Consider the following 61,442-nt stretch of genomic DNA (forward strand, 5'->3'; position numbering starts at 1 on the left):
GGAAAATGTTCCGCAAGATTTAGCAGAAACAATTTTCTGCTAAATTTAGTGGGAAAAATTTTCTGCTAGATTTAGCGGGAAAGCTTTTCCGCCAGACTTTGCGGGGCAAATTTTCCGATAAATCTAGCTGGGAAAATATTCCGCTTGATTTAGCGGGGAAACTTTTTTGCTAGTTTTAGCGGAGAAATTTTTCCGCTAAACAGCGAGGAAAATTCCCGCTAAATTTAGTGGGGACATTTTTCCGCTAAATTTAGCGGAGAAAATTATACGCTAGATATAGCGGGGAAAAATTTCCGCTAGGCTTAGCGGGGCAAATTCTCCGCTAAATCTAGCTGGGAAGGTTTTCCGCTAGATTTAGCGGGGGAAATTTTCCGCTAAAGTTAGCGGGGAAACGTTTCCGCTAGATTTAGCGGGGAAACGTTTCCGCTAGTTTCAGCGGGGAAATTTTTCCGCTAAACAGCGAGGAAAATTTCCCGCTAAATTTAGGAGGGACATTTTTCCGCTAAATTTAGCGGAGAAACTTTTACGCTAGATATAGCGGGGACAAATTTCCGCAAGGCTTAGCGGGGCAAATTCTCCGCTAAATCTAGCTGAGAAGATTTTCCGCTAGATTTATCGGGGGAAATTTTCCGCTAGATTTAGCGGAGAAAATTATCCGCTAAATTTAGCGGGACAAATGTTCTGTAAGATTTAGCAGGAAAAACATTCCGCTAGAATTAGCGGAAATTTTTCTGCTAGAATTAGCGGGAAAGCTTTTCCGCCAGACTTTGCGGTTCAAATTTTCCGATAAATCTAGCTGGGAAAATTTTCCGCTAGATTTAGCGGGGAAAATTTTCCGCTGAATATAGCGGGGAAACTTTTCCTCTAGATTTAGCAGGGGAAATTTTCCGCTAGACGTAGCGGGACAAATTTTCCGCTAAATCCAGCTGGGAAGATTTTCCGCTGAATTTAGCGGGGGAAATTTTCTGCTAAATATAGCGGGGAAATTTTTCCGCTAGATTTAGCGGGGAAAATTTTCCGCTAAATTTAGCGGGGAAAATGTTCCGCTAGATTTAGCAGTCAAAATTTTCCGCTAAATTTAGCGGGAAAACTTTTCCGCTAGATTTAGCGGGGAAGCTTTTCCGCTCGACTTTGCGGGGCAAATTTTCCAATAAATCTAGCTGGGAAAATTTCCCGTTAGATTTAGCGGGGAAAATTTTCCGCTAAATATAGCGGGGAGAATTTTCCGATAGATTTAGCGGGGAAAATGTTCCGCTAGATTTAGCAAGGAAAATTTTCCGCTAGATTTAGCGGGGAAATTTTCCGCTAAATTTAACGGGGAAATTTGCCCATCATGCACCGCGTAATTACACCGACGGCGTCGGCGACGCCGACGCCGCTTAAACTGGAAACGTGTGCCTAAGAGCTGCGCTTTAAAAAGTGTAACCAACATATCAATTAAGCCTCGTCAATAGTGGGACTAGTAACTCAAAGTAATCACATTAGTGATCAAATTCTCAATCGCCCCCCAAAAATTCAAATTGTATAAACAATTATTCTAAGTTACCAAATGTGTAAGCAAAACACGACCACTGAACACAATAAGTGCATATATATATTGTGGAATAAATTGACTGACCCCGGGATTAAATAATTTGGCGCTTGGATTAAATTGTATGGCGCTTGGATTAAATTGAGTGACCCCGGGATTAAATTGGTCGTCGCTTGGATTAAAATGAGCGGGAAAACCTGTAGGTTCTACGTACGGTGGTGCAACATAACGGTCAAAGTTACATTCAGCAACAGGGTGTGTGTATCGGATCGGCGGTAGCCCCAACTCTTTCTGATATTCATCTAAGAGACCCAGATCTGCGTCTTCTGGAGTCTTTTAGACATAGGTCCCCTAAGGAAATTCTGGTGAGGAGGTACGTAGACGATATTTTGGTTTGTTCAACAGATGGCTCCTTAGCGGATTCTTTGGAGAAAGTAGCGTTCGAAGCAGCGCCCGAATTAAAGTTTTCGATAGAGATACCGAATGACGACCGTTTACAGTATCTCGATACTCAACTTAGGAATAGTTCAGGCCTTTGTTGGGAGTCCGGAAAGTTCGCAGCAAAACCTCTTCTTCCTTTCAATAGCTGCCATTCTAAACATGTCAAACTGGGAATAATTCGGAATCTCGTCAATTCAACAGTACAGAAGTCATGCTCACATTTTATTGGCTCTTCTCTTCGTCGACTGACAGAACGTTTCGAGGTTGCTGGATATCCTCAGGAACATATTTTAAGGCAGTTGATGTATATGGTATGTCCAAAGAAGTCAGTTCGGAACAATCCTAGACCTTCAAAGCGAGCAGTCCTTCCATATTTTCATAAAATTTCGCACAACATCAAAGCCTTAGCTAGCAGGTTTAATATTGGCACTGCCTTTTCTACAGATTATAGATTGAGCCGTTTGACCCCTTTTGCCTCGACTGTTTCAAATTGCACGATAAAACACAGAGAAAGGGATGTAGAATGTTCGTTGGGTGTCGTTTACAAGATACCCTTTGATTGTGGCCTCTGTTATATTGGACAGACTAAACGCTGTATAAATGAGCGCTTGATGGAACACAAACGTTTTATAATGAAAAAAGACCCGTACTTCAAAGTGTCAAAACATGTTATCGACTGTAGGAACTGTGCACCGTTGTGGCATTTAGCTTCAGTGGTGTTGCGGGAAAAAGATGACCATAAGCGATTGATAAAAGAGTCATTAACAATGGTCACGGGAACGCAGTGAATAAGCCGTCGTTTGGGTTGGACAGCGAACATCGGCGTTTTCTTAGGATGTGAAAAGTTCTGACCTTCAAGGTTTATCTTTCTAGGTTTTCAGGTAGAAGAAACGTAAAGTGTTTTTTTTTTGTGTGTGTGTGTTTGTGTTATTAATGTAGATTTTTGGGTAGAAAAAAACGTTAAGTCGTTCGTTTTTTGTGCGCGTATGTGTGTGTTAATGGGCTTAGGCTTTCCAGTGTGTTTGGCGGTCAGGCAGCGAGGGGTCAAAGATAAGAGAGATGCATGACGCAGAGTCCGGTGTCCTTGTATTTAGTCAAAGGTTACATTGGTGGAAAGTGGCATTCTTTGGGGTTCTCACCCTCTCCCCCTTTTTTTCTTTTGTATCTAAGTGCCTATATAACCAGATTTCGGAAAATAAAAATTTCAGCTGTGTTAGAGACTTTTTAGTGTTGTGTCGTTTACCCGCAGTCTCGGTTTTTTTTCAACCAGTTGGAGTGCTAGTAGGCTGTAAACTATTGTCCAAATCTCATGTCACTAATAAAGTGCTCGGGATGATCTCACGTTTGACTCGACACTTCCAGGCACCTGATACTATGTTACTCTTATTTTGTGCTTTGGTTACTACGACTTGAATTTGCGTCTGTTGTGTGCACGTTGTGTGGAACTTCCTATCACAGGGATTGCAGACGGTCTGATACGCATGGTCTTGGAATTTTAACAGGAGACTCTATTTCGAGTATAATTTTCTTAAAGTTTCAAGGCATTGCCGAGATGAGGTGTTTTTACAGAAACTCATACAAGGTCGTCTCGATGTACCTGATCTTTTGAGTCGTACAAGTTTACATGTGCAGCTTAACATACGCGATTATGCGATACGTTTTATCCTGACAAGCAGATTGAAGGGTCACCTATGCCAGGGTGTAAGATAGACAGGTGGGTAAACAAGAGCCAAATGAGTGACCGCATTGTGTCCCCCTCGGTTTGCTCTTTTTCTGTGGCGCCTATGTGGAGCACCGCGAACTCTCACTCCGGGTGGGCGACCGATGGCGACCGGCTAAACTGACGGAGATGGTGTCTCGTGGATTTTTAATGAAAGACTGTCGTGCTCTCGGTTTATTTTGCGCACTCTCCCATAGAGTTCCACGCAAATCCGATTCCAATAGTTTTCTTCTCGCCGCAGCGCCATCTGTCGCAAATCGGGGGTACCCGCAAGCAGACGAGTACACAATCCGGTCACGGCGCTGTGGTAGGCTTCTATGTAAAGCCCCTTGATAAAAGCGTTTTTTACAAGTACCGCCAACCAATATTTGTGGAAGCGCTCGAGACACGTGCCATGAGCGGGTGCTCCGCCGCCATTCGCTTCCAAGGCCCGCTCATTTCAGTGCTGCGCCGCCATTTGCTTCCAAGGGCCGCTCGAGACATGGGCCTCGCGCACTCGCGCATTTGACGCTACTTGCAAGACAAGCGCAAACACATCGCGGGGCTTTACTTCTATGGGCCGTTTCCCCACCTGTCTATCTTACACCCTGACCAGAGCCTCCTAGATAAGTTACACTATGCCTGTCAGCTCCGAACACTGGCAAGCGGAAGGGAGAGGGCAAATAGTACGTGTGATTGCCATGCGGTGGAGCCACCTAGGCGTACAAACCTGTCATGTAGTGAAGCCAGCCATTTCTTCCGTAGGAGATTCAATGATGTCGCCCCACAGCACCGACAGCAAGAAATCTAAATGTTTTTGACTGACAGCTCGGGACCAGCTCGCCGTTTTCAACGGAATATTACTTCTTATTTTCCTACCTTTTCACCCGCACACGACCCGGCGCCAACTAATTCTATGCGCGCGATTCATGGTGACCGCCAAAGCCCCAAACTGCCGCCGAAGCAGACGGTCAAGCGGCCAAGCGTTCTCCGCGTTCGCGCTGCAGAAGCGAAGCCTGGCCGTGCTTGCTTCGTAGTTTCGCATTTTGTCTCAGCGAAACTCGTTTGAATCAGGGCAGTCACATCCAGAACGGTGTTCGGCATGTTGTTAAAAAAACATAAATATGATATATCTTCAATAATAAGGTAAATACAACATGCCAGAAAAATAGACAAAAACGAACGTCCGCCAGGCAGCGCTACCTAGCTGAACGTGCATGTTGTGAGGTGAAACATCGGGCCTGGACGCGTCTTGGAGAGGAGCTGACAGGCATAGTGTAACTTATAGCGAGTTCGTTTCACACGCACTGGCACCGTTCGGGTTCTCTCCCAGAATGCATCGCCCTCACAGAGTGTTGCATGGAAAACTGGGCTCAACCGAACTCTCCAAATGCACCAAGTGCAGAAGACTGATGCTGCCGCCATCTATGTTGTAGAAAAGGTACCGACTTCAAACCGAAACCAGCGCCTTTCTGTTCGGAGTGATGCGTGGGAACGCGAAAATGCAGGTCGCTACTAACGTTTATCTACAAACGTTGGTCGCTGCAACCTGTAGTTTATAGTTGCGATGACTTCAAGCAGCTAGGCTGCCTTAGAGATAATTACAGACGGCGTAAATTTCCGCAACTAGCTGTCTACAAAGCAGGTGGTTGCGATCTTTTAATTCTTATAACCGTTTACACTGAAGAAAAAAAATCTGATGATGCTGTCCGAGTAGAAGCTTGATCCGTTTGAGCATGGTATTATGCGTGAACCACTGAAAGGGTAAGGCTTAAAACTAGCTGTAGGGGAGACCAAGAGATGGCGCGAGGAGCGCATCGTGATCTAGATAAGCGCGTGCGCCGCGAGACGCGGGGGACTTTTCGCCACTGGATGCTAGGGTAATAAACGTTGTAAGTCTGCTTCGTCTACCCTCGTCTGCTTCGTCTGCCCGGCTGGCGCGTCGCGCCCAGAGCACACAAGCTCTGAACATGGTGTCAGGAGTGGGGTACACCTGCTCGTAGTCAGCGCTACCGCCATGCCGGACGAAGAAAAGAGCGTCCACCTCGGGGCCACGGGGCTTCAACCGCCGTCGCCGTTCGTCTTCACGAGCCCAGGCGAATGGACAACGTGGATTCAAACCTACGAGGACTACGCCTTCGCCACCGGTCTACGTTCTGCAAGCGACGAAACGCAAGTAAGAACGTTGCTTTATTGCATGGGTCCGCAAGCTCGTACCGTACTAGCTTCGCTTGGCGTGCCAACCCCGGAGACGCAACCGTTTGCCGCCGTCAAGGAGAGGCTGACTCAACACTTCGTCCATCCGGCGAACGAAATTTACGAAAGCCGAAGATTTCACCGCAGGACTCAGCAGCCTGGGGAAACAGTCGACGCGTTTTTCACGGAGCTTCGAACCCTAATCAGACGCTGCAACTACAACAGCCCCGAGATAGAAGACCGCCTAGTGCGTGACAAGTTCGTAGTCGGCTTATTGGACGAGAAGCTATCGGACCAGCTGTGCCGTTCCACACGACTCACCGCTGACGAAGCACTTTTACAAGCCCGCCAGCACGAAGATGCTGAGAGGGAGCGCGCTTCTCGTTCGGCGCAAGCTGCAGCGGCCTTGAACGTCGACGCGACGAAGAAAAAGACTGCGTCATCCGCTCCGTCGTCGCGCGCACGTAACCGGCAGCAGCGTTTGGACAACGCAGTTTGTGGCAATTGTGGGCATTCTGCGCATGACCGCAAGGATTGTCCAGCACGGAAGGCAACTTGCAATTTCTGTAAAAAGCAAGGTCATTTTGCAGAAGTTTGTCGCGCGAAGAAGCGCAAGGAGAAGTTGGGCTCCGTCGAACTCTGCTCTGTTCGTACGCAACGGGCAAGATACGTCGAAGTAAGCGTCAACGGCCACGTGACAAGGTTCAAGGTGGACTCGGGAGCAGACGTCACCGTCGTTCCGCCGTCGCTTCCAGGCGTTCCTCGCAAGCTCGACGCAGTAGAAGGAGAGCTTATCGGCCCGGGGAACCAGCCACTGCCTGTTTTGGGCACTTTCCAAGCTACTCTGGCGTGGAAGGACAAGCGCACCGTCCAACAGCTTTACGTCATGCGGGCTCAAACTACACCGCTTCTAGGGTTACCTGCGATAGAAGCTCTCGGCGTGGTCAAGTTTGTGAACACCACCTTCGCCGAGTCCGGAAAAACGGATGGACGTGTCCCGTCTTCCGACGCTCGTGTCAGCTGTGTTCCATCTTCTGACGCTCATATCTTTAAAGGACTGGGCGAACTCCAAGAAAAGTACACCATTCGTCTGAAGTCAGGGGCTCAGCCGTACTCGTTGAGCGTTCCAAGACGAATACCGCTGCCGCTCTTCGACGTCGTCAAGAGAGAACTTGATGCCATGGAAGCTCAAGGTGTCATCAGAAGGGTTGACAAGCCGACAGCATGGTGCTCCGGACTTGTCGTCGTCCCCAAGTCGTCGGGTGGGTACAGGCTGTGCGTCGACCTGACCAAGTTAAACCAAGTCATCGAGCGGGAGCGATACGTCCTGCCGACGGTTGACCAGATCCTGGGGCAGCTAGGCGACGCCAAAGTGTTTTCAAAACTCGACGCGACCTCCAGTTTCCACCAAATCAAGCTCAGCGACGCAAGCGAAGAATTAACGACGTTCATCACGCCGTTTGGTCGCTACTGCTACCGTCGTCTGCCATTTGGTCTGGCGTCTGCACCCGAATATTTTCAACGTCAAATGTCACGGGTCCTGGAGGGGTTGCCTGGCGTCGTGAATATGATCGACGATGTCCTTGTTTACGGTAGAGACCTTGAACAGCACGATCAACGCCTTGCTGAGGTACTCCGACGACTTGAGCAAGCCGGGGTCAAGCTCAACGACCAGAAGTGTGAATTCCGGGTTCCCTCGGTCAAGTTCCTCGGAGTCGTCGTCGATGGAGATGGTATCTCGCCGGATCCCGACAAGCTTCGAGCCATTCGGGAGCTACCTCCGCCAACGGACGTTGCAGGCGATCGCCGTCTACTGGGGATGGTGAACCACATTGGCAACCACATTGGACGCTTCCTGCCGCACCTTTCGGACGTAACTGCCCCCATCCGTTCACTTCTCAACAAGTCAAGCGCATGGTCCTGGGGAGCAAGTCAAGACGACTCGTTGAAGCGGTTGAAGGCTATGCTGAGCTCGGAAACCTGCATGGCAGAGTACCATCCACGCTATCCTACGATACTGTCCGCAGATGCAAGCTCATTTGGCCTGGGAGCGGTACTGCTGCAAGATCAGCCGTCCGGAGCTCGTCGTGCTGTGGCCTTCGCTTCAAGGTCCTTGACTCCGACTGAAGCACGCTACAGTCAGACAGAAAAGGAAGCTCTCGCCGTGACCTGGGCTGTTCTTCGGTTCGACCAGTATCTGCGTGGGCTTAGTTTTACCGTGGAATCAGATCACCTGCCTCTCGTCGCCCTGCTGGGAAAAAAGGAGCTGGAGTTGCTGCCACCGCGAATTCAGCGAATGCGCATAAAGCTGATGCGCTACCAATTCGACGTTCGGCACGTACCAGGTAGACTTCTTGCCACGGCGGACACGCTGTCACGTGCCCCTTGCGATGTCCGGTCTTCTTCTACAGTATTCTCCGTCGAAATTTTCGCTAGCGAGATATTTAAAGGTCTTCCACCTCCCCTCGCTAACAGGCTGGAAGAGGTTCGTCGTCGACAAGCTGAAGATGGAGAATGTTCTCTCGTCGTCCGCTACTGCCAAGAGGGATGGCCAGACAAGAGGAAGCTGCCTCCCAACTTGGTGCCGTGTTGGAAAGAGAGAGGAAGGTTGACAGTCTCGGAGGACCTTCTTCTGCTGGACTGCCGCCTCGTTATTCCTGCTGCTCTGCGTAGCAACGTCCTGGCCCTTCTGCACGACGGCCATCAAGGACTTCGCCGCTGTAAGGAGAGAGCCAGAGAAAGCGTCTGGTGGCCTAACTACAACAACCACATCGAGCATTTGGTCACCAGCTGTGACAAGTGTGCGGAAACAAGGGTTGTACACTCGGAGCCTTTGATGTCAACGCCTACACCAGATCGGCCATGGCAACGCCTAGCCATTGACTTGTTTCAGCTGAAAGGCCGTGATTATGTTCTCATGGTGGACTATTACTCTCGGTTTCCGGAAGTCGTCTCCTTGAGCTCTACGTCAGCCTCAGCGGTTATCGCGGCTATCAAGAGCTGCTTTTCCCGACATGGGATACCGGACGTTGTACGGACAGACAATGGTCCGCAGTTTGCTTCACAGGAATTCGCAAACTTTGCTCTGTCATACGGTTTCCAGCATGAGACCAGTAGCCCTCGGTACCCGCAGAGTAATGGCGCAGTAGAGCGCATGGTGCGCACGGTGAAGGATCTTTTGTACAAGTCCGAAGACCCATACCTAGCGCTTCTCACCTACCGGGACACTCCGGGCGTCGCGGGAGTCTCTCCTGCCATGTTGCTGATGGGTCGGCGGTTACAGACGCGTCTTCCTGCTCTGCCGCAGCGACTCGCACCAGTTCAGCCTAGCCACGACAGGTTCCGGGCTCAAGACTCCAGGAATAAGGTCAGGCAGGCGAGAGACTTCAATCGCCGGCACAACGCTCGCTCTCTTAATCCTCTCAAGCCAGGTGACAGCGTCTGGGTCACGGATGCCAGCTGTCAAGCACGCGTCCTGAGCCCTGCCCAACGACCACGGTCGTACGTCGTAGAGACTCCCAAGGGAATCGTACAACGAAACCGCCGGCACCTGGTGCCCTTCTCGCCGACCGTTACTGCGAGGGAGTCTGTCGAGCTTTCTGCTGCCGAAGAGCCTCCAGGACAACCACCCGAAGAAGGTCAGCCTGGGGATTTGCCCACTGCTGGCTGCTCTTCACCCTCTCTGGATCGTGCATCTTCCCCGCAAGGTGTTACAAGATCACGCTATGGACGTGCCATCAAGCCACCAAGACGGTTGGACTTGTAAACATCGCTTTCTTTCGAACTGTGTAACTAGAGTGCAGTAACGAGCTCCGGGGGGAGATGTAGGGGAGACCAAGAGATGGCGCGAGGAGCGCATCGTGATCTAGATAAGCGCGTGCGCCGCGAGACGCGGGGGACTTTTCGCCACTGGATGCTAGGGTAATAAACGTTGTAAGTCTGCTTCGTCTACCCTCGTCTGCTTCGTCTGCCCGGCTGGCGCGTCGCGCCCAGAGCACACAAGCTCTGAACACTAGCCTGTTGGAATATCCAGCAAAACTGGGACTTTCGATTTGGATCGTCATTACAGGTGGATTAGATATTAGCCTTGGTGAGGGCGTTGAGAACGAGAGCTTTCTCGAACAAAATACGACGGGGCGAGTTATCCGACGTAGGTAAATGTTAAACATGATGATGTTGCCCAATCCTCGAATAAAGTCTCCATCTTCAGATTTCTCTGATGCTTATTGGGCAGTCAGAGGTTTCTGCTGGGAGAGTTTTGTCGACAAATGTTAAATTTTTCACCCGCACACGTATGTTGATAGACATCTCGGGGGCTGCTGTTGCGTTTGTTCTGAGAATTTCTTTACACAATGGTATATTTCAGCGTTTTGTTCGGCAACAGAGCGATTTAAAACCTGCAAATAAATCACGGGTTGTCAATTGCTTCCTTCGTGAAATAGCAGACGCTCACAATTCAAGCTCGCGTTTGATTTCGTTGCCCGCGAAACGCGATTTCTCTCAGAAAATCTACTTTTTCTTTTTCCTTTCGGTTCCGCGACACATCGTAGCAGACGAACCCTCGTCGTCTGCTCCCGCTCCTCGCCGGCCCCACCGGAGCGAGGCATGACGGGATTGCATTTTGGCGCACTCCCGATTTTCTCGGTGCAGCGAGTGCATGCACGCGTGGGGCATGCACGCGTGGGGCGTCAGCGCTGAAACGAACTCGGAGAGTGCAACCACTCGTGGAGTGCCGGCCGAAACGAACCCGTTCCACGCTGCGAGTGGGCACCTATGGTGGGCACCATAGAGTTATTATAATAACTCTATGGTGGGAACGCGTGGGCACGAGTGCCGTGAAACGAACCCACTACCCTGACCTATGCATAGAATTCAACTTTGTTCTAATAGCCTTGTGCATCATGATTTCTCTTCCATGCCTTATTTTACTTTGAATACCGAGGTGTGTCTGTAATTTGTTTTGTTATGACTGATGTGTCACTCCTGTATTTAACGTCTTTGCATGTTGTACTAACTTAGCTTTCACGATGTTTCGGGTACGCACCAATATCAATTCTTACTGACCAGGTGGCGCGGAATGCCGCCCGTTTCAAAGGCTTCAGCTTCAGCCGTGTTCATTGATCCACCGTACGTTTTGAAGGCAACAACAACCGCATCGCGCGAAAGAGAAGTTTCACGTTCAAGGACTCACTCAACAGACAGGTACTGTTCCCAAGACTGAATCGGTCGTTATAAACTTCGAAAGGCCCTGCTCACGGCCGTGGCTTCATGTGAGACTGCTTCAACGTCGACTTTTCGCGCTTTTGCGCACGAGTAGCGTCATCTGAAGCCGTGAAAACGGCGGGCTCGCCTGACCGTTATAACCAATTAACAGACCACTTAAGATCTAAAAAAAAAAAAAAAGATAAGAAAAGACTCGCAGGTAAAGGAGTAGTGGATTTGGGTAGGCCCTGGGCTTTGCTGGCGAGGATGGAAGAACGGCGGAGGGAAAATTGAATGAAGTAAATAAAACTGATCAGCACAGCCGGGTACTTACAGGCGGGACAGAGCAAACTTGGGAATTCCTCCCGCGTGGCTCCGGCCCAATGCCTCAACCCTTTCTTCCAGTGGGTTCGGTGTTGGGGTAACGCCGGCAAGGTCTGACGTGTGGAAAACTTCGCGAGGGGAGGGGATCGGATCTTTGTAGCTTCTTTGACCGATGTTGTAGTTTTAAACGGGCAGCGGGATCGAAAAAGTGCCTTGAAGGGCCGATGGATCCATGGATGTAAACGTTTATTGTTGCAACAAGGAATTGTGTGACACGGGCTTGGTCTTCACACGCTGAAGTCCCGTATGGAAGGACGACCCCAGGCCCGACTCCTCTGGATAGAGGAGCAGGGACTCCAAGGCAATATTAACTTCTGTAGGGTCTCCAGGTGCACTAATCCACTTTTCAAGGGTGACTGGCCTTGGATTGAAGGGGGGAGGGAATCAATGGCCTTTTTCCTGATTCGAAGAAAGTGTTGGCAGTTCCATAGGAAATGGATGAGGTCTGCTGCGAGGGTCTTGAGGCAGTGAGGGCAGGCTTTGGGCTTGGTAAGGTGGAAAAGCAGGGCTAAGACTGATTGGTCTTTTTTTTTTAATTTTTGCTGGTTTTGCTTGCACTGTCTGCCCACAGTCTTCTAGTGTGGGGAGTAAAAGAATTAGATGATAGAATCCTTCTCAGAAGCACAGCACAGTACGTCTCCTAGACAAGCCTTTGGGACGAGTCTCATGGAAGAGAGCCAAGCAGTCGTTTCTTTAGTTCTTGCCTGGTTTTCGTCAAGGTTCCTTTGGGGCCGTACCTCTAGCCATCATCAAGTGAGCTTCCTGGCGGGGAGGAGTCCCTGGTTGGCTGGGAGAGGAGGTACATTACTATCTCTCCTGCAGCCAGGTGGGCCGCCCTGTTCCCGGGAATCCCAGTGTGGCCGGGGATCCCGTGTATGGTGACCTGGGCATCGTGCAGTTGTCTAGCCTTGTTTGCCATGAAGAGAATCCTCTTGATTGTTGGGCTGGTGGGGTCATATGTCCTGCATTATCTTATGACATCCTGAAGATCGGTTGACATGAGAATCGATTTGAGTGCTTTCCACTCGCTTTTGCCAAGTGTGTGGTAATTGCCTCTGTACATTATCTTAGACACGTGTACGGTTTCGACTAAGATCGTTGCAATCTTCTCACTGGCTCCTCATTTTCTGGGCAATGCCTCGAATGAGTGCTGTGCCCTGCTGGGTGATTCCACGTCAGTTCATGCAATGATGGTCCGGGTCATAATTTAGATATTTTTGTTAAAAATATATATGAAAGCCATGTTCTTGGGAGGAACATTCAGCTATACATAAACGCCGTAACAATTTTTTTCGCTGAGTGAAGCCCAAGGCGTGGAAATCAAGAAGACTTCACAATGCTACTTTGCACAGTCGTCATTTTCTCATCAAAGCTTTCACGTCACAATAATCTTTTTAATACATTTCAAGACACATTCACAAAAAAAAATGAAAATATCAATAAAATATTTTTTGGAAGCAAAAAAATCAAACACGGCATAAAAACATGTTTTAGATACATTCACAATTTTTTTTCCAAATAAACTGTCTTTTATAATACTTCACAAAACATGTCAAAATGTGCGTCTTTAAATTATCTTTGCGAATATATAAAGGTAATATGCCCACCCCTAATTGTCTTCTTTTTATTAACGTGGAAATGCAGCTGATTTCTCAAAATGTGGCAAGATTGGCGCAAGTGGCCTCTCGGCATATGATGACTTCCACAGATGAGATGCCTGAATTCCTGTCACAGGTTTTACGGTGGACCACTCTACTTGCTTCGCCGCACAAAACTCTCGAACCCGTTCTGCAGACAGGTGGAACATGCAGACATTTGTTACTTTTTCACGCAGCACTTCCACAAAGTCTTTAGCGGTGACAGTCGCTGAGTTGAGCGAAGATCTCAAGTTGGTGAGCATTGCATAGTGTTTAAGAACACCACCTACTCCATCACAAGCGCTTTTTCCGTGTTCAGTGGCTGAAAAGATCCATCTTGCCGAAGCGTATGGCTTCCGAGACAATTCATGCAATCGGAAGCGATCTTGAAATGCGCCGTCGCTCCGTCTGATACAAAAATTATTTCAGGAAAGACTGGGTAGTGTTCATCAATATATACTCTTCTATGGCCTCCATGGCTAGAAGAGCGTGAGCTGTGTCATGTGTCGTGTCATCGCTGACAACGGCAAAGCTTTGCGTGCCTTGCGTGGACGTAACCACACATGTGAAGAGAGACACTTGAGTTTTTTTTCCAATGAAAACTCTGCACTTCGGTTGAGAAGATTATTGTCCAATTTTCCGCAAAATCGAAGTGGAACATCATTGCCTTGGGTAGTAAGGCGGTTCTTGTGTCACATATCAGGCTTCGTTGAAGGTAAGGGATGTAAAAGTGCCTCATACACTTTTCGCTCCATGACTCTAGTTCCCTTAGGAAGGCGGAAGTGTCCATAACCCTTTTGACGAGTTCGCCGGCATCCCATAACGCAAAACAGATCTCTTCGTCTTCGTCGAGATGGAACGACTGTAGCGATATGCTCTGAACTTTTGGGCACTTTTCACAACGGTGCAGAAAGCAATCGTTCTGTGGAGCGCTGCAGAGGTAGATGCGCTTGAGGTTGCCTTCTGTAATTGTCTTCATTGAGCCATTTGTTATTGCCGTTAAAAGCAACTGAAAATCGATGCAATATATGCATGCGCAGACCTCGTGCTCGGGACATTTTTTTACCCATTTTGGTTGTAGGGAATAGAACTTAGAGATGCCTAGTTCTCGATGGGGATGGTCCTTCCTAAACATCTGGTAAGCTTCCTTAATAGAGAGGGTCATAAACCTTTTTACGACTGGTTTTGTTGTCGTTGATCATGGCTTTGACGACGTCCTTTTTGTTGGGACTTTGAACAGGGCATGCGAGGTCGTCACGTGTGTAGTACTCAAGTGCAACCCTCACGTCTTCGGCATTCAGCTTTTTCCCCATGTAAGGATCAGGGGTTGCCCATACACCACCTTTACGCTTCAGTTTTCTTGTTTGATCCATCATGTAGGCAGTCGCTTCTGGCACCAGAAGCAGTATTTCTTTCTTCAAAATGCTTGGTGGCAGGAGCATGTACAATCGCTTACGTTACTGGTGGGAATTGCGTGCCTTCAGCGCTTCACGGAACGCATCAAACCACTCCGCGCAGTGCTCACAACTGTCTTTGCCGGTTTTCAGGCCATAAACGCTTGACTGCTTTCTGCTAATCAAAGAACTCACTTGAGCTTGATTTGTCTCAAATATGCTTCGCACCTTTTTTTTATTGGTTTTACGTGGTTTCAATGGAATTACCAGCGGACTAGCAGCACACAAGTTTTGACTCACTTCAGCCAGAATTTCATCAGAGTCCCGGAAAGAAGAGTTTGATGTACTAGCGTTGTGAGGAGAAGCAATCTCTTTCTGGGGGTATTTGTAGCAATGTTGGCATAAAAGGTCAGATTCATTCACTCTCCGTGAAGCCAGTAGTTTTTCTAACCGCACTTTGTTGAATCTCCCTACAGGTACAAGGTGCTTATCGCTGTACATTTTCTTCTTGTGTCTTCGTAGATAGTTCACACAGAACATTCGCACGGTGCTGAATCGTCGGGCCATTGCTGTTCGATCTAACACTAAACTCTTACTCGCTTCGTAAATGACAGAACTTGAAATGCCCTCGCAAACGCCTTTTTGAGAGATTCTGAATTCCTCTCTCTCGGCTCCAAATATCCGGTCAGAGTTCCGAAAGAAAATGTCCTTGTGGTTATCAACTTCTGTTTTCCCTCATAGATATAATCGGTGCGTCGTGCATGTTTAAGCTGGTGTTGTTTGCTTGAAGTCCCACTTATTGAGCACCAAAGACACCGAGCAGTCTATGTATGATTGCTCATTATGTTAAAAGGACACTGACAGGGTATTATGCTCGCCAAGGTTTTCATTTTAAAGCGCAGCATTTAGACGCCCGTTTCCGGCTTGAGCGGCGTCGGCGTAATTGTGCGGTGCATTATGGGTAGGGCTCCGTGTTTTCGGAGTTTATTTTTCGTCAAATTCGGAGGGTATTTTTCGGAGTTTATTTTTTGTTGAAGATTCGGAGTTTATCGGAGTTTATATTTGTTTGACTCCCAATTTTCAGAACTTTGGAGTTTAATTTCGCAGTGTTTCCTATTGAACATAAATATGTAAATAATAACCGGATGTAAACGTATGCCAAATAAAAAATAAAACGTGCTTGTATCGATTAAAATTGCTTCAGTTGAATTTGACGTTCGTGCCATTGCCATTGGCATTATTAATTTGTCCCACTACAAAAGTGTTGCTTCGATAAACATCGATATCTTAAAATCAATAAACTCCCGGGGGCAGTCGCTACGAAGCTCGTAGTCATCCCATCCTATTCCATCAATCTAGCCCGCGGCCGTGCGAGGTGGAGTGGTTAAGGATGTAATAGAAAGTTTCAACTGTCCCATTTCTCTATTTAATACAATCTCTATGGTCCATAGCTTTGATTGTTACAAAAACATACCCTCTCCTTTCTCTAAGTCACAAATCGCATGGCTCAAACTGGAAACAAAAAAGTGGCTTTTGTCGTGACCCGAATGTACTATGACCTGCTGCCCTGAACCAACCTCGACGATACAAGCGGCATGACCCCTTTTGACAACGGTCTGAGATTTGAAAAATAATTATGGTGCCATTTTCTCAGGACCATTGACTCTGTGATGATCAAATTGTTAAAAATAAATAAATGTCTTTTACTTTTTTTTTGCGGGGGGGGGGGGGGGGTGGCATTGGCACATAAACATTCGGAGTTTATCGGATAAATCCGAATTGACCAAAATTTTACCCGCTCGGAGTTTTTCGGATTTATCCGAAAACACGGAGCCCTAATTATGGGAAATGTCCCATAATGCAATGCGCAGGACTCGTGATGTCACGACGGTCACATGACGTCATGAGGGTCACATGACGTCACAACGGTCGCATGGCGTCACGAAGGTCACGTGATGCCACGAGGGACACGTGACCTTTGTGGCGTCACGTGACCCTCGTGACGCCAGGAGAAGGGAAGACGGGAGGAGGAAGGGTATACCCTCCCCTCAGTGCCCTTCCCTCCTCCTCCTCAAGCGCTGCGCTCTAATTCGGCATTACAGGGAGTTGTAAACGTCTTTCATCTTTTACATGACATATGAGAGCCCAACGACCCAGAAAACAATTCGCGGCTCGAAATTCGTTTTCATTCCACCTCAAAACCGCTGATCGAGAACTGGCCGGTTTGAGTCGAGCTCACTCTCTTCTCCGTGGTCACGTGCAGTTTTCTATGGTTTAGACACAACCTCCAAATGTAATCTAACTTGTCTGCCATCGAAGGTACGCACACAGTATTAAAAATAGAAAAGAAATATGATACCCATTTCTTGTGGCTTCTAAAAAGCTGCAAATACGTTGATTGGGAAAAATAAGTTGCATAGCCACGTGACCTCCTGCAACTGTCTCCTCCTCTATATCTCTTTTTCCTCCCCCATTTTGGTTTCGGTTTTGAGCAGTTGTGTTTTTTTACTTTATTAAAAATATAAGTGACGCTGAGCAAAATATTCATTGGGTAGTCTTCGGGCAGCATAATAAATTGTCTGGCAAAAAAATAAAAAATAAATTTTGAGGGGTGTTAGTCTCCCATTACAGGGAGATGCGGATCGAAAAATGGGAAACTTTTGCAAAAAAATTTACTTAGGGGTTTTATGGTGTTTAATTATCTTTGATTGATATTTTAATATAAGAAAAGTAAGGACCGTTAATAAAGCGAAATTAGTCAAATAAGTATTGTAGAAACTGGCAGCCCAGAACTGCATAAATTAGAGCCTTTATTGTGTGCGCGGTTCTTCAAATGGTTGTCGTTGGCACCACATTGTCTACACTTATCGCAGTCTTCTGCAGCATCGATTTCTGGCAAAATTATTAACAAAAATTATTTCTCCCTATGGTAACATTCAAACACATTTTTTCTTTATGTAATTTTGGGGTCATCTTTGCAGACAAGAGCTTTTGTTTTTATTATTGTCCTATACAACCAAATATGGCATGCATAGGCTTTAGAATATATGGATTGCAAATATCTAGGTTTGATTAGAATGTATATTTTTGTATTTATGAAAATTTTTGTTAACCCTTTGAAAGTGGTGTTTTCAATGTTTCAAGTATTTTAAAATAGAATAGGTCTAGCACACATTATTTTTGTTCATTACATGCACTGGTTTAAAAAGAGGAAATTAATGTTTTTTTACTAGGCTCTTTTTTAAATCTGTTGCCATGCCCCATGTGTGTGCAAGAACATGTTTTTTTTTCTGCATGTTCAGAGCATCCGAAACATAAAGAGCAAGCTTTTTCAAAACTAACTCTAGACTTATATAAAGGAGATCAAGCATCATAAACTTGAAGGTTAATTCAATTATATGAAATAATTTAAAAATAGTTTTTCCTGGTGCATGTCCCACATTTAGCAGCACTCGGAAGTTTTTGTGGGAAGAGGAACATGGCAGCCCTCCTGAATGGGCGGATCCGAGGGTCCCGCGGTTCAGCGAATTTACAAAACAAATTTAGCATTAATATAGGAACACCCAATGGGGTCCAGCTATAGAGTTACCTCAGATTTGGTATAGTGCAAGCCCTAACTCCTTTAACTGTTAGTATTTTTACCATACTGGCAATGCCAAAAAGGACGTGGTTGTTTTGAGACACCTTTAAACTCTAAGTCAGGTGGCACAGGCTGCCATCCATTACTAGACACACAGGCATTTAATTTCCTCATCCATTCGTCTTGGTTATCTTGAAATGAGCAAATCCTTGGTGTCTCTTGTCTATTATTCTCATAGGTGTCTGCCTAGCTTGATGTGCTTGGAGGGTGTGCTCACTTTGTTCTTAATTGCTGTCATTACTCATTGCATCAGGTTCCTAGCATCTCAAGTGGTCCCGTGCGTCCCTCTGGATCTTGCAAGACTCCCTGTGAACCTGACCTTGGGCCGCGATTGGAATGGAACCGATTCAGTCCTCAAGTCATGGTGAGTTTTTTTGTTTGTTTCCATTTCTTTTGTAAATAGAGGGCAGTGGTAGTGTCTAGACTCCAGGGGGTCATGGTCTAGAGCAGTGCTTCTTGTACAGCTGTCCAGAGACTCCTTGGGGTCTGTGCCGATTCGGAGATCCTCCACCAGGGGAGCAAAGAGGCCAGATGAAAATGTGCAGGGTGATTGGGTTTTTCTTCCGAGGAGAGGGAGGCAAGCAGCGAAATTGAATTTGAGGAGAGGTTCCTGACAGCGGCGAATTAACGTTGGGCAAGCTAAGCAAGCTAACAAAATCAGTTAAGAAGGCAGTGAAGTAAGCGGAAAGAGATATGAGAGAGTTGAGATTGAAAAAGAAGCCTACTGTGCAGAAATATTTTGATTAAGAAAAGATAACTTCTTTGGCAATTCAAAAAGAAGTTTGCTCTTTTTGTTTGATCTTAGCATCCCAGGAATTGAAAACTTATGGTTGTGCAACGTCTATTTCCCTACTAAAAATGTGGTAGAAGTTTGTGCCATGCCCCTTTCTGAGCAGAAATATCTGGAGCACAAAATCCAGTCGAGGTGCCGGCGGCGTGACCACGGGCACACGTCAGCCAGTCACAAGGATCACATCTTTAAAAGGGAAATAGACGTCGCGCAAGCTTAATTTTTGGATTTATAGGATGCTTGGAGCATGTAAGATAAGTTATCACCACTTAGATTATTTGCAGACGATTGCATTTTATACAAAGAAGTTAAGTCCTATCAAGACGAAATAGCTTTGAATAATTGCTTTGAAAGGATACTTTCTTGGTGTTGGGAATGGCAAATGAAGCTTAATACCTCAAAAACTCTTTCAGTGTCCATTATGTGAAAAATGTGTCTCCTGGAATTTGTTTATTGTATTGATGGTCAGCCTATTCAATCCGTTGGAGAGTACAAGTATTTGGGGTTATATTTTAGTTATAAACTCTTTTGGGACAAGCACTTTGATTACGTTACAGACTATGGTCTTTAAAACGTCTCCTGAGGCACTTTCCTCCAACACAAAACTAGTTTATAAAACAGTATTCAAGCCAATTTTAGAATACGCAAAGGTTGTCTGGGACCTGTTCACTAAAATTAATATTAATAAGCTAGAAGGCATGCAAAGAAGAGCAATACGGTTTGTTTACAACACAAATGAAACACGAAGCTTCCCTTCAGAAATGGTGCAACAAGCTAACCTACTAACATTAAGCGAAAGAATGTAGAGAGATAGATGAAAGATACTATTCTCAAGGATTCAGGGTAAATTAGACATTGGCATTTCAAGATTCATTACATTTTGAGGTAGATTAAGCACTAGATCATCTCATGCATATTCAATGCTTAAGTATCAAGTACGATTGGGCACATTCAAATACTCCTTTTTCCCTAGGTCAATTGTTCAATGGAACAAGCTGCTCGCTGATGTCACCAATTCAGACTGTACTGACTATTTTATCGATGAGGCCACTATCTTTTTTCCAAAATAGATTGAATTTTGTTTTCTCACGTTCAGATGGTTTGGTAATATTTATTGTTTTGTATGCTGGGTGCTATATATATTGCATAATGTTTTGGGACACATTTCTTCACGCTGATGTCACCAATTCAGACTCTATGTCTTGTTAATATTTATTGTATTGTATGCTCGGTGCTATATATATAACGTATAATGTTTTGGGCCACATTATCCCTGGTGTTCAATTGTATTCTTTTTATTTTTTCTATTGTTTTGTGCCTCCTACCACAGCCCTTTGGGCCAGGTAGTATTGATAAATAAATAAAATAAATAAAGAAGAGACAATCACAGGAACATCTTTAGTGCACCTTTAAACAAATTTCTCATTTTTAAGCCGATTTAAATAACTATGTGTTCCTGACTCTTAGGGATACGGGCCGTTCGTCGAAAGACAATTCGTAGTAGGGCAACTCGTAGCAGGGCAGTTCGTCACTGGGGCAACTTGTTGAAAAATTGGAGATAATGTTTAAAGATCTTGTTGCCCACGTACTAGCCTTTTTAGCGTTGGGGTGCTTTTGTTATTCAGCATCTGTGTAGCATACTGTTTAGGAAGTTTAGTCTTCTGTTTCTTTTTAAGTTGATGAACATTTTACTTAACCTTGGAAGCACAGAATATAAAACTTTCAGGTCTCCTTTGTAATCCACGTCCACGTTTTCTCTGCGCATGCGCAACACGGAAAGGATGTACCTCGTCCGCATGCGTGACACAGACATGCGCATGCATGACCAAAATGTTTATCATCCCTTTTTTCCATTAGCAACACAGGTGCCAGGATCGTGGTGGACAAGACATAATTAGTCAGTGTCTATTAGAACTTAGTAAAATTCTAATTTCTTCTGTCGAGAAAAAAGTAAACAAATCAAAAAAGGGGGTTGCTGGTAATTGTACACATTTAGAAAACTCCCGTGAAATACCTAGGAAGCGCCTACCGCACTTTCACTGAAAACTCGGTTAATCTTGACATGGGCGCTTGTTCAGTCAAATCGGTAAAAACAAAGGTGGCGGTAAATGAAAAACTTTGAAGGTAGGGAGGGTGAATGGAATCTGAGAAAGCACATTTATTTTCACATCGTGGATGATGGGGTCCCCTTATCATTTATCATGCGAAAATAAATGAAGTAGTACTTATTCATTGTCACTGAACCCAGAAAACAACTCATCTGAGTCAGTGCAGAATAGGAGGGCACTGCGCTCATGACAAGTAGTTTTTCCCTTTCGATCGCAAGAAAGTGGATATTCCCGTCATCGCCACTGGCGGTTTGTGGCTGCCGTAAAGGGGTGAATATTTTCGGCTGATGCCGGCGCTTTGGGGAGGGTGGGCACTCAACATACAATTTGCAGAATTCCCAAGTTTGAGAAATGTTAATAGTGGGCGCTTGCACGAAGTGGGCGTTTCTGCAATATTTTACGGTGTTCTCTATAAGCATCAGAAACGCTTAAGGGGGAACACTGGTCTTGGAGCTTTTTTTCTTATTTTATGACCAAACTTAATGAAACTGCATAAGCTTGTTCAGCTTTTTGTGCTGATTTCATATATCTGGTCATTTTCTCGGTCAGTAGCATTGTCCTCAAAATAACTAAAACTTGCCTGCTTTTGTTTGGAGAAACGATAGAAAAAAAACTGCTCTACAGAATATTCTTTTTAACACATGGCTCGATACTATGAAGTGTAGAGAATACAATGTTGGAAGCACTTTTAAGATAAACTCATTATTAGTGATTTTACCAGACATTGAAGTTCAGTGCTCAATACATGTCTAAAAAGTAATATAGCAAAAGGTCAAAAAGAAATTTTTCTAGACATACTTTAAAAAATCTGCTCTCAACATTGTATGCTTCACACATTTAGCAACACATTTCAAGAAAGATTATATTTCTATCTGCTCTAGGTGCTGAGATATCCCTCCTGTAAATTTTCAACAAGTCCAAAAATTGTGTTTTGTGAAAACAATGTTTTAGAGTCAACTTCAATCTACAGACAAGCCCACATAGATATTATAAATTGATTTATAGCTCAAATATTCATTCACGAAATTATAAGCCTGGTAGATTCAGAAGAACAACAGCCATCGCCATTTTCAAAAGAATGCAGTTTTAGGAAGTTTTTGGCTCCAAAGACCATTAAAAATAAGAAATATCGGTTAACAGTTCGATGAAGGGTCATTGTGACAAACTACCCTATGGTAAGTGCACTATGTGACGATTAGGCCTGTCACCAGTTGACGTGTTGCAAATTGTCATTCAACAAATGATCCTACAGCTGTTCCTGACACATGTACAGTTGCCGAGTGATTTTTCGGACGTCGATTATTCGGACATTTTTGCCGAACCGTCACTCACGTCATAAAGTTAATGTATAGGGTGGTTCAAGTCACCAGGCTCGATCTAAAATGGACCGTAAAAATCGACGCCTGCACGCAGCCATCCAAACTTTTCGTCAAAGATGTAATTCACAGGTCGGTCTTTCCTTGTAAAATTACAAAGCGTAGCCCTCTTTCTGTAAAAAATAAGGCCAAGAAACTTGCCAGGGTCTTTGGCGGGCAGCAATGCAGACAGGGGTTCAGTGGTGGGGTGTGTTTGGCGTTCATATTGATAGACGGCGCTACCTCCTCATCGCGACGGATTGCGACTACCGTGGTTTATTAAAATGAATATAATCCTTGTGAAATGTACCTTTGGGTAAAAAAATAAATGCGAACAATAAAAGAAGTAAAAAAACGCGTCTGCATAACGGCGGCGCTTTTGCTGCCAACGGATTTTGTCTGCGTGTCGTCTGCTATCTTTCGCTGGTCGGCTGCACCTTCAGACGCTGCTCCCGACGGATTTCACCGAGCAAGACGTCTCTTGTGGATGTGGTGTGCTTGAGTGTTGTGCACGAGCACGGTGTGTGTGAAGGCATCTCCAAATGCCCCTCCGCGAGCCCAAACTTTGTCGCGTCTACGCCGAAGCCTTCTCGAGCAGGACCATGCCTGTGTCACTGTCATGCTTTGGGTTAGTAAAGTTAGTGGCGCTTCGCGCGAAGCCTGTCGCGGTGTTTTGTCTCGATCTGTACGTAACGGCGGCCTACGATTCTTTATCGCGGTAGCAAACGTCGATTTCTCTCTTGCACAACGGTGCCACGGTGCGATGTTTGAATTTTGCAACACTGTGGGGTGGTGAACAGGTTCGGTCTGTCCTCGCTGGCGTCTGCTCGTCGTCTCCCTCGTGTGAATGCGCTTAGGAGACGGACGAACCGTGGACATGTCGTCACGTGATCAATCCGTCCACGGATCAGTTCGTCGTGTGAATACTCGTTTCACGGGGAAAATAGTGTCTTTCCCCAAAACAATATGGAAAATATATTCTCAATTTAGCGGTTCAAGCCAGTTTGAATTTTTTTTTTTTTTTTTTTCGTAGTGCAAAACTGAATTGAAAACCGTCAACCCAAAGCACCAAGGAGCATGCTACGAGTGAAGTGACACGTGCTGCATGTGCTGCAGTCTGCAGCAGAAGCTGTTTTAAAGCAAAAACCTAAAGCAAATGGGGCATCTTCTTTGTGCATTCGTGAACGCCCTATTTTGGTAATTTACTTCAAATCTTTTATCTGGAGAAGGTGAGCGCATGAGGCGTGTTGACCTACATTCCTAGCATTTTCGGTGATGCTAGGATAATTTAGCAATAGGTCTATTACTCTGGCTGGCCTCGTCTATTTCGTGTTGCTTTGTCGAGCCTCGCATAGCTTCCACAGTGCATGACTGCTGCACTGTGGAAGCTACACTCGCAGTGATGTGATTGTTGCGCCCAAGGGCTCAACCTGCTACATCCTGCTACATTTTACCGAAATGTGAGGAATTTGTACCAACATTGCGCAGAAACTTCATTTCACATTAATAATCCTGGAAATGAATTGCTCAGGCCTTGCTACCCAGCCGGATTGTTATGATATGCCTGTGCAGGTTTTCAGAACTTTCGATAATCACCTCAGATAACATACTATTCAATTGGATTTTGCGTCACACACTGGCGCCACTAGGAAGTTTGGCAATTATTCTCATGTTGATTGTTTGTCCTGGCAGATTAGTATCGTTGAGTGGGTTGCTCCCCACGCACTGATGTACTGCAGTGAAGCGACAAACGCAAAGTAGTCATCGAGATTTCGCTTGTCTTGCTTCACCGCAGTGCACTCGCGTGCTCAGGGGAAAGCACTCCTCGAAAGCTAGACGTAGCACAATCTCTGAATAAAACTTCGGCTTGTATACACCTCTCCGATGTTTACAGATCTATACAAATCCACAGCTCAGCGTGCGATATTCACAACCAAACACACACGGGCTCGTGTCTTGAGGAAAACGCACGTCATACGCACAAACTCTGAAGATGGAGCTTGCCTGAGGCCCTTTATTGAAAGGGTCTGGACTCTATATTTGAGTGTGCTGTTTTAAGTGGATGCTGAGAACGAACTCCGATTAATAGGCTGGTAAGAAAGGGAATCTTGATGGTGCGGGAATGCGCGTTGCAAAAGAACTTTGGATGCTCGCCGTCAGCACGCGCTCAGCAGACGCGCATGCAACTATGGCCGCCAATGAATACTCCCCATACGATAGACTGCGATATCCTGGTGGCATCTTTTTTTCAATTCCAGATTCGTATAGATACTTTGGTATTCAACAAGATTTATATGGACTCTTCGGTGGGCTTATGTTTATACTTTGCTTTTGTCTAAATTAAGACTTGCAGTTTTATTGCAACCTCTAGAACTTACAAGTTTTTGTGCTTTTAATTATTGTATTATATTATTTCAGTGGAATTTCTTACCTAAATATCCATTCACGGCAGCTTGTGCTGTCCTTGATCGGTCATATTGTTCCGTGTCTGGTGCTTTTACATGCTACTAAATGGCTAATTCTGTGTTTGAGGGAATCGCTTCCGCTGTGTAATCAGTGCTAACGAAAGGTTACACATTAGTGAGAAGGCGAAGTACACATGGCATATTAGTTGGACAGGCCAACACGTGAATCTTAATATAATATTTGCAGTGATATGAATGAAAATGAAGTGTGGCCTTATGCTCCAAAAGCTCTTTTTGCTGCTCCAAATTTTACTTTTCACTGCTCCAAGAGCTGGACGAAAATGACTCAGACCAATCACATCACTGCACTAGGCTGCACAATGCAGCAAGAAATAGTTGACGCCTAGTATAAACTGACACATTGGTTACAAACAAAACTGCATTTGCTAACACCAGGTGTGGGCACTGCGCGAGCGCACAAACTAGATTTGTGCGAGGTGGAGCTTCTGCGCATGCGCCGTGGCGACAACAGCGCCACCGCAGAGGCGTGACATCAGAGTTGCGTTGGTGCATAGCTGCAACGATTGTAAATATTGGGCAGTCAACTATCAAACTATATGTCATTCCATTGTAAACTACATGCCTGTACTGTGAAAAAGGTTTAACAGCGCTCTAAACATTTGCAAAGAGGACGAACCGACAGCTGGCAAACCTAATTTGGTAGCGGACATTGCATTAAAAGTCACCGTGGCTCACAATGTTACTCTGAACATTATGTATTTGTTTACTTTCCAGCGAGTTCTAGACCTGCCTTGTGTGTTTGCAGCTTGCCTTCAGCTTGGCGAGACATATTTCTCATCCTCCGGTTCTGAACTTGATTACGATGTGGAGGGGGGACGGTGACCGGACATGTTAACGCACCACAGCTGGAATAATGTGGATGAAAGCTCATGCTGCAGAACCCGGGGATCCGGGGTTCAATCCCTGTCCCTGCCAGTTTTGATCTGGATAAGTGTCGTATTGGCGGGTGTCTTTGGAGCCTGACCCCATCCAACGTTAGTATGGAACCAAATCAGTCTTTATATCACAGTAAGTTTGTTTCCCTCTCTTTAATAAACATGGAACAGTGGTGGTGGTTTGACTACGGCCAGTCAAAGTCTAGATCAGCTCTTGTACAGACTCCTAGAAGTCCGTGCTAATTCTGAGATCCTCCGCCAGGGAGGCGTCGTCAGCAGATCCCAAATAGGGAGCAAGAGTCGTGCGTCTGTTTTCCACGTGCCGCTATTCTCCGAGATTAATCACGCGAGGAGCAAAGAATCCTGCGCCATGTAGGAAAGTTGATTCGCCGACGTTTCACACGCGCTCCGGCGTGCAAGTGTGTGTGAAGTGGCGGCGTGCGCAGCGCCGCTATTTGCCGAATTTAGTTGTGTGACCGGCCACAATCGACGGAGCATGGCTCCTACACGTGCGAGGAGTGGATTTTCCGCATAACCTAAGATTTTTAAACGTGCATCTCTGGCTCCCGTAGGGGGCCCATGCATAAAGTCCAAATCCCAGAAAAAGGTGTGCATGGTGATGAGGGTTGGGCTTAGAGTACACGAAAGCAGAAAATCGGGAATTTTAAGGGAGGTTCGTGGCAATGGTGAGTGAATGTTTGGCAATTTAAATGTTAAGTTCCTATACGTGGTATTCCGGGCACTTCTGGCCACTGGCCACCTTGACAGGGGCCGAAAATCTGTTTTGATTTGAGTATTCGTTGCATGCCTTTAAAAAGCAAAGTTTTGCGTTTTGTAACAGAATCGGTGCTTTGTGCTGTTCTGCGTGCCCGCTGGCTACGAAAATGCCCTAGTTTTGTGCGGTTGACTGCACGGCTTTGATTTGAGAGATCTCTGTGCAATAAAAGACGCCGTGGCTGTCGAGCGTAGCCCGGGCTCTATTGTGGCCAGTTGCTTCGAATACGCGTCGATTTCACGCAAGCACTAGGAATTTTATTTTTATTTTTTTATCAAGGTTGCGCACACCTTACTTTTCCAGTAATTGAAGAGACTTGCATATAAAGATTGATTGAAAGAGTAATTTATGGCTGCCACTTTGAAATGTTCAAACAACGAGAAATATAAATAAGTTTACATTTTAGTTTGAGGCATATGCTGCCATACATCAGTTGCTGACTATATTTTTAGACATTTAAAAAAACAAAAATATGAATTTTTTTGTTAAAGCAAAATACTTTTATTTATATTAAATTTCGAGCTCTTGAACGGTTGTGACCAGACAGTTGTTTGTGGCAGTCTTGAACAAACTCCAGCTGGGAGAGGACTGCGGATGGGGATCTTTCAACGTAGACCTGAACGTGGGAATCCGCAAGTCGGTACAATTTGCCCAAGATAACCCGAAAGCCAGGAAAGCTTTTTCTTTTTGGGGCGTGCAATTAAATGTCTCTTCATGAAGTAAAAAATGAAGCAGCAAAAAACTATTAGTACCATCCTCTCAATTTCATTATTCGTGGACATCGTCATGCACGACGGCGTGTCTCTGCACATCTTTAAGACAGGAGACGAATGGAAAGAATGGTGACAGGACACATGTCTCAAACTCAGCTAACAACTTTTATTGAAACCATCCCTTATATACGTTTTCTCCCGCACCCACACCCGGACAACTGCGCACGCCCAATGGCTCACCGTTATACAATTCCTAGACTAAACTGCCCACATAGCAAAAACACACCTCGATAGGACATTCAAGTGACCTGTATCTGCATGGTATGTTCGAGCAGTTTCACGTGATCGGCAGCAAGCTGCACACAAATCTTGTTTTCTTGTCTTATTACCCGGGTTCTAGATTCTTGAACATCCTTTTCAAGTCTGCATCTGAGATGTCTTCACGTGAATATCATTCATGAAATCGTCATGGTAGGCCGATAATGCAATCTTGATATCTCCATTCGTCGGTGAAAATGCACCGTTTGCTTTTCGGCGGGCGCAAGCACAGGCAGCACAATCCTCAGTCCTCCGCTGGGGCTGCCAGATGCCCGTCGTTGGTTTGGCACGTAAAACCCCCAAATTTTTGTACATGACATATGAGACCAACTACCCAGAACACAATTTGGGGCTCGAAATTCGTTTTCTTTCTGCCTGAAAACCGTTGATTGAAAACTGGCCGGTTTGAGTCACGCTCACTCTCTTCTCCATGGTCACGTGTTGTTTTCTATGGTTTAGACACAACCACCAAAGATAATCAGTCGTGAGTCATTGAAGGCACACACAGTGCTAAAAATAGAAAAGAAATATGATACCCATTTTTTGTAGCTTGTAAAGAACTGCAAATACATTGATTGAAGAAAAAAAAAAGAGTGGCACAGCCGCGTGACTTTTGGTAACTTTCTCCTCCTCTATATTTCTTCTTCCTCCCCAGTCCAGTTTCAGTTTTGGTTTCGAGCAGTAGCGGTTTTTTACTTTATTAAAAATATACTTGACGCTGTAGCAAAATATTGATTGGATAGTCTTTGGCACCATAATGGGCCACGTGGCATAAAGATAGAAATATTTTTTGGGGGGTGTCAGTGTCCCTTTAAAGGGATACTACAACGAAATTTCGGCGCTCATTTTTTGGTCTATATATGTTCAAAAAAGCACCATCAAATCGAACATACCAATATATCTTGTTAAAAAAGTCACGAAAAGGAATTTTAAAACAAATTAAACGATTAGCAAAGAGCACCTGGTGGATGTCGCTAACGCCTCGCTTTTAATGCCCGTCTAGCAACCTTGGCAGCTAGTGACGGAGGTTGTCTCGCCTCCGGCCACGACGAGAGAAGAGGGGCAAGAGGAACTCATCTCTTCCCAAAAATGCCTTTTGTGTGTCACAGAAGTCGCTATTGTCCCCCTACAAGATTATAGAAGACTAACCCGTCACTCAAAATTTGTGCAAAAGCAGCCACTTCGGTGGCTGGAACGACTAGGCCATCCTCTCGACGTCGGCCTCGCCGTAGCTTTGCTCGTCTTGAGACGACCTACGTCACGATTGCGTTGGATGTCACGTGGTCTCCGCTGGGCCTTCTCCGAGAGCTTGCCAGAGTGGGCCGTTTATAACGAAAAATACAGCCACCAGGCTCAAAATACAACGGATATTACGGATATTGTGGATCATATTCAACCTATTTTCGAACACGACGGGAATATTTCAAATTTCGTTGAAGTATCCCTTTAAAGGGTAACTCCAGACACTTTCTTGATTTTAGGGTTATGGCGGTTTTTAGGGAAGGAAGTGTTCCTCAATTACAAGATGTCAGTTCTTTTTCAATGCGCTCTGCAGTTCCGTAGATATCCTCCTCAAAGTTTTGTCTCGGGGGGGTGTACGGCAAAACTGAAACTATCAGCTCAAGCTTGATGGCAGGTCTTGTGATCAGCTGCATGGCCTTCGTGTTACACAAAGCTAAATTCAGGGGGTTAAGAGTCCCCGCTAAATTAAGCAATGAAATTGGTGTCGTGACATCAGCTACATTTCAGTTTCCCTGCTAAATCTAGTGGGGAAAATGATGTCGCATGACCTCGTGTCGCATCACTCATGAGAAAATTCAGCTTCTCCGCTAGATTTAGCGAGAAAATTGATGTCATGTGATCTCAACACTAATTAAATTTCTGCTAAATTTAGCGGGGCAGTTCCGCCGACGCCGCGAAACGGGCGCAAGAGTTGTGCTCTAAAACGAAGATGACATCAGAGCACAAGGTTGCTTGACAAACAGCCAATCCGCTGAATGCCCGCCGAGTTGCTGGTCGTAGCATTTGACCAGCTTCAGCTATCACGACACGCAGGCCGTCAACGAAGCGACATAAGCTGGTACACGCACTCACTTCCCATTTACAAAATTATTACAAGGGCCTCAATTGATTTGCTTCCAGCTTCGTTGAATGTCTCCTGCTTAACCCTTTCAGGACGGCTTTTTTTTCTAAAAACTTGCTAAAAATCCTGAAATTTTTACTTGTGCAAATGGTTCAGGAAGGTTTATAAACCAGAGCCACGTGTCAAATTTTCGTGAAAAAGGCATGGTTTATTAGCATTGCAAAATAACAAAAGGTGGGCTTCACTGCACACACAAGGTGGGCTTCACTGCACAACAAAAAATGTGCATAACAAAACAGGGAATAAAACTTGTCTCACAGTTTTCCACAAAACAGGCAGCTTCTGTGCAAGAAAGAGCTAGAGCTTCATAGAAAATTACAAGTCTGCGCTTGTGTGAAACACACGGAAGCACGGTATTGCGCACAAGGCTACGCTGCAATCAGGGCACCATGTCCTTGTTTCTTTTCGAGCTGACTTGGTCTTCGTGCAGATGACACATCGTCTCGTCGGGTTCGTCTTTTTCTCTGTTGGCGGCAAGTAGTCCGGGAAATGTCGTGCTGTAAGCCTTGTCAAGGAGTGGTCAGAGGCCCTACCTCTTCTCCGTGGGCCCACATTGTCACAGTTTGCTGTATCAGTCCCTCCACTAAGCTCAGTCTAAACTCGAGATGGCTGATAGAATTTCCGCTCTTCATGTATAATGCAAATGCATTATAAATCACCATGTCCACTAAATGGCGAAACAACTTCTTGTAATAGGTCTTTTGGCCATCTCGTGCACTCGGGTAGTAAGAGAGGTTTTGGTCGCTTTTATCTAGCCCGCCCATGGTGTTGTTGTAGTCCATGACGATGATCGGCTTTGAAACCACTTCGCCTTTCCGATTTGTGACATCAGTGCTCCCTGCTGAATGTACAGTGCTGAGGAAAGTTACAGGCTTCTTGTCTTTCCACTGGAGGCATAGACACTTGCCTCTTAGAAACGCCTCTATCTCACCTTTCCGAAGTCGTTTTGTGTCAAAGTTCGGCATCTCCTTTCGACGGGGTCTGGCTGTGCCGTAGACATCAGTCTTGCGTGCGATGAGCTTGTCAACAAGCTCCGGGGAGTTGTAGTAATTGTCTACTGTAACACAGTATCCTTCGTCCAACAGCGGACCCATGAGTGATGTGACCACACGCGTTCCCATGGCTTCGTCTTTGTTACCACCGACAGATCCTTTTCCAGTGTACAACATAATATTCCAAATGTATCCACTGGAGGCTTCACATAAAACAAAGAACTTTAGGCCAAAACGAGCACGTTTCAGGGGCATAAATTGTTTCCAGGAAAGTCTTCCTCTGAAACGGAGCAGGCTTTCACCGACGGACACGTCCTGCTCTGGCATGTAGAGTGCCTGAAATTTGTCAACGAGCCTAGTCAGGACAGGCCATAGCTTCCGAAGTTTCGGATAAGGGTGCTGATCGTCCGGTGACTCGTTGTCCGTGAAGTGCAGAAACTTCATCAGGAGGAAGAACCTATCTCTGCTCATTGTGTCGCCAAAAATTGGTGTGCGGAGGATCTCTCGCGTCGACCAGTAGAATTTCACTTCAGGCTTGTCGATCACTCCTTGCAAAATGATTAGTGCAAGAAACACCTGCAGCTCTCTTCTATCGGTCGGCTTCCAAGCTTTTCTGTGACCAGCCGTGCGCTGATGCGACCGAAGAAACTGCGTCACGCGGCGCTTGGTTTCGGCGACGATGAGATCGAGCTCTTCATAAAAAAACTGAAGGAAATACTCCACAACTCCGCCACCCTCGTCTAGTTGGACGTTGATACGAGGAGAGCCAGTGAAAGGAAATCGAGGCGGTGCACGAGGGATATTATTCATGTCAATTTCTGATCAAACACGTGAAGAGTTTGTGTCGTCAGTGCTCTCGTCTTCACTTTCATCGGAAGTGAGGTAGTCTAACCAAGACTCACCGGAGTCAGAGTCCAGTTCCACATCGCTTCCACTTGAAGAGACGAAAAAGTTTCCGAGTCCACAGTTTTTCTTCTTTTTTTTTTTGCCCCACGTGAGGAATCGTCGACTCGTCCTACGTGGGCCGCCATTTTTAAAGCACAGGGTAGCCAGCGCAACAACAAAAACCCCTGTTAAAAAAAATTCTTTCTACGGGCTCCTTACGCCATCTGGTGCCTTTTCCAGCAAGTGCAGAGCAACGGACGAGCTAAAGACGTCTTTAGGATCATATCACCAGTGAAACTATTTTGGACGAGCTGGGCTCGTCTTTTGTATTTTTTGCAAGTAAATGCCTGACGAGCTGAGCTCGTCTCCCGTACGGAAAGGGTTAAATAGCCGGGTTTCTAATGCACTGTCGCATAGGGACACATAACTTTCAGCACAGAGGCCAAATGGGCAACTGTGCTTATTCTTGACCTCATATGATCTAAGTACACTCATCGATCCACGGTGCATCGTTTTGACATACCCTTTCTGATTCTACATAAAGAAAAACTTCAGACACGCTGCTCATTCTTACTCATTGAAACATACAAAAAGTGCAGTCGAGCCAGAGTACTCTTAGGTCCAGGAAGTTTTGCCTTTGTTTATTTGTATAAGAATATTATGTTTACAATTTTGGTGAAAATCCGGGAGCATGCAAGAATGAATATTAATAGCTGTACCTTTTTTGATGGGCATTAGTTTGTGCAACCTAGCCAAAAAACTTTAAAAAAACACACCCTCCTTATCATCCCGTCGACGGAGTCACCAATTTTCTGTTGGCATCGCCCCAACACGAGACCCGCTGGGGCACAGATTTGAGACTGCTCCAGAGACATGAGGGAGGGAGTCCAGATTTTCCTCCTGTCCCCCAGCTGTGCTACTTAGTTGTTCTTCATCCAGTTTTCTCCAGATAATTTGAACCAGCACTCTAACCTCCTATTTGTTGCATATACTTTACTGTAATCTACACTTCCATCTTCTCCAGCGAAACTCAGGGCACCCGGTATCTTTGTCGCCACTTTAGGAAGAACAGCACTAAGCTCCTTACATTTCAGAATCACAAGTTCAAATGTGTTTCTCCTCTTTACATATAGCGCATATTTGATCTGCATCTTCAAATCTAGCCCTGTCTGTGTGTGTGCTGCCCTGTATACATTTCTTCTTAAAACGGCTTGGCCATCACGTTAAGGTGGAGAGAGTACGACTCTCGTTGAGGTGGAAAGAGTGTATGACCATTTTGTGACGTCATGGACTTTGCGCGCAGAATTTTAAAAAAAATCTCGCGCCATCAATATTGCTCTAAAAATTTTGTTTATTGCGTAAAATTTATTTCTTGACAAGCATATCCCGACCAGGCTGTTTAAAAAAACTTTTTTTCAGTGACCCTGTCATGGTACCAGTCGCATTTGAGTGCTTCTGTGAACCGAATTCCAAAGCGCAGCGAAATATTAAACTGTACAGCTGTGGCAGAACGGCATTAATGACTACTCATTTGCCAAACTAAGTGACTATTTTGTTTAAGCTTTTGTGGGTCAATACATACGGTGTTTTCTTCTAGGTGATGGAGCCACATTGTTGGGGGAGACCAGCTGCCCACTGAAAGTCACCGAGGACATCTGGTTCGGATGCTGTTCCTGCACCTATGTCACTAAAGATCAGTGTGGAATTGTGAGCCACCTGGCGGCCCATGGTGATGAACAATCCAAGTGCCAGCATCTTCCCATTTCAGGTTCTAAGTCCCAAGTGCTTGGCAAAACTCAAAAGCACAAGAGTGAAAAACCATTTAAGTGCAAGCTTTGCCCCCAAGAGTTTGCTTATCATTCCCTTCTGACCTGTCATGATCAAATACACACTGGTGAAAAGCGATTTAAGTGCATGCAATGCCCCAAATCCTTTGCTCAGAATAAAAATCTGATCTACCACAATCGAACACACACAGGTGAAAAGCCATTTAAGTGCAAGCTTTGCCCCGAAGAGTTTGCCAGTAATTCCCTTCTCACCTACCATAATCATCTGCACACTGGGGAAAAGCCTTTTAAGTGCACGCAATGCCCCAAAGCCTTTGCTCTAAATTGCCATCTGCGAACCCATAATCGAACACACACTGGTGAAAAGCCATTTAAGTGCAAGCAATGCCCTCAAGCCTTTTCTCAAAATTGTCATCTGCAAACGCATAATCGAAGGCACACTGGTGAAAAGCCATTTAAGTGCAAGCAGTGTCCCCAAGCCTTTGCTGATAATTCGGCTCTGAGAAGTCATAATCGAACGCATACTGGTGAAAAGCCGTTCAAGTGCAAGCAGTGCCTCCAAGCCTTTGCTTCGAGTTCTAATCTGCGAAGCCATAATCGAACACACACAGGTGAAAAGCCATTTAAGTGCAAGCAGTGCCCACAAGCCTTTGCTCACGAGTCCACTCTGAGACATCATAATCTAACACACTCTGGTGAAAAACCGTTTAAGTGCAAGCAGTGCCCCCAAGCTTTCGGTCGAAATTCTCATCTACAAAGCCATAATCATTTACACACTGGTGAAAAGCCATTTAAGTGCCAACAGTGCCCTCGAGCCTTTGCTTTTAATTCCTATCTGCAAAGCCATAATCTAACACACAGATGAAAAGCCATTTAAGTGTAAGCTGTGCCCACAGGTTTTTTCTCACAATACCAGTCTGATCCGCCATTATCGAAAACAGTGTTTAAAGGGAAACGAGTAAATATATTCAGTCAACTTTTTTTTTAATTTTCATTTATCATGTTGAAATTTAGTATACTGTAAATTGATGTATTTCTTAGTGGTGATTTTAATTATGCAACTAGTCTTAAAGATAGTTTTACTAGATCCTGACTTATCAATAAATTTTAGTTTTATTTAGGCCCTTGTTTTGGGTAGTTAGCGTAAAATTCTTCAGAATATATCAGAAATTTTATAGAATTGCATTGACCAAGACATGCTTTGTGGAGTGATGCTATTTTTGTTGCTTTATATGTCATAAAATAATTTTATTTAATTAGCCTGTCTTAATTAGTCACTAACGACCCGTAAAGAGGACCTAATTAAAATTACATATTTATTGATAACTCAGGATCTGTCTGAAAACTAATTGCACATTTGAAATCACCACTGAAAAATACATCTGTATACTAAATTTCAGCACGATAATGAAAAATAAAACGTTAAAGGCCCTCGTTCCCTCTTGAAAACCTTACAAGGGCAAACAATGCCCCAAAAGCTTTGCTCGGTATGGGAGTTTATCCGCCAGAACCAAATGCACATGTGCGGAATGCCTTGCGGTTGACCCGTAAGTTGAGCCTGCACCGTGTGTAATCATTGAGTAGCTCATACAAAACTTCATGCCTTTTCACTCAAAGTATGCATATACCTGAGTGCAAGATAGGTCCCAAGGCCCTTGCCCAGCTTAATAGTGAAGCTCACCGCACTGAAGCGCCTATGCGTAATAAACCTCACAAACTCCAGCAGCGTTCCAGGCCATTTTCTGATCGGTTTTGCCTCATCGGGCACAAGCTAACAAACCCTAAGGGCATTTGCATAAAGCCTGCAGCGGGTAGGCCTTTCAAATGCCAGCAATATCCGAGAAGCTTGGATCATAATTCCAGCTTGGTTGGCCATACAGCCAGACTGTTTGTCATTGCTCTCCCTCCTTTTGTCCGAAGGCCATCATTTGTCATCACACAAATGTATTGGTGCTTAGGAAATGATTCTTCTCCATTTGTGATCTAGAGGCTGGGTCAATAAACAGGAGACATTTCTTAATGCATTTCAGAGCATCTACTCTGTGTTCTGCACCAAATGTGCACTGGGTCATGCTCTAGCTCTTGTTCCAAACTCCCTTGAACTTGCTCGATGTATGCTTATTGAGGCGAGGTTGAATATGCTTGTAAAAATGTCTTCATTGTTTTCTTTTGATTCTACTCTTATCTATGTGGAAGGAAGATATAATCGTGCCAAAAGTTAATATATGACCACAATTCAATCTTGACTATTGAAAAACAAAAAGGTTGGCAGTTTCAACTTTAACACTCTTGTTTCTTTCAGCTGCTGCAGATTATGGTACTGAAGTGACAGCTGGTTCGCACACTTGTGCTTACGACCGTAGAAACCTGTTTGAAGCCTCTTGTGAGGGTTTACAACTTTCTGCACTGCTGTGCAGCCGGTCGTAAGCAGTCGCAAGAGGCTTGAAAACCGGTCTTGTTTCAGTCGGTCGTAGTCAAGCGCAAGTGTGTGAATGGGCCTTAAGTAGTATGAAGTAACTTTTTCCAAGATTTTCATTTTGGCCTCCTGTACAGTGCTAAGACCTCATTTTAGCAGTTACCTCGGTGGGGAACTATAATTGCCGAGTGTGCATACACTGAACACTTCCTGCTACAGGTTGGGACGTTGCTAATTGAATCCCTTGCACTGCCCAGCAGGTTTTGCAATAAATTGGGGTTCCCAAACATTTCATAGAACGCCATTTCATCTAAGAAAATGGCCGTTTCATCGAACGCCGTTTCATTAAATCGCTGACAGCCGTTTCATTGAATGTATCTTACATAAAAAATGTGAAAGATGCTCTTTTATGCACGGATCGAGTGCATTTTCGTGTCATTTATCCATTTCATTGTCAGGTTTTCTTAATGTCCGAACATGTAGCTGTTACAATTTATTTTGATGCAAGTAACCCAGAGGATATGTGTACCGATTTTTATGTTTGTTTCGCATATTGTGCTTATCTGTTCACCCCCTCTGTATTACCCGATGGGCCTTGAGGGTATTGTAACAAATAAATAAAAAGTCGCACTCCCGGTAAGAGCCCACTCCAACTCATGGAGGCCAGAAGGTGACTTGGGTTTTGCGCAGGCGCAACAACTTTAGCCATGTGAGCCTCCTAGCCTCTCATGTCTTTCTATTGATACTCTTTTACTGCCTGAAGCTTGCAGTAGCTAAAGCTGAGGTGCTATTTATGAAACTGCAACGAAACATTGTTTTTTTAGTTTCAATACTCAATGAAGTCAAAAGTAAGTACGTCACTTCAAATTTCATTTGAAAACTTTCGAGGGTTCATGTGTTTGTGCGACAGCCATTCACCGTTTCAAATGATGAGCAATTGCTCTCAAGAAGTCTCCCACAGCCATGCTCCGTCGGTTCTCATCAAAAAGGCGGACTTTCTCCTTTCTTGCCGCTATGACCTTCCTTTGGCGAAGAGGCTTTTGGGAATTCAGCATCGCCTCCAGCTTGTCTTCCGTCAGTTGATGTTCTGCGGCAATGCAAGTCAAAAACTTCCAGAACCCGGGATGGGCACCTCCAACCAGCTTCAGGAAGCGGGAATGCCACCCTGGCGTTCGATAAGACGGTGTTCAATAAAACGGCGTTCGATGAAACGGTGTTCGATGAAACGGCATTCAATGACACGGCATTCAATGAAGCGGCTTCAATGAAACGGCTTCAATGAAACGGCAATGGACGAAACGGCGTTTGATGAAATGTCCGGTCCCAATAAATTGGCACTGTACCCATTTTGGATAGTGTATTGCCCCATCGGAGCTGCGTTGACGAAAGTTGTGGAAACTTTGGAACCGACTAACATGCTCATACTCGCTGCTTTTGCCTTCCCTCTTTGTATTGGCAACTTCACAGTCATGTATTTATACGACACCTGCTTTCAGATATTGCTTTCCTTTGTGTAATGTGTTCCCAATATTTTCTCGCTCCGTGTCCATTTTCCCGGCAGTTGTTTCCGTGTTGCCTGGCTGTCTCCCTCAGAGTTTTCGAACCGTAGGTGTCATTGTTTGCTAAAAAGTTCCTTTTGCTTGTGTAACACAGAATAGTTTGTTTTTCTGCTTCTCTGATGGCTAACATTCTTACATTTTTTTAAAAGAATGAAAAGGGTTGGTGAAGCTAAAGCATGGAACACCTGAGCAATGAAACTGGGCGCCACTAAGCTCGTCACAGGCGCACCGCACGGCTTTATCCGTATCGACCAGATCCAAGCTCCGCCGCCACGTTGTGGGGAGGCGACGTAGGGACACCAGCACTGGTTGCTATGATACTGCCGCTCGCCGTCCGTTCTCGTCGCTTATGTGTCCCCTGCTTAAGTGTCAATGAATACCAGCTCGACCATAAATTTGCTTTCTTTACTATATCCTTTGAATCATTGCTCAATCTGTGAATAGTTTCGCATTGTTTAATCAATTTGCAAGCACATCTTTATCGTGGCAATTTTTGCTTTTTACTTTTACGTTGTTTGTCTCGAACGAAATCTGCGGATGATAAATATGTAATCAAACTTCCGTTTCACTCTTGCTCAGGAATAAAGATTGACAGTCGAGCTCCCGCAGTGTTGTCTTTTTTTTCTTCCATTGCATATCTTCGCTGAAGCCAAAGTGCTGCGGGCAGAGCAGCTCTTTAGAATGTTCCCACTCTGCCATCTTGCACAATGCCAGGATCCCACTGGAACAGTTTTGTCGCCAAGAAATTGACTACCAAGTGGAAGTCCGTATCGCAGCACATAAGTCAAAGTGGTGGTCCTGATGTCTGTTCTGACCGTAGCCCAATTCCTGCCCTCCAGCAGGTTTACGTAGGAGGTGACATCATGTTTGTGCTGTTTAATGCATGTGAAAGCATCACGCTGCCTTCGCAAATGTATGAAAAAGAGACATGGGAGACTAGAGGAACTTTGAACCGATTTTATTGAGCTGATAGTCCTCAGCACGGGGATCTTTGTAATTGCATACTGTTAAACGACAGTCGCTTGTTACAGACTATCCCTATCTAGCACTTACGTGACCGAAATATTTTGTTGCACCCGGCACTTGTTCCTGGGTATTGTAGTTGTGATTCCTGGCTCTCTTCACCAAAATGCATAGATTGGATGTCGTCGTACAAGTTGCAGTGTTCCTTATTCATTTTCTTATAGCTTATAAGTTATTTAATATATACACAATGAGAAGGAGCCAGCCACCACTGACCGTTGCCGCCGACCCGATTAGCATTGAATACCTCTTGCTTTCGCGCTCGCGCTTATTGACCGCTGGACTTCTTTATCGTCTTTGCTGGTCGCTATAAGTGCCCCCCTCCTGGAGGAGTTGGGGGCAGAGAGGCGTAGCCCAGGCGACGCGCCGAGAGTCACGTGTGTTGATGGCAGCTGACAAGTGCACAGCTTTGAGTCGGTCAAGAGACACAGTGTCTGTTCGGCCTCCCATGTCCAGTACAAAATGTTTGTTCCTCCGTTTTACCACCCTGAAGGGTCCATCATATGGTTGTTGTAGCGGCTTTCGAACGGTGCCTCGTCGAACGAAAACGTGTGTAGATGTTCGGAGATCGTGTGGCACATTGTAGTGTTGGCTGCAATGGGCATACTCTGCGCATGGCAGTTTTTAGTTCATTGGCGTAAGTTGCAGGGTCCGGTTCAGCTTGTGGATCACTTGGGGAGAAAAAATCACCTGGAAGACGCAAAGTGCTGCCATATACGAGCTCGGCGGGGCTGCAGTTGAGCTCTTCCTTGACCGCCGATCGGAGGCCAAGTAGGACGAGTGGTAGCTGTCTGCACCAGTGCGTAGAGTCTCCTTGTGCCTTGAGTGAGGACTTGAGTGAGCGATGAAATCTTTCCACCATACCATTGGCGATAGGATGATACGAGGTTGTGCGTATACGGTGTGTACCAAGTAGATGCATAAGGGAATGAAATAAAGCTGACTCAAACTGCCGTCCGCGGTCTGTTGTTATGGTGGATGGCACACCAAATCTTGCAACCCATCCGCTCACGAAAACCCGCACGATGGTGGCGGCAGTGATGTCAGAAATCGGGTAGGCTTCTGGCCAGCGCGTGAATCTGTCGATGCACGTAAGTATGTATGTGTTCCCATCTCATGGGGGTAAGGGACCAACAATGTCAATATGGACGTTATCGAATCGTGTGGTGGCCACGGGGAATTGTTGAAAGTCTGTGGAGGTGTGGCGATGAATTTTTGATTTTTGGCAAGCAATACAAAAGTGTGCCCATTCTCGCACATCCTTATTTACGCTGTGCCAAATAAAACGCTGAGTTATCAAACGCTGCGTTGCATGTATTCCAGGGTGTGAGAGACCATGGGTCGAGTCAAAAACCTGATGGCGAAACGGTACAGGGACAACAGGTCGCAGCACTCCAGTTGAAACATCGCAAAGGAGAGGGTGATCACCTTGCGGGATCGTAATCTTTAAGAGCTTCAGTTGGTTGGATACCTGAGTGAGCAGGAGGATGTCCTTGTCATCTTGTTGCGCGGCAGCCATATCTGCGAAGTCGATGGTAGGTGATATAGCATTGCAGTCGAAAGTCAATGATATGCGTGACAGGGCGTCCGCTGCTGGGTTGTGAGATCCCTTGACGTGTCGGATGTCTGTCGTGAATTCGGCGATGTAAGATAGGTGCCGTGTTTCTCGTGGAGAAAACTTATCGCTTGATGATTTTAAAGCGTACGTGAGAGGTTTGTGGTCCGTGAGGATAAAGAACTGTCGACCTTCTAAAAAATGTTTGAAGTGCTTGATGGTTAGATATATTGCCAGAAGCTCACGGCCGAAGGTGCTGTAGCGGCATTCTGCAGGTTCCAATTTTTTTTAGAAGAATGCAATCGGGTGCCAGACTGCTCCGATGTATTGTTGCAGAACTGCCCCAACCGCGGTGTTGGAACCGTCGACCATGACGTTCAAGGGAACATTTGGTCTGGGGTGGAATAGGAGTGCGGCGTCAGCTAGTGCTTGTTTGGCATGGTGAAATGCCGCTGTGGTTTGGGAGGACCACTCCAGTGCTGTGGAAGGTGTTTGCGCACCTCTGAGGAGGTCAGTTAGAGGTTTCAGTATCTGAGCGCAGTGAGGGATGAAACGCCTGTAGAAATTAATTAAACCAAGAAATTCTCGAAGTTTACGAATGGAGCTTGGCTGGGGAAAATTTTGAATGGCGTTGATTTTCTCTTCGAGGGGTCGAAGTCCGTGCTGGTCTAGGCGGTGACCGAGAAAATTGATTTCGGTCACACCGAATTCACACTTGTTCTTATTGATGATGAGTCCATATTCATCGAGGCGTTGGAACAGGAGTTTGAGATGTTTCAGGTGTTCTTGTTGGTTTATGCTGAAGAAGAGAAGGTCATCGAGGTACGCATAACAAAAATGCAGATCTCGAGTCACTTGATCTACAAAGCGTTGAAAAGTCTGGGCTGCGTTGCGCAAACCGAATGGCATTCTTACATATTCGAAAAGACCGAACGGAGTAGCAATAGCTGTCTTGGGGATGTCAGGAGGGTGTACCGGTATCTGGTGATATGCTTTAACTAGATCAATTTTGGAGAAGATTTTGGAGCCGTGAAGAGACGAGGTGAAATCTTCAATGTGAGGGAGCGGGTAATGATCGGGTACTGTCGAGTTATTAAGGGCACAACAATCACCACAAGGTCGCCAGTCTCCGGTTTTTTTCTTTGGGACCATATGTAGAGGCGATGCCCAAGGATTTGACGATGGACGTATGATTCCGATTTCAAGCATATGTGCGAATTCTTGTTGTGCAGCCTTCATGCGGTCGGGGTGCATGCGACATGGGCGGGCATGAACAGGTGGTCCGGTTGTTACGATGTGATGGCTTACATCGTGTTTGATTGGATGTAGAAAATTGTGAGGCCGTGTCAATGTTGGGAAAGCTTGAAGTAAGATTCCGTATGCAGACTCTGCGCGTTGGCACTAGGGATGTCACGAACCACCCCAAGTTCGATTTCGAAAGGTTTCGATATTTGCGAAGCGAACTGAGGTTCGATTTCGAAAAATTTCGATATTTTCGTACCGACCGAGGTTCGAATTCGAAAAATTCGCAACTTTCGATCACAGTGGAGTTTCGAATTCGAAAAGTTCGAAGCTTTCACGGTTTCTAAAATTTCGGATTCGAATATTTAGAATATTTTTTACTTCAGGTTCGATAAATTCGAAAATTTCGAAATTCTTTGTGAATAAAATTCGAAAACTTCGAACGCTTCAAATTTTTATAGACATGAAGTTCAAACATTTCAAATTTCTTTCTGCATAAAGTTCGAAAAGTTCGAAGGTTTCGATTCTCTTTTAACGCTGAATTCAAAAAAAAAAAAACTTCGAAGATTTTGAATTCCTTTCTAGTCCAAGTTTTCAAAGTTCGAAGTCCGGTTTTCAAGTTCCTCCACAGTTTGTTTCGAATAACGTTTTCACGACTCACTGGTTTTCACAAAATCAAGTTTAGAAAAGTTAGGGTGCGATATCTAGATTCTGCGAAGTTGGTCAGGCAATTAAATGAGACGACGAGTGTCCCGGATGTGCTGGAATATTTGCCAGTGCAGAGTGAAGTGTGACCATGGATCAGTAATTGTGACCGCCAGCCCAGGGGGGGGGGGGGGGGGGGGTCTTTAACCTGCATCACGCAGTAGTGATCACACGAACACACTGTTTAACGAGACTCATCCAGTTCGAAGCGGCCAGGGTCGAGCAGGAGGCTGAGGCTCAGAAAAACCTTGAAGCGACCTGGCAAACTACCTTGCCACCCCTTGCACGCTGGTAGTAATCTGATCGAACGCCGCCCGAGTGACGCTGGCATATAGTAAGTTAAGTTTGTAATTGTCCTGGAGGTTTATTTTCTGGAACGGAGGAAATGCCTTGCAAAAAGCCGACACAACTCGAGGTCGAGGAGCGTTCTACCATACAAGTGGCGTCGGAAGAGGGTAGCGGGGGGGGGGGGGGGGGGGGCTTCAGTTCCTTTCCCCCCTTCCAGATATTTTGGACTGTTAAAGAAAACAATACGGGGAAAGAGGGCGTGGTCGAGCTCATTTTAGTCTGAAATTATTCATGCATATGTATAGCTACTGTTGCTCTTCATTGCATAAAAGATTGTGTAGATGGTCATTGTTAGAAACCCGTTGTCAGAAGGCACTACTCGTCACATGCTTAGTGGTTCGGAAGTTCAAAACTATGTCTTTTCGACCTAAATACCTGTGCCAATAGTAAAAAAAAACAAAAAAAAACAATAAAATAAATAAATAAATGCGGGGATAAAAAGCTGGAGAAAAAAAAACTATCAAGAATTCGCCGGAAGTGTTGCATTCTTGCGTATTCAGAGGTTCAAAACTTCGAAACAAGTTTCTTTTACCAAAATGTGTACAGGCTAAAAGAAACACGTCCCAGGATCGTGAAGCGAAAAAAAAAAGTTTTCTTTTAATGACGGTGCTGAACTTGAACACTATTACAAATCTTCTCCCATGAGTTAATTTATTCCTTAACATGAAAAAATAATACATTATTTTGTATTCTGCAGATGGCAATGATTTGTACTGTCTGTGGTGTTAATTTAAATGCGATACCTCAAACAACTTAGACGAAAATAAATATCAAGTTTAGGGCATAATTGCATGTAGATACATGTTTGGACATTTATTCGAGACTCACGTTGAATAACAATAATCACATCTTAAGACGGCACTTACCTAGGCTATACATAGATCATTCTTAAAAAAAGTATAACATCTCTACCACAAATAGCTTCGGCTACAGCGCGCTTCAAATCTGGCACAAACGATAATCATCAAAAACCCCTCGTCCTTCCTCGCCCCTTCGGAAATTTATTTCTTTAAAACTAAGCATGCCAGAACATTGAAACAAACGCCATTGTCTTTCGTTAGGAACGCAGCACCGCGTGTAAAAGTTCGAGAAAAAAAAAACTACAAATGTACCTCACTACTTGAATTCAAATGAAACCGTCCGCTGGTCTTTCGAAGTTCGACGAACGTCGAACTTTTACCCTAAAAGTTCGAAGTTCGTCGAAATTCTGACTTTTCAGGATTCGAAAGTTCGAAACTTTTCGAATTCTCTTGATAAATAAGTTCGGAATTCATCGAATGTTTTGGTCAGTCAAGTTCGGAAGTTCGACAAGCATCGAACTTTGCAGCGCAATGAGTTCGAAAAAGATCGAATTTTTTAGCGCAAGAAGTTCAACAGTTCGAAAAGCATCCAACTTCTTAGCTCAACAAGTTCGAAAATTCAACTTCCGTCAAATTTTACGATGTAGACAATTCGAAAAATCGAAATCTTTCGAACCTTTCAAACCGCTTGATTCGATCATCGAAACTTCGATTCGAAAAAAGTTCGCGGCATCCCTAGTTGGCACTCTCTAGGGCGTGCATCGGATGCTGTGAGAGCGATGCCTTGGACCGTGAGGTCCATTGTAGAGTCGACTAGACGTTTGCTTAGCATGTCAACTAGCAGGTTAAAATGCCGAAGAAAGTCAGCGCCCAATATTGGATATGTAACGTCAGCAACTAGAAACACCCAAGTGAACACTGCGTAATCCGATGTTGATTGTTAACACTCGCTCACCGTAAGTCGCAATTGGTGTTTTATTTGCAGCTTGTAGCGACGAATGTGGTTGCTTGTGGCGACGTGGAAATGCAGATGCGGGCAGAACGCTAATTTCAGCACCGGTGTCTACAAGAAAACGCTGTCCGGTATCCCGATCTGTGACAAAAAATAAGCGGCCCTCATTGGTTTCAACACCACTTGCCGCTTCTAGTGGTGGGGGTTGAAATTTTCCGCCGCGGCGCAGGGTGGAGTGCAGTTTCTGGCTTGGTTCCCAAATGTTCGGTGATACCAACACACTCTTGGATGCGGTGAGTTGGATCGTTGACAAAGACTGGTGCTGTCACTGCGTCTTCGCGACGACGAGCGAGAGCGTAGCGAGATTGCTATGTCGTTTCTCAGGTCTGCCAGCTGACGACAGAACATGTCTCGAAGTTCGTTCAACTCCGAGGAGTGGCTGGAAACTGCTGACGCCATAACCGGTCTTGAGGGTTCTTGCGCCTGTTGGAGCTGTGCTACCGTTGCTGTAGCCACATCCATGACGGAATCCGCCAGTTGTGCCAGGGCGGCCAATTGGAGATCCGGCGCCGTCGCTAACACCATGCGAACGTTAGTTGGCAACCGCTGAAGGAACAGCTCTTTCAACAACGAAGTGTCAAACGAGGAGGCCCTTTCGCCAAGGAGTTGTTGCAGGCGTCTGAGCAATTGTGACGGTTTGCGATCGCCGAGCTCTTCGCTAGTTAAAAGCTGTTGTAGCCGGCGCTGTTCGGATTCTGAGGTCCGTTTTACCAGTTCCTTCTTTAAGATGGTGTAAGGATACGTTGTTGGCGGGGTGAGGATCAAATCCCGCACTTCAGTCGCAATTTCTGGTGGAAGCGCGGCGACCACGTGATGGAACATACGGATTTCAGAAGTAATCCTATATGTGCAGAATTGGCTCTCAATCTGAGCGAACCATACTTCCGGATCAGCGGTCCAATATTTTGGAAGACGTAGGTGCACTGATGAGAGATCTGCTGAGGCGGAGTCTCCGTTGTTGGCCATAATGGTCGGTTGAAGGTGAAACGGTTCTGCTCAGGTCACAGTTATTTAATATATACACAATGAGAAGGAGCCAGCCACCACTGACCGTTGCCGCCGACCCGATTAGCATCGAATATCTCGTGCTTTCGCGCTCGCGCTTATTGACCGCTGGACTTCTTTATCGTCTTTGCTGGTCGCTATAAGCTTAAAGGGTCACCGACGGTATTTATGCTCGTCAAGGTTTTTATTTGAGCATGACCTATGAGAGCCTCAGTACCCAGAACACAATTTGCGGCTCGAAATTCATATTCTTTCCGCCTGAAAACCGCTGGTTGAGAATTTGCCGGTTTCAGGCGTGCTCACTCTCTTTCTATGGTCACGTGCCGTTCAAACTCATGCATACCAAATAGAAATACTTTACTAAGAGAATACAGGACACTCCTCATTTGCATTAGACAAAATGACGGCTGCACCACAAACCGCCCCTTGTGGAGTGCTTTATTTGGCGACGGCTCTCTTCCCCACCCGCCTCCTCGCCGCCAGACCATGTGAAGGCGATGCCTCGGAATGTGGTGCGGTTGACGGGATCACTTATGCAAACACTGCACCGCTGCCGCCGTCAGGCGTTTTTCTGCAGATCTTCGTTGTCGTCTTTTTTAATGTGTTCTTTTAGAAGTGTCCTGTATTTGCCAAATATATTCAAAGTCATGGATCATCTAAGCACTAAAAAATAGAAAAGAATTTTAACCCTATTTTTTGTGGCTTCAAAGCTGCACATACATTGATCGAAAAATAAATTGTAGCGCAAATCACAGGAGGTAGATGCATACCATTATATTGTGTAAAAGAAGGATGTGTACACAAGTTGTATTCTTTCAGCGAATAATGTAAATTGTACTTGTATCATTCACTTCTGCTTTGGCCCCAATGGGCTGGCAGTATTGATAAATAATTAAATAAAATGCACGGCATTCTCAATATGGTGACAGACATGGGACCGCAACTTCAAAACCGTGGTTCATGGTACTGGCCAATCAATATTCAAGCACATAACATAGCGAGGATAAGGGATATAGGTGCAAAACAATCGCACAACAAACGGTTCAAGCAACGTCCTTGTCGTCTGCTTCACACGCCCAAAAAGCGCGTTTGTAATGCCCGTCTAGGAACCTTGACAGGTAGTGAAGATAACTGTCTCGCCTACACTCTGTTTCACCTTACGATGTACCGCAGGAAAGGCTACAAGCACGAGCTCCTTGCTCAGGGCACATCTCGTCGGCACAAGCTCGCGCATTAAGGGCAGCTGCAAATCCTATGAGCTTGCGCTTCTAGCCTTCGCTGCGGTACAACATAAGGTGAAACGGGGTACAGAACTATACATGTTTTGAACCTGACGCCATCCCCACAGCTCTACGGCCAGCAAAACAGAAGAGGGAAGGGAAGAACTCCCAACTCAACGGGACTCTTTTTTGTGTCCCAGACGTCGTATTCTCCCTCTACAAGATTATAGAAGATTAACCCGTCACCCAAAATTGGTAATTGTCGCGTGTTCGACATCAAGCGGACAGTTGTGTTGAAAGTGTCTCACACTGCTCTTGCTCGTATTCAACCTGCTACTGTTCACAGAGCAGCTAAGCGGAGCACACAGCTACTCTACCTGATCGCAACGAGTAGCACTACCTATTCATGTAATCGATGTGAGCACCGCTCGCATAAAAACCGGTAACTCTTCTTAGGCATGTGCAAATAATGGATGTTGGATTCGAAGCAAATTCGAAGTGAATAGTGGTTTCGGCCTTATATTTTTTTGATCAAATATTGAATAGTTTGCTGCACCTTTCTCCACGCCTTTCACTACTGCTACACCATGCTTAAACAAAAATTCAGCTGAACTTGCGGCTCTGTTAAATTTAATCTAGCTATATTTATAGACTGTGGCCTCAGACAGTCCAATGCCTACATTATGATGGCAAGTAAATGACACATTTGACATAAAATTAAAGCTGCAAAGGAGCCCCACCATACCTAATTGAGGGGATTTATGAATTTTCCTCCTATATGAAAATATCTTCAATTCTTAATTAAAACAACAAGCACAACTAATGAACACGGGTTGTTGAAACATTGCTCCCTAATATACAGCCTTCCATTATAAGCCAGTTAAATTTTGAAGATTTTACTGCAATATAAATATTAACAGTCGCAGTTTTTTTTTTTTTTATTGCTTTAGGAGCACGCGTTTGTTATACCACCACTTTGAAGGTGTGTTTTCCGCCTATACTCTGTTTCATACTTATTGTGCAACGCTGTCAAAGCTACTGGCATGAGCGGGGGGCTTGATCTCGTTGATCATTTGCATGCGTTCTTGCGCGAACAAAAGCATAGATCCATAGGTGATGCTACGCGCTCATGCCAGTAGCCTTGACAGCGTTGCACGCTAAGTATGAAACAATAAGTGCGCAGCAGCGCTGTGGCGAAGCGAGTCGCGAGATCGCGGCGTCATTTCTGCGGGTATTGCTTCTCCGCAGTGCATCAATGCTTGAGGAGAAGCGCACTGAGGGGGGCTAACCCGCCGCGATCGACACTTCGAAAGAGAATGAATATTGCAGTTAACTTTGAAGTGATTATCAAATAGTGTATAATTTCAAACTAGCATTTGATAATTCGAATATTTGCGCAGCCCCACTCTTTGCACATAGTACTGAGGCATCCGAAAAAACATCAAGTGTACTTTCGGGATTTTCAGTGGCATCGCCAAGAATGTCACGTGCCAGACACTTTCAGTTCCCTTTTTGAGAACAGCTCCCTTTTGGTGCAGTCATGGCGCAAATTGCGCACAAATACAACCTTTGGAGCAGCACGTACACGGTTTTCGTTCTGGCGCAGTTTGGCGCAAATGGTCGAAGCTGTTCCACCACTGCAAAAGCAAAGACTTCGTCGAGTTTCCCTCCTCTACAAAGGCAGAACTAAAAGTGCCCCCTCCCCTCCCTCTCACCCCTTGCCCACCCTTTTTTTTTTCCAAGTGAACTCTTCCCGCATGAATAGCTGACCTCATTTTGGTGATTAGCTTGTTTCCAGTCCCTTCGTCGCCGTGTTGAAGACGATTATGGTGTCTGAGGAATGTGCTTTTCGTGCATTCTGACTGTAGTTTGGACGATGTTGTATGCAGTTGCTCGTCGCAAGCTGATGCTCATTCTCGTCGATTGAATATGCTGCTCACTATTACATAGAACAGAAATAAACGCAGCATGGATAACCTTCTCTCGTAGGGTAAGTACATTTTTTTTAAATAGTTTCTTAACTAGACTGTTTTCTCGCAGCGGGGACGAAGTTAGAACTGCATAGACATGGGTTGAAATAGAGCAACCGTCTTGGGCAGCTGTGCGACCATGCTAAAGGCGCAAACGACGGTCTGTTCTGCAATCGGCGAAAACGCTCACTTCGGTTTTCGGTAACTACGCTCAAACGCCCACAAAACGTCGTTCAATCGACACGTGGCCGCGGAGCAGATAGCAGGGAGAGTGTCAAAGGACTGATCCGACTCTAGAGTCATTGCATCGGATCCAAAGACAACGCCGGGCTTCGAGCGCATTAATTTCAAATATTGAGCCAAATAGCGCACAACTCAGGCAATGTGAACACAATGCTTATTTTACATGTTTTACGGCATTTATTAATCTACCGACGGCGTTGCACTTTCCACTGCCTCAGCGGAAACCTGCGAAACTTCACGCCTGCTAAGGTTCCGGGGTTGCGACAGTTCAGTACGCAACAGTGCCTACAGCTTCGGTGTTTATTCTTCTGCGATATCTGATAGCAATGTTAAGAATAAAAGACCAAAAACGCACAAATCAACACCTTCAAATCAATGCGTGAACAGCCCCACGAGCAAGCAGGCTGGCGAAAGGGCCTTCCCAGTGTTGCAAATATTTAGTGCTAGATGGCGCAACATGTCACACCAAACTTGACTGCATGAGGGTATACACCAACTCATGCCTGCAATCAAACCGGAGCGCCCCTAGCGAACGCCACCGACGCTGCGCATGCGTGATGGGGGTGTGGGCAAGAAGCTCGCCGTCGCCCATAAAGAAACCATTGGAATGGGATGTTGTCGGCGTCGGTGTGAGTCCCCCTGCCCTTTTTCGCGTTCGAATTGTTGATTCTACGTCTTCCTGGCAATGTCTGACTACTTGAGTGGCTTCAGCGAAATTAACGAGGCTCGTTACACCGCAAAACTTGGTGTGAATAATGTAACATGCGGCGATTCATTCTGCGTGGACGCTGCAGAATGGACGCTAAAGCCTGATTCACATGGTGAGGTTCTGCTCGCTATTTTCAGTCATGAAGTCGCTCGGGCTGCAAAAGCCTGAACCGTAGGTGAGATGCCGACGTCGATACTGAAAATCGCAAGCAGAATCGAACCGAGCGAATCGGGCATAACAAGTCGGTGATGGCCACTGGCAACAATTATCAACATTTCCTTATATCTACTGTTTACACCGAGCCTACTTACCTGAAGGAACCTTTAAACTTAAACGTCTTTTGGGGACTGCACTTCTTATCGCAATTACCGGGTCAACGTTTGGTCTACGGGCCGCTCTCGTTTGAACCAGCAGACGACACGCAGAAACATTTGAGAGAGCAGACGACAGCTCAAACGATGAGGCGGCCGTTTGAACGTGATGACGCACTGAACGCAGTCCACAGGTGGTCCATGCAACTTGACGTTTTTCCCGCGTTCATGTTGGAACAAAACAAATAAATCTGACGACCACAAGTATCCGTGAATTCAATCCAAAGTGCTTTCCGCCCAAGTAATCGTGGTTCGATGGCGTCTGTTTTTCCTTCTTGATGGCCCCTGTTCACGTTCTCGGACGAACCGAGCAGGCAAAAAAACGCATAAAAAATGATCTTCAAACCTTTTCCGACTCTTTTGGTAAAGCCCCAGTTGCGGCGTTTTGACGAGAAGGCAGGTTTTTGTCCAGTTTCTTCCAAAGTAACACAGAAATGCACCTGCCCCCCATGGCGGCTTCCGCCCACAGCCCTAGACCGAAAGTGCGCCCGACGCGCCAACACCGCGCCGTGACATAACAGAGATGAGTTCATGTATAAGTCGGGTTTTCCGGTTCCGCTATAGCCAGGAATAGGAGGTAAAAGCGCTAAAAAACGACGGACAAGTTGAAGAATGACGAACACCACAGAGCGCTCTGTGGTGTTCGTCATTCTTCAACTTGTCCGTCGTTTTTTAGCGCTTTTACCTCCTATTCATGAATAACCAACTAGCCCAAGTACACACCCTTCTACGCTATAGCCAGGGTTGGGCAGAAATACTCCAAAATGTATTTGGAAATACAAATACTGGGATACATTAAAATAGTAGCAAAAATACTGATACTAAGATACATCTGTAAAAATGTATCGCAATACGTATCGGAAATACATTTTAAAAAGAGGCAAAAAGTATTTGGAAATACAAATATAGGAATACATTTTAGGGAGGGCAGAAATACAAATACAGAAATACTGATACTGCAATACATTTTCCAAATTTTTTTGAGACGCCAACTGAGATGAATTTTGAAGTTTGAAGTGGATGTTTTCGATCCCGACATTACTTTCCTGTAGGCTTGGCACTTTGCCTTGAAGGTAGTGGTTCCGGACGACAAGGAGTCTTCAATGGGCCCAAAAAAACGTTCCATCAAGGGCTGACCGCGGTCCCTTCCATGACATCCTGTCTGTCTGACGAGGGAATCCTGTCAACATTGATCACATGATGTCACGGTGGAATAAACTAGTATTCTTTATCTGTAGGTGTGGCCTTGAACATGAAACCTTACCACGCTGCAGTATGCAAGGACAATACGTACTTTCGTTGTAGGTTACCTCGTTGAAGATCGTGCATGCAGTGTCATTTGGAATTTTTGAGAATAGTGGACCGCCTGAAGCATCTTGGAATACATGTCTTATCTTCTGGTACGGTTGAAAAAACGATACGGTAGCATCCCTGTTCTGAAGTTCCTTACTACCGACCCTCCGCCACCGACGCACGGATTGCAGTCCTCAAGTTTTGCCTAGCATTATCCAAACAGAGACCTCGTGGATTGTGAGCTGATATTGCCGGCACAGGTGCGAGCTGTACGAGAAACAGTGGTCTCGAGACGAGTCGCGGGAGTACGTAGTCTGGGGTGGCACAGCGAGGCCACTTCTGGCCTCCTTCTGGGTTTCGGATCACCAGAGCAGCGGGTCACGTTCACGTCGGCTGATGACGTACCCTTGAGCCATGCAGTGTTACGGGCGCAGCCGCAGATGCATTCGAATATGTGTTGAACTTCACAGCGTGAGTCTTCCTACTATTTCAAGTCAACCACCGCCAGGCTGGTGCTGCAACGGAATGTGACTCAGCTTTGCTGGCTGGGTGTACTCTGAACGCTAACGCGAGAGAGACGATTAGCAGCGGGTATTGGATGCCAGCAAATAATGACTCAAGGAATCCCTACCTAAGGACCTGCGGCAGAAGATACTCTGACTCCATTCCTGGCACGCCACCTGGTTCGAGTCCCCGACTACGCAACACTTCTCAGAAGAGAGAAGAGGACGCATAGAAAAATAGTTTGCAGAATCAAAAAGAACCTTGGTCAGCATAGTAACAACACCCCAGCATCTTTTTGACTCTGGTGCCCTCAGAAGTAAGGAAAAAAAATGCGTACGGACTTGTTTCTTTTTTTTTTTTTTCGGGGGGGGGGGGGGGGGAGGGAGTATTTCTCAAAAAATGTAACGAAATACATTTCATCCTGATTGTATCGCGATACAAAGAAACATTCCAAATGTATTTCGATACAGGAATACAGATACTGGTGCAAAAAATGTATCGCGATACAGAAATACAGATACGAAATGTATTTCTGAAATACTATCGCGATACATTTGTATCGCGATACTGCCCAACCCTGGCTATAGCCAACATGGCTGCCATCTGCCCATTCTTCCAGTTCCTCTGGTGGTTCGTGTTTTTCGAGTGCAACCGTGAGAAGAGAGGCCGTCTGGCATTCTTGTGGTCTTTGAGCATGAAGGTTTTTTGCTGATAGGCTTAGTATTGAAGCGAGCTTGGTGGACTAAACGTTGTCTCCAAATAGCGCCAACTTCAACTTCGCTGTTAATGCCAACGAAGGCGCCAACAAAGTGCAGCACCGTGATCAAAGTGAAAAACATAAAGCGGAAGTTGCACGAGAACTTAAAATTGACATCAAGTGGAAAGTGGCCAACATACAGAGAAATTTTATATTTTGGCTGAAATTGATTTTTTGGACCGCCTGATTATTTGGACAATTTCGGGGTCCCCTCCAAGTCCGAAAAATCGGTCGGCAACTGTAATGAATACAACCCAGCAGCCATCATTAAGAAGGCCAAAAGGCAACTAAAGAAGCAACTATGAAACAGACATCTTGATGAACAATCGCTCGGTTTCCCCTGGACTCTGGAGGTGTCAAAAGTTCACCCGAGAAGGGCAAGGACGGGCAGAGCATAACCCTGCAACTCCGTCTAGAAATGGGAGACGCGAGAGACATTAGACAAGATCTAGAATTTACGACGTACATCGTCTCCTATGGGACTGTAAATGTTTCAGAAAAAAGAGGTAGGAAATACTTGCAACCGCGGACCCACTAGACAAGGCGAAAGACGGACAAGCACGAGAGAACTCCTACAGGCGATTCCAAAGGACTCGAGTGGCTGAGATCCATAGTCTTCTATCTGGCAAAAACGGCCCTCAGTAAAACATTTCAATATTTCTTTTCTTGTCATGCCGTGCCATATTGCAACAGTTTTTTTTTCATTGATAAAGGTATATTTTAAATCGTTCAATGTTTCACAGTAAGCACAAACCTACAGTACTCTCATTAATTGAAACTCCAGGAAGCCAAAAATTTTGTTTGGATTATAACGAATTCATCTAAGCATGAGGAGAGGTAAAATGTCGATTTGTTATATCGATGGCTACACATACAAAGCAGATACTTCGTTATTTTTTCTACACAGGCCTACTACTAACCATAAGCAGGTATGACACTTATGAAACATTGGTGAAATGTATAAGTTTATTTGTCCCTCAGGAATGGTGTCTATCGTGAGCTGTTTAGACGGCACGGCACATGGCACCTCAAAACAAAATTGAGTTTGTTCACCAGCAAAAAAGTTGTCTATTATGGACTATTAGCCCAGTTGGGCGTGCTTGTTGCCGAGCGCCGGTCCACTGCGGAGAAGCAACACTCACAAAGACTAGCTTTGCGGCTGCCGCTTCTCCGCAGTCCACCACTGCTCGATAAGAAATATGCTCAACAAAACTACGAGAACGAAAAGCAGAAATTGCACGAAAACGTCATTCGCATCAGAAACGTAGTGGGACAACCAAATTTTTGAAAATTTATTTAGAATATCTAAAAGTATGAAATATCCGAGTTTGAATTATCGTGAGCTTACACGCTATCTATGAGAAAAGGTAAATTATAATTCCGTGTTTTCGGAACTCATTTTTCGTGAAATTCTAAGAGCGTTTTTCGGAGTTTATTTTTTGCCGAATATTCCGAGTATATCGGAGCTAATTTTTGTTAGATTCTAAGTTCTCCAAAGCGGGAAGTTTATTTTTGCTACGTTTCCAAATTTTCCGAGATCGAAAATAGAAACACATATTAACCACCAATGCACGTGTACATGACATTGGTGCCCTTGTCATTAGTAATACTAACTGTCCGACGACAAAACTTGAAAACAGACATTAAAACCACTGAACTCCTTGGTGTAGGCGTTTGAAAGCTTGTTTTCTTTTCATCCTATTGTACCACTTCTCCCTGATTTAAGCGTTCATAGCTTTCACGGTTATCAAATCGGAACTCTACCTTCCTCCTAGATCAATCAGGAAACCAAAACAGTGATTTGTGTCGTTGCCCAGAATTACAATGCCCTGTTGTCGTGAATGAACAGACGGCATAAACGGTGAACCTTCTTTGGTCATTACTACGATATTTTGAAGGAATCTCATGAGGCTTCTCCTGATGACTGCTGAACCTCTGCTCTGACCGAACATGTTTGTAGAGAACTGTCTTTTTTGTTTCTTTTGCCCATCGTGACCTCGAAATCCTGAGTTTTTTTTTTTATAATTCCAATGTAAGGAAGTTTTAGCAGCAAGTGTTTTTCAAATTTTAGTGGATTTATCCGGAAAAACAGAAGTCTACTTATAACTAAGGTTTCGTGTTTTTGGATGAACTCAAATAGGATCCGAACGTTTGCCAGTAAAATTTCAGTCAATTCGGATTTATCCGAGAAACCTCGAATTTTAAGGTCACAACGGCAAAATAGATCAAATTTTAATTTTAAAAAAAGACTGTTCTTCAAATAGATTTTATAAGAGCACAAGATCAGTGGTCCTGAAGAGTGATCACTTTAATTTTCTTTTGAAATCTTGGACACTGACAAAAGAGGATTTATGTTTCAGCTTGTCAATGTTTGTCCTGGACAATGGTCCATGGTACCACTTGGTCACTGCCAAAGCCATTGTTTAAGTTTTCAGTTTGAACCATACTATTTTCACTTCTTAAAGGAAGAAAGGTAGTGTTTTTATGACAGCGAAAGCTACGAACCCTTAGATATAAATGGAGCGGGAAGATAGCTCAAGCTTTCATGCTTTCCATTGACAAACTTCCAGGAAATTAGTTATTTCAAAGTATGAACTGTCAGTGAGGCAGCACGTTTTCACGATATTTGTTGTGGGATAGTATTTCCAATGGCAATGGGCACCAACGTCAAATGCAGCTGCAGTATTATCATCTGCCACAGGAGAATTGTTGCAAATTTAGCGTATGTATGTGTCCGGGCTTTGTTTATTTTGTTTTTAAATCTTGAAAAATTGGGTCAACAGTAGAAATAAACTCTGAATTTGAGAGAATCTGGAATCTGCCCAGAATTAACTCTGGCAGACCCAGAATTTTCGGAGAAAAATGAACTCGGAAAATCCCGCTCCGAATTCCACGAGAAACAGCATGAGACAACACAGAATCCTACTCGTAACATTGTCGAAAGTATTTCAAACCCATGGCGAAAAAATAATGCGTAAAAATTTCCGAAACGTATGCGGATTGGAAGTGTTGCAGGGTTGCCCGATGAATGGCGCCAGTGTTGTTCCGTCGCCGTAGGCGGCCATAAGCGGGTCCGGTCACACCCAAACGCTAATGCAGACCAGCCTTTAAAGAGTTTTAGAGTACCCTTAGAGCCACTACCATTGGCATGCTGAATGGCATACAGGCGAGCTAACTCCGTCTCACCCGAGTGTGGACTGTAGAAGACAGAGACATCTCGCTCACTTTGTTGACGCCTTCCCGTCTCTTGGAGTGGGCATACAACGCCAGGACACCCGTTAGTGCAAACAACCTCGGTTCAGCACAAAGCCAAGTACCATCGAATCCACTCTCACGACAGACCGACGCCTCTGTCACCGCATGACGACTATGATGGCTTGGAAGCTCCAGCACCGAATCAATCTGCGGCGATTGCGGCAGTCGTCGTGTCGAATAAAGAGACGGTTGAATGCGCTAGATAAAAAACGCTAGAAACTCGACTTTATGTGACAGCAGCACATCCCAGGAACGGTCGTTGTGCCGGTGCTCGGGGGATAGGGGGGTCTGGCCAGGACCCTTCAGACTTGGCCTCGCGGTAAGAGGGGGGTGGGAAGGAGGGCAGGACTGGCGAAGACGACAGCACTGGCAGTGGTTGGGTCCTCTCGCTACCTGCAAACCGCACACACGCACATTCACTCCTGTCTGCATCGACATTGTGTTAGAGATTCCTGGTCGGGAAACTCGGCTATTGTTCGCACTAGCAAAAAAAAATAATGCCGCAAATTGCTTTCCAATTGTGTTGCTACGAGTAACGTTTTTGGTTTAGTGCCAGCAACCTCCAGGCATTACTTCTCAAGCTGTTCCTTCAGGTGTTTTCGCTCCCTCCCCCACATGACATCAATTTTCCCGCTAAGTTTAGCGAGGAAACTGAATTTGTGTATAGGCCACATAACATGAAGTCAAGTGACATAATTTTCTCCACTAAATTCAGCAGGGAAACTGAATTGACAATGAGGTCACATAACATCCATTTTCCCACTAAATCTAGCATGGAAACTTAGGTCCCCACAGCCCACGGCTTCATGAAATGCAGCTTCACAAAACCTGGAGCAGCTAGCCAAAGAATGTTTCACGTTAGAAAAGCATTAGAGAAATCGAATAGCCTTAAAGGGGCACTAAAGCGGTTTTGGAGATTGTTTATTTATGATCCTAGCTCAGTCTACGTTCTCTAAGCGTTCTAAACAACCCAAGATTATCGTAAACTACTGTGGAAGTGCCCACTTTGTTCAGGCGCCCACTATTAACATTTTCCAAACTTGGAAATTTTGAACATTATACATTAAGCGCCCGAATGGACTGGACAAGCCCCCATGTCTAGATTAACCCAGTTTTCAGCGAAAGTGGTGTGATCCACCCCCCTATTTTACGGTAGACTGTTACGCGGAAGAATTTCCTATTAAGAACAGGATCGAACATTGCGGCACGCCTGTTTTTCAGTGGTTCGGCGTAAGACCAGTCAAGATGTTTCTTGGTCGGAGGTGAGGACAAAGTACCCGACTATATCCGAGCACTTCTGCCAGTCTAAAGGTCTGCAGTATGATACGCAGGTTTTTGATTACGTACGCTGCAACTTCCCCCCCCCCCCCCTTCCAATGCCAAGATCTAAGCAAAACCAATTAATTGCGTGGAAAGAGCCCCTATGCCACGCATTTGCACCACTACGCAACGACTACCAATTTATTTCGTATGCTTTCCACTCCACTTTACAAACGAGCGACTCTTGCAATGAAAATTTCTGCCTGTCTTGTGAAGTTCCCTATACAGCCATTTAACTAAAGCCACACATTCCAAGCCCGAACAAGTAATGTGTTATCACGCCCATCATCAGTTAGATTTCGAACGAGGCTTACCTGTCTCGCGAAGTGGTTCGAAGCAGACGCACTAGCTGCACCCCAGCCAAGGCGGCGGCTGCGGCTCCGAGTCCGGCTCCGAGTCAAGCCGAGGCTTCGGCCGACGCTAGCCGGCTGCACATTTAAAAGACAAAAAAAGACATACCGTAAAGTTCCGAGACAACTTTTTTCTGGCTAAATATCTGTACATAACATAAAAATTCCGAAACATCGCCCACCCCCCGGATTCTATCGGACGTCATGCAATGCCCGACGGGAATCGCATCAACCACGCAATTTGCTGTACCGGCACGTCTGACAAGCGAGTAAAAGTGAATTCCCGCGTTCTTCTCCGCGATCTGCGCACGCGATATCCGCTCCCATAACACGCGAGTTGTTCCCACGTGTATGTTGCACTGTGAGATGCGAATCTGCTGCATCCACAATCCGCAATATCTGTTCCCGTGACATAAAATATTTAGTGGATTCCCGCGTTTTTGTCCGCAATCTGCGCATGCGATATCGGCTCCCGTAACACGCGCGTTGTTCCCACGTGTATGTTGCACTGTGAGACGCGAATCTGCTGCATCCACAATCTGTGGTATCCGTACCCGTGACATAAACTTTTTGGTGGATTCCCGCATTTTTGTCCGTAATCTGCGTGTGCGATTCTTTCTACGCGAATTGGTCCCGCGTGTATATTGCATCGTGAAATACGATTCTGCTGCGTTTGCAATGTGCGGTATTTCTTCCCGCAACATACGAGTTTGTAGTGGATTCCCGTCTTTTTGTCCGCGATCTACCCGTGCGAAATCGGTTCCCTTACAGGCGTGTTTGTAGCGGGGCCCCGCGTGTTTATTGCACCATAAAACTTGCATCTGCTGCATCCGCGATCTGCGCTATTCATTCCCGTGAGATGCGAGTTCTTGGCAGATTTCCGCGGGTCCTTCGCACTGTTAAACGCGAATCTGCTGTGGTATCCTTTCCCGTGACACAGGTATTCGTAGCGAATTCCCGCGTGTTTACCGCATTGTGAAACGCGGATTTGCGGTGTCCACGATCTGTGGTATCAGTTCCTGTGTCACATATTTTGTAGGCGGTTTTTTGATAAAGTTTTGCTGTGGCATCCCCAAAGATAGCCCACCCCACGTTTTTCACCATTTATCTCTCCATTTTGGGTGGGCATTCTTTCGGAACGCCCACCCAAAACGGTAGGGCTCCATGGATACGAGTCGGGGCATAAAAGAGAAGAAAAGTGGAAATTTGTATGTTATGAAGGGTTGTATTGACGTACGGCACAAATAGCGCATCGCCCGAACCAAGAACAAGTATGAGCAAAAAAAAGTCGGAATGTCCCGGCGTCCCAAGAAATTTTCCTTCATTCGCTGTCATTTTTATACACGTAAAAGCATCATTATCTGAACCAAAATCAATGGTAAGAGAACAGCAATCGGATCCAAGAACTGCAGCAGCACGCAGATGGGAACCACACAACACGACACTGTTAGTGCAAACGAGCATCTTCCAGTTTTCACCATTTTTGTCTAAGAACTGAACGGCTGCCACAAGAACTACTCGTGTGGTGAAAGTACACATTCAGGGAAGCCACCTAAGCGCTACAGTTTGGTGCTTACCCACAGTCTGTCAGAGTAAATTGAAGGAAAGCACCGACGTTGTGTTAGCGCTAGCAGTGTTGCACATTGTACATAACCTAGGCTGTGCAAACAGGCTTGTGGTTGCGTATGAAACAAAAACTTTTCTGTTACCTCTTTCAATTTTTGTCAGATGTCCTTCAACCTTGCAGTTTGGGGTCTCAACAGCGGGGAGCAACCTTACGGCATTATTTCGGGAAATTTATGTTTTGCCCAAAGAACGGCATGGGCAACGTTTCAGGCTAGGATTTGAATCGAGACATCTCTGCACTGTCAATGGTGCACCGCAGGGGGGCTGAAATACTCACGTGCGGCTAATCGGTCGTAAAATTCGACGGCTGATGGGGCAGTGCTCAGAGTACCATATTAACTCGAATAATAGCCCACTGTTTATGTAGAAAACCTGAAGGTCCGCTTTTCTGCGCATTGTTAATCACCGCGATCGACAGCATGACTCCAGCGATTTACGAGACAGGGATGACGTCTCCATGTAAGGAAACCACCTGAGAAGATTGCATTTTTTATGGAGAATCGAGTTCTCAGCCTAGTTATTCGTACGTTATTTATGTGCAACGCGACGATTGGCTGTGTGTGTACCCTGTGGGAAAGCAGACGCGAGGGCCTTGCACATAAATAATGCGTCTACAGTGTAGACCGCATATAACGTATGTCGCGGGAGTCGCGAAAATCCGCACTATAAGCGGTACCGCGCTATAACCAAAACACAGATTCTTTAGGCCAAAATGCTTGCCATGAGACAACTTACCTTTGTAAAATAATTTATTTTATGTTAGATGAAAAATAAAGCTTAGTTGGAGGAAACTTTATTTCACCAGACTAGTACACTTCTCTCTCAAGTGTATCACACATTTTGAAAGAAATGAGCGACTTTTGCCTGGCGCAGCCTTTTAACGGCGTCGCGGGTTGCGGACGGACGTTGCGAGCGTTCAGGATTGCTAACCCTAATCACTTTTCTCCGGTGATGAAAATGCGTGAAAATTCGCATCCTTTATACGGTACGCGCCAGTAATACCTTCAACTTGAGCACAGGCATGAAATGCTCCAAATAAGAAATCCGGGCGATGTTCGAAAACACAAACGCTTAGAAGGCACCATTGTCGTCGAAGTAAACAAACACAACGACACGGGCGTTTCTGCCGTCTTGAGAGTGCCGCCACGACATCGCCGCACGAGTATGTGGATCTTCCCTTCTGGTACGTGTTGGGTTATCATAGCGACACACAATGAAAATTCACAGTCAAGGATAGCGCTTTTACGCGGAACGATGAGCTTCCACCACGCCGTCTACGTCGACGATCACAACCGACGCCATGTTTGCGGATAGAAGAAGCTGCCCCGCGACCGGCATGCAACGCGCGCGAACACCTCTGCTCGATCTGCTCGACCTGCGATTGGTCTGTCGTTGCAGTTGTTTCCAACGCAGCGGAGGGACGCACGCACGTGAACGACACGTGCGTGCGTCCTTCTGTCGCTAAGGCGACTGAAGCTTCTCTCTTCGCTTCTCCCCGCTTCTCCGAGCAACCTCCTTGCCCCGCGAGTGCCGCTTGCGGCTAGTGCCGTTATCTAGTGTCGCGCAGGGAAGCGTGCTCGCTGCGCCGGTCGGCGGGCTGTTTCAGAAACCGCACTATAACCGGTATTTCCCTTCGCGCGCCTGCATTTTAAGCGGTATTTAATTACATGGAGTTCTATGGGAGGCGAACCGGTGGTTTAAAAAAGCCGCGTTATACCCGGACCTGCACTATAAGCGGTTACGTTGTAAGTAGTCTATACTAGGGATGTCGCGAACCACCCCAAGTTCGATTTCGAAAGGTTTCGATATTTGCGAAGCGAACTGAGGTTCGAGAACGAAAAATTTTGATATTTTCGTACCGACCGAGGTTCGAATTCGAAAAATTTGCAACTTTCAATCACAGTGGAGTTTCGAATTCGAAAAGTTCGAAGCTTTCACGGTTTTTAAAATTTCGAAATCGAATATATTTTTTCTTCAGGTTCGATAAATTCGAAGATTTGGAAATTCTTTGGAAATAAAATTCGAAAATTTCGAACGCTTCGAATTTTTATATACATGAAGTTCGAACATTTCGAATTTCTTTCTGCATAAAGTTCGAAAAGTTCGAAGGTTCCGATTCTCTTTTAACGCTAAATTCGAAAAAAAAACCTTCGAAGATTTCGAATTCTTTTTTTGTCCAAGTTTTCAAAGTTCGAAGTCCGGTTTTCAAGTTCCTCCACAGTTTGTTTCAAATAACGTTTTCACGACTCACTGGTTTTCACAAAATCAAGTTTAGAAAAGTTAGGGTGTGATATCTAGATTCTTCGAAGTTGTTCAGGCAATTAAATGAGACGACGAGTGTCCCGGATGTGCTGAAATATTTGCCAGTGCAGAGTGACGTGTGACCATGGATCAGTAATTGTGACCGCCAGCCCGGGGTGGGGGGTCTTTAACCTGCATCACGCAGTAGTGATCACACGAACACACTGTTTTACGAGACTCATCCAGTTCGAAACGGCCAGGGACGAGCAGGAGGTTTATTCTCGCCACCCCTTGCACGCTGGTAGTAATCCGATCGAACGGCGCCCGAGTGACGCTGGCATATAGTAAGTTAAGTTTGTAATTGTCCTGGAGGTTTATTTTCTGAGACAGAGGAATCGCCTCGCAAAAAGCCGACACAACTCGAGGTCGAGGAGCGTTCTACCATACAAGTGGCGTCGGAAGAGGAAAAACGGGGGGTAACAGGGTAGCGGGGGGGGGGGGGGGGGGGGGGGGGGGGGCTTCAGTTCTTTTCTTTCCTTCCAGATATTTCGGACTGTTAAAGAAAAC

The 61,442-nt window shown here is 45.5% G+C and overlaps 1 protein-coding gene and 1 long non-coding RNA gene across 2 annotated transcripts; one reads left to right on the top strand and one right to left on the bottom strand.

Annotated features, from left to right (window-relative positions):
• Positions 1 to 25,843: 25,843 nt before the first annotated feature.
• On the top strand, positions 25,844 to 35,674 carry LOC121838272 (zinc finger protein 525-like). The gene is made up of 2 exons (XM_042294398.1): positions 25,844 to 25,871; positions 33,162 to 35,674. Exons 1-2 carry the CDS (start codon positions 25,844 to 25,846, stop codon positions 34,214 to 34,216), a joined length of 1,083 nt encoding a protein of 360 aa, XP_042150332.1. The 3' UTR covers positions 34,217 to 35,674.
• A 19,858-nt stretch (positions 35,675 to 55,532) lies between these two features.
• On the bottom strand, positions 55,533 to 57,071 carry LOC121838413. The gene is made up of 2 exons (XR_006078492.1): positions 56,973 to 57,071; positions 55,533 to 55,731 (listed from the first exon to the last, which is right to left on the bottom strand). It is a non-coding gene; the product is annotated as an uncharacterized LOC121838413 (long non-coding RNA).
• Positions 57,072 to 61,442: the final 4,371 nt, after the last annotated feature.

The sequence above is a fragment of the Ixodes scapularis genome, unplaced genomic scaffold (assembly GCF_016920785.2).
Source record: "Ixodes scapularis isolate PalLabHiFi unplaced genomic scaffold, ASM1692078v2 PGA_scaffold6__148_contigs__length_123643588, whole genome shotgun sequence".
NCBI classification, from domain to species: Eukaryota; Metazoa; Arthropoda; class Arachnida; order Ixodida; family Ixodidae; genus Ixodes; species Ixodes scapularis.

Bases quoted from the DNA above. Each gene is read 5' to 3' on its own strand.
- LOC121838272 (XM_042294398.1), top strand. From the start codon at position 25,844: ATGGAACCAAATCAGTCTTTATATCACA. The intron at 25,872-33,161 runs GTAAGTTTGTTT...GTTTTCTTCTAG, and splicing joins AAATCAGTCTTTATATCACA to GTGATGGAGCCACATTGTTG.